The 71,764-nt window shown below is 41.4% G+C and overlaps 2 protein-coding genes, 2 long non-coding RNA genes and 1 pseudogene across 8 annotated transcripts; 3 read left to right on the top strand and 2 right to left on the bottom strand.

Moving 5' to 3' along the window:
- Positions 1-13,807: 13,807 nt before the first annotated feature.
- Positions 13,808-27,257, top strand: KCNV2 (potassium voltage-gated channel modifier subfamily V member 2). 2 transcript variants are annotated; one of them, XM_032096348.1, is made up of 2 exons: positions 13,808-17,171; positions 20,388-27,257. In XM_032096348.1, the coding sequence occupies exons 1-2, from the start codon at positions 15,996-15,998 to the stop codon at positions 20,664-20,666; spliced, it is 1,455 nt and encodes a 484-aa protein (XP_031952239.1). In that variant the 5' UTR covers positions 13,808-15,995; the 3' UTR covers positions 20,667-27,257. The 2 variants fall into 2 exon arrangements, with proteins under 2 accessions (XP_031952239.1, XP_031952238.1); XM_032096347.1 differs by having other exon boundaries at positions 13,811-17,414.
- Positions 27,258-32,933: 5,676 nt separating this feature from the next.
- Positions 32,934-57,540, bottom strand: PUM3 (pumilio RNA binding family member 3). Of its 3 annotated transcripts, none has more exons than XM_032096344.1 (18): positions 57,476-57,540; positions 57,137-57,243; positions 55,106-55,288; positions 53,283-53,418; positions 52,473-52,548; positions 51,674-51,767; positions 51,413-51,479; positions 50,692-50,866; positions 48,969-49,072; positions 48,385-48,463; positions 46,647-46,745; positions 45,585-45,638; positions 43,929-44,009; positions 41,873-42,015; positions 40,876-41,098; positions 39,744-39,831; positions 37,777-37,867; positions 32,934-33,186 (listed from the first exon to the last, which is right to left on the bottom strand). In XM_032096344.1, exons 2-18 carry the CDS (start codon positions 57,231-57,233, stop codon positions 33,057-33,059), a joined length of 1,920 nt encoding a protein of 639 aa, XP_031952235.1. In that variant the 5' UTR covers positions 57,234-57,243; positions 57,476-57,540; the 3' UTR covers positions 32,934-33,056. The 3 variants fall into 3 exon arrangements, with proteins under 3 accessions (XP_031952235.1, XP_031952236.1, XP_031952237.1); XM_032096345.1 differs by lacking the exon at positions 57,476-57,540 and adding an exon at positions 57,368-57,469; XM_032096346.1 differs by lacking the exon at positions 57,476-57,540 and adding an exon at positions 57,382-57,462.
- A 54-nt stretch (positions 57,541-57,594) lies between these two features.
- On the top strand, positions 57,595-61,456 carry LOC116437951. 2 transcript variants are annotated; one of them, XR_004237544.1, is made up of 3 exons: positions 57,595-57,718; positions 58,901-58,978; positions 60,006-61,456. It is a non-coding gene; the product is annotated as an uncharacterized LOC116437951 (long non-coding RNA). The 2 variants fall into 2 exon arrangements; XR_004237543.1 differs by having other exon boundaries at positions 57,595-57,894.
- An 879-nt stretch (positions 61,457-62,335) lies between these two features.
- LOC116437952 lies at positions 62,336-71,112 on the bottom strand. Its single transcript, XR_004237545.1, has 2 exons — positions 70,887-71,112; positions 62,336-63,045 (listed from the first exon to the last, which is right to left on the bottom strand). It is a non-coding gene; the product is annotated as an uncharacterized LOC116437952 (long non-coding RNA).
- LOC116437949 lies at positions 68,777-71,385 on the top strand (annotated as a pseudogene).
- The last annotated feature ends 379 nt before the right edge of the window (positions 71,386-71,764 follow it).

The raw sequence follows: 71,764 nt of genomic DNA, 5'->3' as shown, positions 1-71,764 counted from the left end.
CTGGCCATCCCGAGGGATACGTGGGGATACAGGCACCCAGGCTAGGCCCCCCCAGAGAAACCTGAGAGCAGCGTTCCAGCAGGTGTGGGTTGGTGATCCCATGGTGCTGCTCCCTGGGAAGCAGAAGGTTGCAGTCCCATGTTGCTGGGGGCAGATAATGGTGACAGTGTGAGGCAGGTTCTCCTCTGTTCATGCCACAGTCCCTAGTGCCCCAAACTCCCCCTTTAGTGCCTTGTAACTTGGACACTTAAATCAAGCACACTGATTTATGCTATCTGTGGTTAAATCTATTATGTGTGTAGGTTTCTTTAATTTATAAATAAGGCTGCAGTCAAGTAAATGGTATTCCTTGTGTGCTGCTTCACTTATCAAATCTGCTATAATGTCTTTTCTGTGCTCATTACAGTTTAGTCCCTTCAGACTTATGCCAGCCTAGGATGGGTATGCAATTGCTCACATTTGAGAAGAAAAAGAAAGCCAGAAAAAAAAAGAGTAAAAAGAGAAAGTGCAAGGAATCAATGAGCCAAAGATATATCGCTGGGTTAATTTAAGATCAAGATTTAGCTTAAAGCATAGTTCATGGCAAAACAAAACTAACTGCAGTTCATTATTCTGAGCACAAGGAAAACAGCAACCTAGGACATTGTAATGTATGCCAGGTTCCCTCCTATTTTCAGAGTAGCCATGGGGTAACATACATTCCCCCAAAATATAGGCAAGGCACTGTTTGCAATGGAGCATCACAGGCTTCAGGACAGGCTGCAGCCACCAGCAGCAGACAGGAGCAAGAGGTTGGAGAGAGGCAAAGTAGTGGGAACATCTGAACTGCCAGCACCTCAAACAACAGTGCTGAATGGTGATCTAAGAAAAAAACTTTACATGAAGTCCCATGCATATGTGGCAAGTTCAGAGCTGCCCTGTGATAATTCATGACTACCATGCACTGTCTTTCCTCCAGCAGACTCTGTGTGAACATGTTGGTTCATGTCAATGGGGAGACATGGAGAAAGAGCCAGAACAATAAAAATAGCTCTGGCAGCCACCTCTGTGAAGGTTCAGAAAAGCAAATACTAGGAAAAAAGTTCAGAGAGCAACTTTCTCTTTAAACATCTCTCATCTTTTAAAAACAAGGCTTTCTCCTCAAGGTCTACAAAACCTACCACGGTCCTAGAAAAGGTGAGGTAACTGATGAGCTGTGACTACTACTGGTTATCAAAGGATCACAACCATTTCACTCCCACTGTAAGCTTTCTCCCACATGTGCATTAGTTACTTCACCTCTTGCTGTAAACTCCAGTCTTAATTAATTTTGGGTGAACCACATTGCTTTTTGTATTTCCTGGGGTTCTTCAGTGAGGATGGGTTTTGGTGCTTCTTCATCATCTTCCTTGTTCTTCAGTGTTCAGTACCTCAGTATCGTTTGGCCATAAACTATCATTCCTGTGCTGATGCCCTCCACTACTGTGCCTCTGGTGTACAGAGCTGATGCAGCTTCTTGGGCTTACACCAGGTATAGGCTTTCTTACTCTTTCCAGCCAGGAAAGACAGCAATCCAATGTTTCTTCCTAGTCTTGTTCTCTACTTCCAAGTAGAGAACTGGGGGTGATGCATTTGTGTTAGTGGTGGTATGCTTGCTTACACTGTCCCCAGCAGTAACTAAAATCCTGAGTGCAACTTTAAGTTGCCTTTACACTGTAGAGTAGTAAACTATCACTAAATGGATCATTTCTTTTTTCATTGAAAAATGGAAAGTGCAAGATAAAGAATGCTGTGCTTAAACACCCTCTTCATCTCTGGAGTCTTGGAGAAATTTGGTATGATCTTTCCGTGTTGTCTTCCCTGCCTGACTTCCTATTAAATGTTTAAAGACTAATACACCTGCATGTGTTGTTTTACATCAAGTCTCTTTCTTTTCTTTTCTTTTCTTCCTCTGGTCCTTCTGATCTGCCAGTGCACCGTACCATTTCTCACTTATCTCCTTCTACAATGGCATCCCACACTTTTTGTAGCTAAATTATGTCTGGCAGATTATTGAACCCCTTGACCCCACGGAGCCAAGATTTGCTGTGAAGATACATGTAAAAACTGCAGCGATGAGCCAGTGGAGAATTAAGCTGGTAACAAAGTAAAACACTGGATGGAAGACACTTAATGAAGTAAGACATAACCTAATACAGTTAGTGAAGCAGAATGGTGACAAAGAATTGTCCTTCAGGATCCAATTGTCCTAGTGGAGGATTTTAGCAAGTTACTGAGAAAGAAATCTGGTTTGAACATATTAAGGATATCACTGAGTGACAAGACAGGAAAATGACAATTAGACCATATGGTCTCTGAGCCAGGAAAATATCACAGAAGCATGTGTGCCTGACCCGTCACAAATGACTGACTAATCATAAGCCAAGGATCATGCTGGAAGGAACCTCTTGGCCGTTAACTCCCTCCCCGTGGTCCCCTAAGAGGCACCAAACCCATACAAAAAAATTAAACATGCAGCATAATTACACTTTTACTGTGCTTTCCAGCTCCTCAAATGGATTTCAAACAGGGGTGCTGACAATTTAGGCAAATCACTGTTTGCTACACTGTCAAGAACCTACATTAGCCATTATCAGTTAGTTATGTATGGATTGTTTCTCCCAAAATGTTTTCTTTCCTTCCTTCCTTCCTTCCTTCCTTCCTTCCTTCCTTCCTTCCTTCCTTCCGAATTCCTTCCTTCCGAATTCCTTCCTTCCGAATTCCTTCCTTCCGAATTCCTTCCTTCCTTCCTTCCGAATTCCTTCCGAATTCCTTCCTTCCTTCCTTCCGAATTCCTTCCGAATTCCTTCCGAATTCCTTCCGAATTCCTTCCTTCCTTCCGAATTCCTTCCTTCCTTCCTTCCTTCCTTCCTTCCTTCCTTCCTTCCTTCCTTCCTTCCAAATTCCTTCCTTCCAAATTCCTTCCTTCCTTCCTTCTGAATTCCGAATTCTGAATTCCTCCCTTCCTCCCTCCCTCCCTCCCTCCCTCTCTCTCTCCCTCCTTCCTCTCTCTCTCTCTCTCATTCCCTCTCTTCCTCCCTTCTCTCTCTCCTTTCCTACTTCCCTCCCTTCTTTCCTCATGATACCTTAGTGCTAAGCCATCCTCACACCAGGATGATCTTATATTTTGAATATTAGCTTCAGGAAGCCCAGTTTGAACTGCAGTGAAGTCTGTATAATTCGGGCAACCATGTCTCATCACTTAAGCCACTCACTTGCAGTTGCATCAGGGAAAAGCTCACCTATGCCTGACTTTTTCTTCTGATTCCTAGAAGTCACTCATTGTTGCAGTGGGATCTCCTGCAACATGCATTAGACAGCAAGGCCCATGGAAAGAAATAGGGACCGATTCTTGATAGATGTTTCAGAGATCTTTATTCTCCAGCCACACGGCCAGGGGGACTGCTGAAGAACTCAGCAATCACAGGACAACCAGGGTCCTCCCTGGGCAGGAGAACACAAAATAACCAATGGGGAACAAGACTGACCAGGGAGTAGGAAAACCCCATAGGCCGTGCCTCTACTCCAGGGTCCCCTCCCACCGGACCCCACGGCAGGGGGGAGGAACCCCAACACTTCACCCTTTTGTTTTAACTAAAAGAGATTTAAAACTTAACATTGGAAACACCTGGATAAACATAAGATAACAAGAACAGTTTCAAAAGAAAACAAGCCACCCTCTTGAGTCTCTCAACGTCTTAGGACTGGCAGAAGAGAGACAGGACTCTCTGAGCATGCTTTGTGGGGAAACTGAGACAGGAGAGGGTTTCTTCCATTTGTACCTGTTGGAAATCTAAACAACAACAGTTAATTCTTTCCCCACCCTTGTCATCCCCCACTCAGTATTGGAAAGGGATTTTTGGGAAGACAATTGGTAAAGGCATGGTTTTGTGAGGAAAACCATGGGTGGAAAAACGAATTAGGAATACACTGGGGATAACAGGATATAGGATAAAAGGGAAAGGTAGGATTAGGAAAGGGAGACTGTATGGGTTGCTTATAATGGGGATATTGTATGAGATGACTACGATTTGCAGCATGTATACTGCCTTTCACAGAAACACCACCAGCCCCAGTAACATTTGCTTCTTGCAGGCCTTTACTTCCTTGAATAATCTTAAACCCTACCATTTCTCCATCTCCTAAGCTTGGGATATATTTTTGGGGGTTATTCTTCATAATGGCGGTATGATGAACAAGTATGTCTTCCTGGTTGTCACATCTCAGTATAAAACCCTAATTTTGTTTGACATTATATCATTTTACTATTCCTAAAACCTTAGCTACGATAATATTTTCTTTTTTCCGTGTTGGTGCTGGTTTTTGTCTTGCTGTGTTCTTGATTTCACTTTTGCTTTTGCTCGCTCCCGCGTTGGGGCTGCTGGAGGTGCCAGGGCTGCCAGAGCTGCCCGTGTCTGTGTGCTCTCACCACAGACTCTCAACTTCTAGGGGTTGCATTCGGAGCCATGCAGGCCGGGCCGGGCCGCGCCACTCAGCTCCTTGCGCACCGCTGCTGCCACCGCCTCTGATCACAGCTGAGCTGCTGCTGCCTGGCGTCGCACTCACATCTCAGCCAGGCCCCAGCATGGCAGCCCCACCGTGCCCTGCAAATAACTCCATTCTGGCGCGCATTTCAGCTGGACACGGCTCCGCTCCACCACCATTGCCGCCGGCCGTCACCCACGCGCCGCCCCTCTCGGTCAGGTGTTCATAGGGCTCGCTCCACCACACACTGCACGGGGCCAGGCAGGCACCGCCGAGTCGCGCTGCTCCCGCTGCGCCTCGCTCTGCTGCCGACACCACAGCTCGCGCTGGCCTGCCTGCATGCAGGAACAGCCTCACCGCCACCCACAGTGCACTCGACGCATGTGGCCGAGGTCGCATGGTCCCTGAGGCACGTTTCCCTTCACAAGGACACAGCTGATACTGTTCAACAGTCTCAATAATTAAATAATATTCATGGAAATATTCTTCCATCGGCATATATTTTGACTCAGAAATTAACTATGTCCAAACATTCTTCCAAAAGTCTCTGGTAAGAATCAAGTCCCAAGAAACGTAGAAAAAGTTTTTAAACAACCATGCCAGGAAGCGCTTCAGTTCTTTTTGAGCCTGAATTAAGCTAAAATTTACATGTCGCTGTTAAATAATCTTTTCAAGTTCAAGATAAATGTCCCTTTGTGGCTCGGACAGCCAGGAGTCTTTCCACAGCTCCTCCATAGTTCATGGAACAGCAAAACAAAAGCAAGAAGAGAGATCCAGAAAGTTTCTTTACTCACAGATTTTTGGGGATCTTCAAAATCCTGATTGTCTCATAGTCGCTGTCTCCAGTTATGTTGCCCACATTCTCTACCATCTGTTGCAGTGGGGTCTCCTGCAACATCCGCAGACAGCGAAGCCCATGGAAAGAAATAGGGACCGATTCTTGATAGATGTTTCAGAGATCTTTATTCTCCAGCCACGTGGCCAGGGGACTGCCAAAGAACTCAGCAATCACGGGACAACCAGGGTCCTTCCTGGGCAGGAGAACACAAAATAACCAATGGGGAACAAGATTGACCAGGGAGTAGGAAAACCCTGTAGGCCGTGCCTCTACTCCAGGGTCCCCTCCCACCGGACCCCACAGCAGGGGGGAGGAACCCCAACAACTCATGATCAAATTAATGTTACTCTGAATCACCTTTCATTAATATTGTTTACTCTTCTAAGGCTACTTAGAGATAAACTGCAAATCTGCTGATACTGGTTTTTAAGCTATCTAGATCCTTTATTTCTGCAATGGTTATTCACATAGCAATGACATCATGTTTCTGCAGAATATTTTCTAAATCCTGTCTTCCAAACAAATCTCAAGAAACCATCTTGTGTACAGAGGTCTTAGATGACACTGCAACTCCAGTTTGACATAAAGCATCTCACAACTAACCTGTCATAAAGCATCTCACAACTAACCTGTCATTATAGCAAAATTAACATTCATAATTACGAAATATGGATTTATGACCATTTTTTAGAACAGGAGAGCACAGTGTATTTTCTAAAAGAACCAATTTTCAGGATCATTTTTTAAGTAGTATTTGACAAAGGTAGTGATTAGCTTAAACAGGCACTTGTTACTCCATCACATATAAAAATCTTCACCAGTTTTGCAGCTGTACATATTTCCTTCTCTTGCCAGCCTTTGAGGGTAGAGTAAGGAATGAATTTGGTTTTTACCAGAAGTCCAAATCAAAGGAATATTTTCAAAGGTATATTCATTATTTCTTCAGGGGCAATATCAGCAAAAGATCTTTTCTCTGTCTTGTTCACTGTTCAAAAAATGACAATTTCTGAGAACAACAAAGAAAGAAAGTTTTGGGTATTGCATTGCATTTAACAGAGAAGTACAGAGTTGAGAATTGAATTCTTCTTCTTCTCTAGTAAAGTTTAGCCTATAAATCAAGCCAGTACAGTGCAGTGTATGGCCAGAACAGGAAAATTTTTAAAAGACAACCTGTCCAAATCACTAAGATATATATCCATGATATGCCCAAAATGCTCACTGCATTAAAGTGGTTTGCAAATGGCACACGGTTAGGATAAGGATAGCAATCTTGCTGACAGATTTTCACACATATGTGTAAAATATGTGTGTATGCAAACATCCATACACAAAAACTGGCTAAAATCCAGGCTTGCAAAAGCTTTTTTTGCCCCTGAACTGATTTGTTCTTTGGTATGCAGCTTTATAGATAGAGAGCTTTATTATAAATCTGTGTTAGTGTTTGGAAAATATCCCCCAGAATTTAAAATCACAATTAGCTCTGAATTAAGCATCTCAGTAATGACTAAAATCTTTTCTTCCACTTCACAAAGTTATCTAAATTCCTCTGAAAATTCAAGGAGCAGCTTGTTTATTTTTAGCCAACCTTTCTTGTGTATAACGAAACGCTAATAATTTTGCAGCATTTCAATTGGTGTGCTAAATTGGTATGGTAATACACTTTGTATTCTTTGAACTTCATCATGATAGAGCATATTAAGCTCTCATAAGGAAGCTGAGAGATGAGCCCTCAAGCATGCTGTGGATAGAGAAGTCTTCATGAGGAACATAAACATCTGACTCAGAGGAATGCTTGTGTCACTGATTTTATAGGAAGAGATGCTGCTGTAGAGAAGGCAGACATATGGGACCAAGGCAATACAGCACAGATACAACAGGGGCAGAGAAGGAAGCAAGAAATAAATGTCAGAAAAGCAGAGGCCATTCAGCTGCAGTCCCAAACTGACAGGGAGAGAGAGAGGGAGAGGTGTGACGTGCATATGCATGAAGCAAACAAAATTTCACAACAGCACAGCCTTAAAAAACCCACTACGAATTATGGACTTAAAATTATGGGGTCAGAAAATTCATTTCAGGAAGTGTGGCACCCCTTTTCCCCTTTTCAAAGGCAATGCTGGTGTGAAGCTGGGTATGGCTCTGAGTATACTGAGATGGAGAATCTAGCAGATGCCATGCTGTTTGTTCAGATTTGGGATGTAGCATAGACCTGCACACAAGGGTAATTCAGCTGCAAAGCAGCAGCTAAACGTTCAGGAGAAAAGTAAGCTGTGCTAATCTACTATCACCAGTAGTGCTGGTATAAGAAAGACTCAGGAGGGGCAGTTACATCCAAGGAAACAATAAGGAACTATGGAAAAATTATTACAATGGATACGTTTGTTAAGGGACAGAACTTGGAAAAGACTGTTCCTGCATATATGCCTTGCATTGAGTCCTTTCTAAGTCTGTGTGATCCTGTCGCAAGCAAAGGGCATGAATAAATTGGTTTTTTTCCCTGTTGCTAGCTGGTTTCAGTAAAGTCAAACTAAAGAACCAGCAGTTTTCAGCACAGTGTGTGACAGAATGCATAAATCAAAACAAAATTCTATCCAGAGGCCATGACGCATGTATCTATCATATTGCTCTGTAACTGAGTCCAACCCAACTCACCATTATGCCACCAAAAGGAATCCAAGGTTAAATGTACCTCTTTATTTTGCATCTCTTTTTTTCTTTTCTTTTTTTTTTTCCAGGCAAGGTGGGGTGGGGCAGAGGGGAGTTGGTTGGTTTGTGGGTTGGTTGGTTGGAGTTTTTTGTTTGTTTGTTGTTTTTCAAGATCCTGATTTTTGGATCACCATAAACTACGTTGCATTGAGATTTACATTCCTGGTGACTGGTTTCTGCTAGGAGTGGGACGTAAACAGGGTAAAAAGGAGGAAGTGGTGACTGGAACAGTGTCAGAATGATACCGTTTACAAACTCAGTAGGCTCTTTGCAATTCGTGGGACAGATTGATGTCCACCCCACTAGTGATCCTGAAATCTGAAAAGGGAATGCATGCCATGCTGCTTAGCGTGCCAGGAAGGGCTGTGTGGGTTAGAGGGACTGCTGTTCCTCAGGTCACACCTTCATCTGTGGCTTCTATTCTGTGACTTTATTGCTGTTGATTTTTAGATTTTTTTATAGGTATAGTGGCACTATTGTTTTGCAAGGTCCTCTCATATTGAAAATAAAGCACTGTATTACTACATGCTGCCAGGAAAAAGTGCCTCTCTCATACACAAAGGAACAGCAAAACAAAAAAAACCACCCCAGAAATGTAAATTCCTGGGAGAGAGAGGAAGTGGAAACACTGCATAAATGTATCAATACTTCCTCTCTTTCAGTGGTATGAAAAAGATTCTCAAAGCAAAACTGGCAACTCTGCCAGCAAGAGAAGTGTTTATTCCAATAAATCTGACATGCTCAGAAAACATAAAGCCTGTTGATTGCACAAGTCACTCCTCCCATACCTGTAGCAATGTGTTGCTGTCATGACTTGGTCTCTGCTTCTAGCCTATTTCCCATTTCTCTACATATAGTTGATATTCATTCCCACTCATTCAGTAAAATTACTCTTGCTGCTGCTGTTGTGTGCTTTGTCTGTTTGCTTGTGTTCACTGTACGGCTGGCACCTGTTGCCTCCGTCTGAAGAGCTGCTGATGTTTATGAATGAGCCAACACATACAGTAAGCAAGGCCCAGTGGAAAGCCCAGCAATATAAAATACAGAAAATACTGGTTTATTCTTCTCCTGCTTGTTTCGAGGTTAAATCACTTTGTTCTTCAACATCCCATCTGTAAAAAAAGGCTTATGAACTCACTAAGCTAGAAGAATATGGTACTGTTGTTTTTGTGTGTACCACATTTTCATGTGTGTTCGCTGCTGTAACACATTGACTTGCTGAAGCACCTAAGCACTGTGGGTTTATCTGTTTAACAAAATTGTAATTTACAACAGTAAGCAGAAGTTCACTGGGAGAGGAAAGTTGTAGCATAGAGCGGCAGAGGTGGAAATAGATACCGACAAGGGCACACTGATACATGACAGCAGTGGGAGTGCATGTCATCCATCCTGGGTCTCTGGGCTCTGGGTCTCTGGTACGCTGCTGCAGTCAGCTGGTACAGCCCTTGGACATACATCAGTGCTGCTGCCCTAGAAGACACAGCCTAAATACTCAGGTGGCAAGACAATGACCTCAGTCTGTCCCTCTGCCTCATGTCTGTGTCTGTAGCTGGCACTCTATGGTCTTTTGCCTTCCAGATGAAGGCAACATTGATGCGTGAAGAAAGGGGATTGCACAGGCACATGAGCTCTTCCCTGGAAGCAGGTAAACTAGGTGATGCTGATTATCTCACCCCTCAATTACCCTCTCTTCCCCCTTAATCACCTTTTCTAAGCATTGTCTCTGTGACTGTGGCAGCAGGGTTGGCAAGTGAGGGAAAAAGAAAACCAAACAAGCAGAAATAGAGTAAGCAATGAGCAGGCAAGCATTTGTTTAGCAACAACATGGCATTCTGATTGCTGAGAAATTCTGCCAGGGTGGTAGGGTGCAAAGACACTTGAAGTGACAGAGCAGAAAGGATCCTCTTACTCACCTGCTTGCATTTGAATCTAACTAATTGAACTGAGTGGAGAGTGAATGTTGCTTCAGCTCTGCGCAGATCTGCTATTTTGGAAAAGCTCTAGCTCAAGATTTAAAAAAATTTTATTCAATTTTCTTTTTTTTTGATAATCACTCTTTACAAAATATGGGTATGTGGAGAGGCAGACAGAACAGAATCTTAATTCTCTTACTTGCTGAGTCACTCCTTACAGTTTTAGCAGACGCTGCAATCAGTCTGTCTACTTTCAGCCCTATTATGTTTCTTGAGTGCTCTAAAATGATAAACAGGACATAATTAATTATTACATTCTTAATAATCACCATTAGCAGTATTTTCCACATGGTCAACTGTTGGGGTTTTAGTTTAGTCCTAGTTTTTTTCTGTTAAAGGAATTTTTCCTCCCCTATACATGTTGCTAAGGGAACAAATCGCTGATCATTGGATACTTAAGAAAACAAAGAGCTACCCACTGCGGGTGGGGTGTGCTTGGCTACTCCTTTGTTTCACCTGGGTGTGGGGTCAGTTCGCTCTCGGCGTTCTAGGAGGGAGAAGCTGCTGGTGCTTTTCGGCCGTTTTTCTTTCTGCGGAGAAAGATCCCAGGATCCATGGCCCGCCTTCCCTGCCCCGCTGGAGGCCGGGCTGTGGCCGCCCTGCCCCGCCGCTGCTTCCAGCCTTCGCTGCGTTGTGGCTGTGCCCACCCTGCCTGCCCGACCTCCGGGGGGGTTCCCTGTTTGGATTCATCTCATCTGTCCTCCGGGATTTGTGTTCAGCCTGCTGCTCCAGCCTGCCGTTCCAGTCTGCTGTTCCTGAGGGTCTGGCCGGACACCGGGATCGGCTGCCCAGGGGTTTGTGAAGCCATCTGCCACTTCAAGGGAGGCTTCTGCCTTCCTTAGCAGACACCTGTCTTTCAAAACCAAGACATTAACTTAGCTTCAGAAGTCACTGGATGTTAAGGAAAGAGCCTGGCTGGACCCTTTGAAACATGCAGAAGGGCAAAATTACTGAGTGAAGTTCTGAGGCTATTGTTCAAGTAAGTCAGAAAAAATGATCTTACAGGCCTTTCCTGACCTTAAAAAACTACTAATCTATTAAATGTTCCTTATGAGGTAGGAACTAATCCACTGAGGCCCTACAGGATCATATAAATTCTTTAAAGTAATTTTAATTTTAAAACTGTCTTATCTTTAAACCAAGACAAAGCACATATGCTCAATTTTGAAGCTGATTTGCTCAGTGAAAGAGCATTACAACTATGCAGTCCCCTATCCTGGAAAAGTCAGCACTCCTAGAAATGAAGGCTTAGAAAGACTCATCTGCTCGTGACTGTCTTCCATTTTAATTATTGTTTTCTCTTGTGAAAATCCTGTTCTCAGGAAGCTGGTACCCAGAGCATTGTCTGGTTGATTGGACAGCATTCTCCAATGTTACTGACTGCTAAGTTTTCACATTTCTTCTTCTATCTGTAGAATCCTAGAATCATACAATATCTCAAGTTGGAAGGGATTCGTGAGAATCACTAAATCCAAATCCCTGCTCCTCACAGGACTACCTGAAACTGAACCATATGACTAAGAATGTTGTCCAGACAGTCCTTGAATTCTGGCAGTCTTGATGCTGTGACCTCTTCCCTGGGGAGCATGATTCAATCACTGACCACTATCTCCATGAAGAACCTTTTCCTGTTGTCCAGTCCAGTCTGAACTTTCCCTGATGCAGCTTTATTCCATTTCCCCATGTCCTATCACTGGCCACCAGAGAGAGGAGATCAGCACCTCTCACTCCACTGCCCACCTTGAGGAAGCTGTAGGTTGCCCTGAGGTCACCTCAGCCTTCTCTTCCCCAAGCTGAGGAGACCAAGTGGCCTCAGTCTTGCTATTGAGGATTTTCACCATCTTGTTCACACTCCTCTGGACACTCTAACAGTTCAATGTCCTTATACTGTGCCACCCAAAACTGCCCCAGCACTGGAGGTGAGGCCACCCCAGAGCAGAGCAGAGCGGGACAATCCCCTCCCTTGCCTGGCTGGCGATGCTGTGCCTGATGCCCCCAAGGACAGGGTTGGCCCTCCTGGCTGCCAGGGCACTGCTGACTCATGTTCAGCTTGCCACCAACCCAAACCCCCAGATCTCTTCCCCCAAGCCTGCTGTCCTCCAGTCTGCATGTACCTCCAGGATCCCCCCATCCCAGGTGGAGAATCCTGCAACTGAATTTGTTTAATTTCTAGTGGTTGGTAGTTGCCCAATCTCTAATCTACTCACATTTCTCTACAGGGCCTCTCTACCCTCAAGGGAGTCCACAACTTTTCCTAGTGTAGTATCATTACCACACTTCATGTGCATTTAATCCCTGCATCCAGATCATTTATAAAAACATTATAGAGCACTGGCCCTAAAATGGAGCCCTGGGGAACCTCTGGTCCCTGGATACCAGCCTGATATAACACCATTTACCAAAACCCTTTGAGCCCGACTCATTGGCCAGTTGCTCACACAATGTATTATGGACTCAACTAGATGTGTGCCAGGCAGTTTATCCAGCAGGGTACTGTGGCAGACAGTACCAAAAGCCCTGCTGAAATAAAAAACAATCCACATCTACTCTTGGTCACCTAGATGGTTTACTTGAAGATAAAAGAAAATTAAATTGGTCAAATGGGACTTTTCCCTTTTGAACCCCTGTCTGTCGGTGACCAGTGACGGCATTGTCTCTTAAATGTTTTTCAGTAACTCCCAGAAAAACCTCCTCTATAAATTTACCAGGTGCTGCAATAAAAATGACAGGCCTACAATTTCCAGAGTTTTCTTCTTATCTTTCTTGAAAATTTGGACAAATTTTGCCAGGTTCCAGTTGACTAGGACATCTCCAGACTCACAAGACAAATGAAATATAATGGAGAGAGGACCTGCCAAGTACATCAGCCAGTTCTTTCATGGAAAGAATCCTATCTGGCCCCATACACCTGTGTGCACCCAACTGAAACAGCAAGACTCAAACAATTTCAGGATTGCCTGGGAATCTATCATTCCCCAAGTGACAATCTTCCAGCACTGGGATCCAAGGATCCCAGCCCACCATTGATGTTGAAGACAGAGGTGAAGGTGGCATCATTCTCTGCTGTGTCTGCAGTCCTATTTGAACCTCATCAAGCAATGGACCGATGTTATCTCTGATCCTTTTTTTGCAATTAATATATAAAACCCAAAAAAGCTCTTCTTGCTTTCCTTCACAGCTTATCCCGGACAGCTTGAATTCTATCTGAGTTTTGGTCACACAAATTTTCTCTCCACAGAGATGAGCAGCATCTCTGTCATCCTCCCATGTCACCTTGCTTCCAGTGTACATACACTTTCCTTCTCCATCTAAGTTCACTGCTCAACCAAGCCAACCTTCTGCCCCATTGACTTGGATTTCAACACTTTGTGTTTGGCTGCTCCTGCACTCTTAAAAGACAGCTCTTGAAAAGGGACAAGCATATCTGGACTCAAATAACTGCAAAAAAAAAAAATATTCCCAAGAGACTTTACTAACTAGCTCTCTAAGCAGCCCATATATGAGATGTTGTGCAATTCTTACTAATGACATTTATGAAGAAAAGCAGCACAGTGAATAAGATAGATAAGGAAAAAAAGTGGGTCCTTTCTGGTCACTTCATTTTCTTATTTATCTAGACTGAGGATCTAGCAGCTCAGAACCAACTCCCACCCCAAAATAAAGAACATACATGAAGCAATTTTATTTTAGCTACTTTGTCAGTTAGAGACAAGTATGAGCAGAGTGCAGCAGGTGTCCCAGAGCTCTGTTCCCATGAATATTTAGGTCAAAGAGATTAGTCTGAGCAGACAGAAGCCAGTGATCTTCCTTGCGTTGCTTAGTAATGATGTCCAAGATCTGAGTCCATGTGCATGAGGAGCTGGTGCCTGACAGTCATGAAATTCACCCTGCAGAAGCTCCTGCTACTGCAGTATGGTGTAAGAAATTATCTCGAATAGTGGGCAATAAACCTTACTGGATACTTCTCAGAAATGAGACCAGGGAGCCTGACAAAAAGCAAAATTAAATGCAACAGCAAAGGCTGGCATGAGGAATATGGTTATAGTCTACCCTGGATCTTGATTAAGAAATATTCAAGAATTTTTGGTACTAAAATGATGGCATTGCAAACTACCCTTTTTCTTATGTCTGAATTAGTTTGCTTAGGAGAAAGAAAGAGCCTTCAAACTGGACATGAATTTGCATTAAGGTTGCTATACAAAGGACTCACCATTGTATGGTTTAATGCTCAAAGCAAACTGAAAAGCAGGTTGATATCTCCAAAGAGGTACTGACACACCCTATTAATAGGGACCTTGTCTCTTTTGCATCAAGAAAGAGAACAGGCAGTGGAGACAAATTCGCTTTCAAGCAGAGTTAAATATGAATTACAAATAATTCAGGCCTTAAACAGTGTGACTCAAAGAAACCTTGAACAGTTTGGTGTGATCCACTCACAAGAATAAAGCCTGAGAACAAAAGTATTGCAAAATGCTCAGCTGTGGCATCTTCCAAGAACTAGTCAATATAAATACAAAAAACTACAGCTGGAGGTAGAGGAACAGGAAAGAAGAAGGAGACATTCTCATAGCAACAGAAATTGCTTCACATGGGACACTACCGAAATGACAGTATTGGACTCTGCAGGTGCAAGAACATGAGAGCAGTGCAGAAGAACAGGAGTTTGAGGACAACAAAGTGAAAACGCTGCTGCAGGAGCTCTGGGATACACTGTCCCAGCAGCTTACATGAAAGGGTAGAGAGCTGCAAATGGAAAGCAGGCTACAGGATTGCAAATGGGAGGCCTTCCAGACCAGCAAGGGTGTTGCCAAAGCTAGTAGTTTTCCAGCGCCTTGTCCCTTCCTGCACCAGCCTGGATACAGGTGGGATAATGAGCTGCTGCTTTGAAGTTTTAAGTCAGATGCTAAGAGCATGCACAAGGAACCAATATTTTGTTGTGTGTATCCCCTGCTTTACAGGACCTCCAGCTTAGCTGAAGTGCTCCCAGTGACAAGGGGAAGTAACCTGTTTTTGGGATGCTTGTTGTTACAGGAGTTGCTGGTGCCAGCCCAACCAGAGCTGAAGATTCATTCAAACACAGGGAAAGCATCTCTCCTGTCCTGCTAGTTACCCACTGCAGCGTTATACTACTCTAACATGATCTGCGAGAGAAACAAGAGTGGCTTTATTCTGTTTCTCAGTAGCTCATGAAGAGTTTAAAGCTGGAAACCCCTTCACACCCCTGCTCTTCACTTCTACTGAGCCCAGCAGAGCATCAGACCTGCACTCCCAGAGCACATCCAAAGCTTCAGGCACAGACTGCAACATTCCTCAGCTCTTAACCAAATGGAGATATTCTAACTCTGAATAAAATGAAATTACTTCTATTTGCTCATCTCTTGAAAACATTTTAATAGCTATTCCAGTGAGTTCCTACCCTTTATCTGCATATCTATTATTCATTATTTTCATTAAAGAAAACCAAGCCATGCTATGCTCATGAGGATGAAAGAAATCTGTAACGTTCTCTCTCTCTGCACTCCTCATACATTTTTATTTGAGATTATTTTTAATCCATATGTACTTGAAATAGGAAAATGTGTGCATTTTATTAGCAATAAAACTTCAGGAATTTTTCCCCCCTACTGATTTTTCATAGATTTATGGATCCATAATCATTCACGTCACAGCCTAAGGGAAACGAGGTTTGAACAGGATAATAGCCCTTAAATCCCTTCCTCTAAGCACTCAGATCTTTGCTGTCAGCAAGATTAAAACGGTCAACAGCAGTCTTCATGTGTCTATATCCCACACAGAGCTTTCACAACAACTGGAGTGGTAGCTGGCAGGGAGAAATATGCAGAACCACTGCTGTGCATGATATTACTGAGATAAAGAGAGAAGAAAACCAGGTTGTCAGCTTTTGCAGTGTTGAAAAGGACTGGTATTAACTGTTTAATCGGGTGAATGCAGAGGGGAGAAGAGCAAGGAATAATACTATGTTGCAGTTTAACAGGCAGCAAGAGTTTCCTTTCCTAAAACATAAAGGCAGAGAGATGGAAGCACCAAACATCCTCCCTAAGGAAGTCATTCATGTAGACAACCAGAGTGGTTCCTCTGCCACCACTCCCTTGAGCGCCCAGCCCCTACTGCAACTTGGACCTGAGGGGCATTACAACTATTATGTGGATGATGAAGATGAGGAAGATGAAGAGAAAGAACAAGGAAAATGGCCACATGAAGATGCATTTAAGGGAGAAAGCAAGGCCTCATCATTTATTCCTTGTTCCCCTGCTCTTTCCTCTAGAGCCCCAGCCACGGCATCTGCTCCATCCATGCTGAATATCAACGTTGGTGGCCAAAGTTACCGCCTCACTTACCAGGCAGTGGCCATCTATCCCAAGACTCGCCTGGGCCGCCTGGCTACCTCCACCGACCGTCGTTGCCAGCTGGGCCTGTGCGATGACTACACTGCCCAGGTCGATGAGTATTTCTTTGACCGGGACCCAGCTGTCTTCCAGTTGGTGTACAATTTCTATGCCTCGGGGGTGCTACGGGTGCGGGACGAGCTGTGCCCCCGTAGCTTCCTGGAGGAGCTGAGCTACTGGGGCGTGCGTCTCAAATACACACCCCGCTGCTGCCGCATTTGCTTTGAGGAGCGCCGGGACGAGCTGAGTGAGCAGCTGAAGGTCCAGCGGGAGCTGCGCTCCCAGGCAGAGGCTGAGGAGAATGAGCATCTCTTCCACCACATGCGCTACTACGGCCCTCAGCGCTGGCGCCTCTGGAACCTCATGGAGAAGCCCTTCTCCTCTGTCACTGCCAAAGTGATGGCCGTGGCCTCCAGCTTCTTTGTGCTCATCTCCGTGGTGGCCCTGGCACTCAACACAGTAGAGGAGATGCAGCAGGTAGACTGGAAGAGTGGGGATAGTCGGCCTGTCTTGGAGCATGTTGAGACCTTGTGCATTGCATTCTTCACTCTGGAGTACCTGCTGCGCTTGGTCTCTACTCCAGATCTGCGCCGTTTTGCCAGCAGTGCCCTCAACGCAGTAGACCTCATTGCCATCCTGCCCCTCTATCTGCAGCTGCTGCTTGAATGCTTTACTGATGATGACCAGCCTCGGGGCCGGGGCTCCCAACACGAGCACGACATCGAGAAGGTGGGACGGGTGAGCAAGGTAGGACAAGTGCTTCGCATCATGCGCCTCATGCGCATCTTCCGCATCCTCAAGCTGGCCCGCCACTCCACAGGGCTGCGTGCCTTTGGCTTTACCTTGCGCCAGTGCTACCAGCAGGTGGGCTGCCTTTTGCTCTTCATTGCTATGGGCATCTTTGCCTTCTCTGCCATGGTCTACACAGTGGAGCACGATGTGTCCAGTACCAACTTCACCAGCATTCCTCATGCTTGGTGGTGGGCTGCTGTAAGTAAACACATCTTACCTTGCTGGGTAGCCAGAGACCCTCCCTTCCTTCCCCTCCCCTTCCTTGCTGGAGTTGCTGACAATCTTGAAAACAGCAGGCTCAGATCAGTGAACATCTGGTCTGAATTCCGAGCTTACAGGACATAAGCTCACACACACACCCCCATACACGCACTCATTCACCTCTCTGTAAGCTTAAATCAAGGCTTAATCAGGCAGACAGTGTTGAAATTCCCATATCTCCAAATGCAGAAAGTATTTTCACTTTTAAAGAAGAAGTGGGTGAAGAGACAGGAAAGAAAAGCATTTCCCCATTTAATGCCATTGTCAGTGTTGCCAAAACAATAGCGGGAAAAAATGCATGCATTAGGCTATCTAGTTACAGATGGACACAGGGTTTTCATTCTTATTCTATTTGTAGATCTTCTGTGACCTATCATACAACTGCAAGATCGTAAGACAGAGTTTATTAATTATAGTCAGATCACTTAAACTTTAAGAGTGAAAGCCGTCCCAGAACTCTGGCTGTTAAAAATCCATTAGGACCAACAACTGTTTTACACAAGAGATTGTGTTCTGTTGTGCTGCAGAAGATGTGTGTATTTATAACATCCTAGATGTAGCTAGACATTGTACATGCCGAGGACCCATATCTTGGCTGTCTATAACCCTAAGGCATGTCCTAGGCTATTGTCACACACACTTTGTTTTGCAACAGCTGATGCTGGCCTCCACAGACCATTATTATGGAGGGCCCCAGGAGCACTTCTGACCCCTGGGCCTGGCTATGGGTCTGGCTCTATCCCAGTCACTTCCCTGGAGAAAAAAGTCCATGCAAATAGACTGAATATGAGTTAGAACATCTCATGTTGGTTGATCAGCACAGACACTGGATGCACAGAGCTGCATATGGGGCCCACCAGACAGTAATCCCAACCCATCCAAGGTCACTTCTCCTGGCCAGCCACCCCAGAGCCCATGGTCTGCACCTCTGGTTCAGCCATGGCCAATGAAGTGTGGTGGTTTACCACACATTTGCAGCACATGGCAGAAAAAAAGCCTTACAGACAAGCATAAATACATACATTTATATGTGCACATGCATTTATGTAACTGTGCTGAAAATCCTTTAAGCTGGGCCATGGAAGGATGGAAAAATCAGTGAAAAAAGGAAAGGATCCTTTAATGTGACCTTCACAGTCATCTTGTAGTGATATAGGCAGCCTATGAAAACATTGGTGATTCATACATTGCTAAAATATTTTGTTTTCTGAGCATGCAGGTTATATGCCAAATCTTTAGGGCTCATTTTTGCAAACTGGTGACACCATAATCATTTAGATATTCCTAAGAAAGTTATATGACTAGGGGAAAAAGGCCTATTTAGCTGAGCAAATGTCTTCAAAGACATTTGAAGGAGCTGTTTCACTCACATTGCAATTCCAAAGCACAAAATACTTTTTAAAGCCTTTTAGTTCTTTAAGACTGTAAATTAAAATATCTAGATCATTCAAATTTTATAAAAATCCAACAGCATTCACCATCTCACATATGCAGGAGAAGTATCCCTCCTAAACTGTTACAGGCAATGTATAAGACTATGCCAGTGGTACAGTACATTATCACAGAATAACATTTTTGTCCTGGCTGGTGGAGATAAACATCTTGCCTTCATTTCAGTATTTATTTTTGGAGATATTTATCCTGTATTATCATTCAAATCCAGTGACTTAATTTCCATTAAACCAAATCACTAATCCTTTTTATTCCACAGGAAGCACCAAGTGCATCCTAAAAATGTGCTCACCCAGTGCTCTCTCATGTACCCTAATGCTTTCTTCATTTGAAATATCATTCCATTTAGCATGTTAGAGGATAGCAAACTGTACACAGTGATTTCTGAAGACTTATTTCAGTGTTAAAGCCACAAGGGCATTACGGTGAAAGTCCTACTGTCTGTGGCTTATTTCTGTCAGAGTTTTAGGTTACTGTTAACAGATACACAGAGTGTGTTGAGACACTGTGAAAAAAAACTAAATAAAATCCACTGGCTGAAAAAGATCCCTTGCACAGACTAGAAAGTGATAGGTGACAGAAACCTGCAAGTTCTACCTGCCAGAGAAAAGTAAGTTATATTTACTAAGTGCAAAAATTATAAAATATCAAGATGTGTGCAGTGGAACTATATAAATTAGGAGTTATCTTATGTTGACTCTTTGGGAGTACACCCTTCATATGTAGCAGCTCCATAATCAAACATCCATTAATTTTGATCTGAATTTTACAAAGAAGATATTTCAGTACTTGGTGTAGCACTGGATCCGTAACATAGTTCCCTCAGGTATCTATAGGCTAGAAAGAGAAAATTATATTGGCTGAGAAGAAAAATGTGAAGCCATGTATACAATGAGATGGTGATTCATATAAAACAAATATACTAAACACCATCCTAAAATATATATGACAAACAAAGGTAAGACTCAAAATATAACCCACAGAACGAGGCCCAAATACAGGGTTTTATCAACACACTGGATTTAGAAACAGGACATCTGTTCCAAGTGACACGATGAGGGAGCAGGGTTGCAGCTATCAGTGGATTTGCATGGTCAGTGAGCCAGATGTCTCCTCTCCCTACAGCCAAGCAAACTCACCTTCTGGACAGGCTGGTGTGGAAATTGTCTGGGAATTTCCTCTGCAGGGCAAAAATCTAAAAATCTTCCTGAATGGTGTCAAACCATTGTCTTTCTTTACTTCGTGAGAGGGATTTAATTTTTTTTTTTTAATTAGGGATGTTTTGCATGAGATAGATGGTACACCAAAAAAAAGAAAAAGAAAAAAGCAGCACAGAATATTTCAGATTTACAATGCAAAGTACAAAAGAGCTAACTTTAACATTGTCCCTGATCAGTGAGCATATCTGTCTGTGTATTTCTTCTCAGCTAATGAGGTTTAATGTTGGTTTGCCTGTAGGTCAGCATCTCTACAGTGGGATATGGAGATATGTGTCCAGAAACTCACCTTGGTCGCCTGTTTGCTTTCCTCTGCATTGCTTTTGGAATAATCCTGAATGGCATGCCCATCTCCATCCTCTACAATAAATTCTCAGACTATTACAGCAAGCTGAAGGCATACGAGTACACAGCTCTCAAGAAAGAAAGAGGGAAGGTCGACTTCACAAGGAGAGCCATAAGGAAAATATATGAGTGCTGTGGTGAGGGTGCATCCCACCCTTTGTCACAGCAACAATAGTTTGTGATTTGGCTATTGGGAGGTAACCAAGAAGTTGGAGGAGAAAGAAGAAAAACAGATCAGCCAAAAGATAAACAAAAAAGGCCAAAAGTAACAAAAAGTAGATGTTGAAATCTGTTTTAAAAGGGGGTGTTTTCAAAACTAAAAAGGCTCAGATTACAACAACAGATTTTTTTAACTCTGAAGACTGTGAGCAGCACTTTCAGCACTCTCTGAAATTACCTCCTTCAGATTAAACACTCTGAATTAGTCCCAGGCAAAGATCTAACCCCTTGCTACTGATTAGATTGCCAATAAAGACCTACGATAATTGTACAAAGGGAAAACAAGTTGCTGTCATTAAGGGTCAGCCACCTTACTGCTGTTAAGGCAGTCTCAAAAATTAAACAAACAGAATACCCAATACACTGACTGCATCACTTAAATTGGTTTTGCATCAGCTTTCCAATAGAGGAAAATGGCCTAGGGTACTTATCTAAACATTAGCAGCAGCTAGACTCCTTAAGATGTAAGACTCTGTTTCCATTGCCAGATAGCTATGCTTCACTGTTTCAATTTTATTTTTCAAATGCAGCCCTGCAAATGATTCCTATTTTCATGCCTAGTCAAGCATTGCACTGCTTTTAGCATTTCCCCCCACCCCATCTCAATAATCATCTTTCAGTATGACAAGAACTAGTGAAGAATTCTGGAGTCTGAGTTGATAAATCTCATTGATCAATTTTTAAAAAAATTCCAAACCGAATCATTTTTAGGTATAGGATTAAGTGATAATTCATTTTGCAGTATTTAATATATCTACTGATTGAATTGTTAGAATAATAGACCTGTCATAGGACATAAGTATTAAGGCAGTATTTAAAAAATAATCAAAGGAAATATGTAATGGGTAGTAACTCATAAAGAATGTTCATACAAAGGATCTTATCAGCACTTAACTGTAACCAATTTTAAATATAATTTAAAATCAAGATAATTTGTCTGGTACATACAGCCATTAGGGACACAATCCTGACACTTAGCTCACCCCCAGGAGTACTTTATGTCCTGAGATTACTGTGTCTTCTTGCACAGCTGGATGGGATTTCTCATGTGTCTAAATTCACCCCAAAACTTAAATAACAAATAAAACTAACAAAAATTTAATGGAATTGCAGTTTTATGTATTACTTCAGAGACTATCAGGAATATTCTTTTTACATAAGAGCAGTCATACCAATTCAGAAACAGTAATCAGAATAACAGATCTGAAAGAAAAATTTTTTTTTTGATAATCAGATGCAAAGATCTTAAAGAAAAAAAGTCTAATGAAAAGGATCAATGGTAACAATGCACTGACACGACCCATGGCTGTTACTCAGCAGCACTCCTGTTGCAAAGCATCCTGATGACAGAGATGCATTTGAAAACTCTTGAACTCTCACGCTGTGTCTGTGCTGCTCTGATGAATGCAAATGGCTGCATTCTAATCTCAGGGCCACATGGGACACAATGGTGTGAAGCTCACTCTGGGACAGCTGAGGGTGAAAAAGTTCATTAATTTTGACACTTCCATGCGAATTGTGTCAAGCACAGGGACGTTTCTCCTTTCAGTGGTGGGAAGGTAATTAGTAACCAACTTGCTCTTCTCATTCTCTACCTCCAGACAAACGTATCATAAGCCCATCTGTCATTTTGTTCTTTAGGAATGACAGTCAGAACACTGTGTGCTGATCAGCTCTGTTAAAAGCTAAACCATGTCTTTAAGGCACAGCTGAGCCCTGGGAGTTCAGTGTGATAGATGTTTGCTGTTCTGGACTGCACACAATGCAGCAGGCACAATCCTGGCACTCACTGAGAAGAATAGCTGCTTTGCTTTGGCTCTAGGGAATTTGCATAGCACTTCTGCACAGCAACAACAGGACAAGAAGCTTCCAGGAACCACAGGAAACCTCTTACTGCAGTTCAGTGAGGTGACAAGTACAAGCATGCAAAAACACAACTATGCTTTATTTTCAACATGCAAATTGAGTTAGAGCCATTAAAAGCACTTAAAATCTGATTACTGGATTTTCAAAAAAAGGGGACACTGTAAATCAATTTCTTTGCTGAAGGAATTCATACTTGCATGACCATGCAGATGGGACGCAGATGCTCAGCCTTGCATGGCAGGCTCAGCAGCTTCTTGCCACCTACAGAAATCCAGAGCCTGAGCACTAACTCTGCTGAGACTGGACTTTGTCACAGCCTCAGACCTGACAAAGATCACTAGTTTTGTTTTCCACCCACTTGCCTCACCTGCAGGATCTATTCAAGCAGGTATTTTTGAAGGCATGCAACGAAATAGGTTTTCCACACCAAAAATGAGCAGACAAAAAAGGAGTCTTGTATCTTAATCAGGAGTCAGAATTGAATGTCCTTGGCAAATGCTTTATCTGTTCAGTAAGACTTCAATGCACAAATCCCACAGTATTGCTCTAACTGTTCAAATGCAGCTCTAACTGTTCAAATGGAGAGGGTCTCCTGCACCCCTCTAGTTGAATATGTTCCACTTTGCACCAGGTAAATAATGGCCCACAAGGTGACAGTAAAAGAAAGACCATATAGCTCGGTATTTCCAGCACTTAGCTGGGTGGAAAGGAGTGTGTCACAGGCCTTGCTTCAAAAAAGAGCTATGGAAGTATCCTGACCAAGCAGCAAAGTCCAAACACTTCCTAAACACTCAGTCTCCTCTGGCCCAAGCAATCTTTAGTTGATGGCTTTAGTTTGGAAGGAATCCAGAGTCTCCACACACTACAGCCACACGTAGGTAAAACTCTTACTTAGAGTACCCTACAGGCTAATGGCTATGGGCCAAAATACTGCCAGACACAGAGGAGAATGATTTCTGTCCCTTCAGAAGCACAAGGCTTTGTGACCGGTACCACCAGATCCCATTTGGGTGCACTGAGCACCAAGGCCATCACACTTTGGGCAGCTCAGTTTACCTAGCAACTGCTCAACTCTCTTTTTTCTCAATGCACTTTGCCCCCTCACCCTTCATCCAGCCCCACCATCTCACAGACGGCTTTGGTACCGTCTTGACTACTCTGTGCACCTACTCAGCACACAGATGTGACTCTTCGCAGGAGTGGGAATAGATTCTCACTTGACTCATGACCAAGCTCGGTGCTGAGAGCTCTGACTAGCACTAGAGCTGGCACAAGGTACATGGTAGAAGTACGCAGTCCAGAGGACACACCTCTGGCAGTGACACCCTAAGTATCAGACTACACAAAGTTGCTGGGTTTTGTTTTGCAATACCTGTCAGCCCTGCCCGGCTGCATTGGGGAAGTGAATGGGTGCTTAGTGGAGTAAAGCACACTCCAGAAAATTAGAAGATAGTACTTGGTAAGGTTTTTTTCCCAAAGGTTTGTAATTTTCTTCTCTGGATTATTTTATGTAGCTTTCTGCCTTTGGCTTAACTATTCTTATTTTAGGGGTGACAAGCATAAGTCTGTGCATTTCAATAGGAAGGATTATGCCTAAATTTGAGGTACCATTATAGGAGCCAGACAGTGCCTGGATTGCTCAAGGCTCTGTCAGTGCCAGCACTTTCTACACTCCGTGTAGATGGGAACAAGCAAGGTCCTCCCACAAAGTCTCTCCTGCTCCTACCACTCAAAGTGGACCTCCAGCCAGCTCAGAGGAAGGGACGAGTTCATATTCCCACAGAATAGACTTTTGAGAACCTGCCGAAGGTTGTGCAAACCTGTATCAGCTGGTTCTGAAAGAGCATGAAACATTTTTGCCTTTTCTTTGTGGTTGACACAATGTTCCCCGCAGAGGACTCTGTTAATTTATTGTGCAACATCCATGAAGACTTTCAGTGGCATCACTGTCCCTAAATTAGTCAAAGGAAACAGGCAAGTGGTAGACATGATGACATCCAAGAACAATTGAGGAGAGTCGTGATTGTCTTGGTTACTTGAATTCCATAGGGCTTTGGCAATCAAAAGGTTTTGAAATAACACATCAAGGGAAAACATGCTTAAACACAACAAAGATGGGCAACACTATTAAAGTAGACAGTCTTCTTTTATGAGATGCTAATTCGGCATAACTAAGGTTTCGGGGAAACAGGATGGAGGAATCTCAAACCACTGAGAAATAAGAAATCTCTCTAAATATGGCCATGGTAAAGTCTTCTATTGTAACTAATTGCAGATATTAATGAGACCCAGAGGGAGAAGGAATATGTATTCTATCATTATGTTTCACTACAGACTTAGCAAACATGCTCTCGCTGTAAGACTAAGAAACAGTCAGTTTATCTGGATGGCTTCATTTTAGGAGAACGAAGCATTGTTTCTTCTACTTAATTTAGGACTGGGAATTATGGGGGGGAAAGGGGGATGAAAAAGAAAAGAAAAGAAAAGGAAAAAGGAAAAAAATAAAAGAAGAAATAAAGGGGAAGAGAAAAAATTTTTAAAAATATGGGGGGGGGTAGTAGAAATGTAGAGTCTGTCCCTACATGAGAGAGTGGAAAGAACTCCAGTTAGAATATGCTCCTGCACAAATCCTGTTTTAGAAGAACATCACTTTCTCAGCGCAGTTCAGGAGCTGTTTGCTTTTCTCATTCAGAAAGATAGCACTTGAAGGGGTAGCTACAGTACACCACCGATTAATAGGCATCTGGTACTATTCCCAGGTTTCTAAGGCAAATAGCAATATTCAGTCTTTAAATATTTTAAGTAAAGTAAGTGAAATTTTTTAAATATCAGCTAGGAATATTAAAGGTTTTTGATGAAACATGATTACTATCAGTTAGACTAAGAAATAAAAATTGTCACCTTGCTTAAAAAATAGCTTCAACTGTTTAGACCATTCTGGTTTTATGTCATGCAAAAATATGCTTATCTACTATTACAAAACTTTTATTGACTTCTTTATTTGGTAGTATAAAAATTACATGCCTTTTGACTGTAATCCAGCCCTTTATCTAGGACTAAAATAGGGAAAGGTCAGAGGTAGACGTTTTTTATGTACTTAGGTATTTTAATGGAAATATGCTGAGAAAAATTAAAGCTATCTACAAGTAAGTCCTGAGATAGACATTATCAAGGTTTTTAAATAAAACTTGTCAGAGTCTAGTTCTACTCTATGAAATTTTCTGTACTGTCATTCAGACTCCTGAAGTGGATTGGCTCGATTTGTAAGCAAAAGAATTTGCCATCATTAGAAAGCAGATAAGCAAGTACCATTCTTTAAAGCCAGTCTTTTGCCACCACTTAATAACTGTTCTTCAGGCCATCAATTCTGACAGGGGCGGGGGGGGAGATGGGGAAACGATGGCAACACACCACAGTGGACAACACAACAAACAAGCAAAAAACCCCAAAACCAGTACATTCCAGAAGTTCAGGAAAATTTAGGAAGTCACAGGCAGGTTGTGACAGCACCTTCCGCTGTGATGAAGAGCCTCTTTAGAGCAGGGCAAAGTAGCTGGGTGGGTCCCCCCGTGGGAAGAACAGCTCCTGGCATGGAACATTGTTCACTGCTGCCACTCAGAGGTTACAGGCTGCCAGATTCCCCTTTTCCTTAACAATATCTGGTGCCTGCTACCAGCCATGCTAGCCAGCTGTGCTGCATCCTCCTCAGGTAGTCTACCAAAAGCCTGAAGTTTTGTCACCGAGGGTGGAGTGTTTACAATAATATACAAGTTCAACCATTTTTAATTCTTTTGAAGAGAAATAATTCAGACATATCTCAAACGTCTTTAATTGGTACTGCCTATTTTTTTCACTGTCCACTATCAAAAGATACGGAATTAGGAAGAGGCCCTAAATATTTTTTCCTGTTCATATAAACAGAGGAAAAAACCCATAAAAATTGAAAATGCCTACATAGAAAAATGGGTGGCATCAATTTGTAAAACAGCCTCTGAGAGCCTTTCAACCATAAGAACAACTGCCTTGAAAACTGTGCTATCACCACACTGTGAAGATGACTTCATAGCAAGTGTTGTGGCAGCTGATGTTCTTCATCTCCCCACAGCTTGGGAGCAGAAATTTTATCAACTGCAACATACTGAACCAACTCTCATATTATCTTATTACTCTTTTCCGCAAAAAATATTTTCTCAGAAATACTTATAATTTAGTCTATCATTAAAATTACAACCCCTGGTTTGGTTTTCTCTTTTTGTTGGCTTTTTTTGGTGATGGTAGTGATGGTTGGTTGGTTTGCTTTGGTTTTCTTTTTTCCCCCAGAAGTGTTTCATTTTTATCTGTTTTGCAAACAGATATAAACTTTTTGATGACTTCTTAATTCAATGCTTATAGCACCTGCTTGTCTATGCCTGTATACCCAGAGGTCCTGTAGCTCCCTCCTGTATGCATTTTATTTTTGGTTTTAAATTCTAGTAAAAGATGTAATCCATGTAGACACACTCTCATTAGAGCACAAGACCGACAAGATACCTGAACGACAGACAGAACCAGCGCTGGGGAGGACAGTGCAAACTAGAGAATCTGTAGGATTTTTGCACTGTGTAAAGCACAAGTGTATCTGTAAGACACGTTCTGATTGAAAGATATATAAACCCAGCAATTAAAATCGTCTTCCATGACAGCAGACGACAAGATGGTTAAATCCACTTCAACCAGTACGGCCCTTGACAAAACTTCAATATGACTACTGCAAGAGGAAAATCACAAAGATACATAATGTAAAGTCGGGCATATGCAAGGAATTACTGCTGATACCTGAGTTTAACTCACATACTTTGCAGTTTTCCAGCCATCAATGACTTTCCCTTCCCTCAGTCCCTCCCCATAGAACAGCTTGTAAGTAATAACCCTACTGGCTTCTTTGATGCTACAGCAAAATGAGTTAGACCCTCTGTATACATTTACAAGTAAAAAATCATGTCAAGGAAAACTTGAACTGCTGAAATGCAGAGTTGCAGGGATGAGACAAAAGGTGGAGGACCCATTATGATAGATTAGTGTGGGATATGCCCAGCCACTGCCCTGGAGGGATGTCTGCTGAGATAAAAGATTTCACACTCGCCCAGCAGGACTCCCTGGAAAGGTGACTACTTTGGAGTCATGGTGAGGGAAAGTAGACCCACAATCCTTTGGGAGACCCTATGCAGATCGTTCTGTAACCCATTGGTCTATCCCAGACCCTCTGTAACCCATTGGTCCCCTTGCTGATCCCCTGTATCCCTATAAAAGAAGACCAATTCGCCTCTGTAGGGAGAGGTCGTCCCTGGCCTTCCCTTCGCCAGAGGGAACCCACAATAAAGCTACTTTCGTGCGGAACCAGCCATACGGGTCTTCTTGTCTCTCTCTCTGGTCTGGTTTGGCCTAGAGGCAGCCCTGCAGAGCTGAGCTGGAATCACGAGCTGATATCACAAAAGAGCTGACAGCTTCTGCAAGGGCTCCTCTGCCAGCAGCTGAGAGGAAGACACCGGACCTCGGGAAGGCGATGCCTTTCGGGACCATCTCCCCGGACCGGTCATCTCTTCGTGGGTCACAGCCACGGACCCCACCACCAGCTGTAATAGATTAGTATTTCTTAAATAGCAGTGCTTTCCAGGAATGTCTGTTCCTCTTTATTAGGTGGTTAACACAGGGTATTTACTATTTATAGATCTTTACAAAAGGTTTCATACCCTAAAAGTCCATCTTAAAACAAGACACACAAAACCACAGAATGGTCTTTAAACACCAAAAAACTTACTAACAGAGGAAAAAAATTACATAATGGAGAATGTAAGGGAGCAACTCAATGCAAGAGTTTTAAACCCCAAGCAGAAAACAAGGAAACTGATGGAAGAGTAATATGGCTAAGGGTAAATGAACTTCGGTGTTTTCACAAAGCAGCTGAGCAATATGGTACACATGGAGGCAAAATGGATGGGTTTTGGCAATGATCTTGAACTTGACAATGCAAAATGTCTAATGGGCAGTACAGATTTCTTCCAAGAAATCAGAAGGAAATGTATCTTGATTAATGCAATGAACTCTTGCATGAATCTGTTTTAAAGATGTAAGAAATTTTTAAAAACCCTACTTTTAATATTTGATTATTACAGTTTAGTTTTTTAGACATAACACAGGAATAAAGAGAACACATGGTTGAACTCTCTAAGTACCAAGTGCTGTGCATATGTGGATACGGCCTTGTGTCCATTCTGACAGTCTACAACCCAACTAGACAAAAGATGGACAGGATTAGAAAGAAAATCTCATAGCTCATTGGTCACAGTCTGCCTGCAATATGTATACTGTCCCCAGGCATTCCCCCTTTATTTCCAGCTAAGTTAATCACTGCATTCTCTGCTGATCCCACTTTTTCCTCTGTTCTGCAGTCAGAAACAAACTCAAAGTCATTGTGTACTTCTTTTTCTTTTGAAGAAAAGGTAAGTTGGTGGAGTCAGTGGGAAAGCAAAACACTGCTTGCTCTCGGTAGATCCTGTTGTCAGCAGCAAAGGGGAAGTCTGGTTCTTCTGTACCTTAAACCTAGAGCCACTAAGGTACAACAGTACCTATCTGCATGCCCTTATTACCAAGGTAATGGAAAATACACTGTCACACTAATATACATCCAAGAAAATGGGTCTTCTCTCTTCTAAGAACAAAAAATAGAACAACCATTACCACCTTTTCTATCCTCGCAAGTTCACCCTCCAAAGTCTGCTGAGTAAGGTGAGAGGTGTTGGCTCTGACTGGCCACAAGAGACAGGCATTTCTCCTCGGGAAAATGGCTTTAAAGCAAATACCTCATAATTGCAGCCTTCTTCTGAGAGAGTAGCAGATAAAAAAATTTACTTGCTGCCTGTGCACTTCTGTTGTCTTCTTGGCAATAAAAAAACTACTACTAGCTATATTAAGATGCTGGCAATAATTTGATCACTTTGGATAATCTAAAGTGGGCAAAAAAGTTCATATAAAAAAAATTAAAAGGACACGCTTAAAAAAAAAAAAAAACAAATCCAAAAAAAACCCCACTATTGTTTCAGAATCTTTCAAAAAATTTACTTCTCAGCCTTCACACAGCCACAGAGACCCATGGAGACTGGGATAGATTCAACCAGCTTCTTCACTGTGAAAAACCAGGTCAGCCCTTGACATACCTTAAGCCATTGAAACAATCTTTTGCACTCCACATAACCTGCTTTTCCTCTCCTTCCATTTAGGCTATTTCAGAATTTGTTTTCAACTGACATTAAAGACACACCTTAACAGTAAAAGTTATGTTCTATCTCTGGTAGGAAAATAGTGGTAACTATAGCATAACCTTAACTGATGTCTACTTGATGAAGAGTGGCATTTCTCAACTTGTGGTAAGGAAAACTAACAGTCTCTCCAAATTACTACACATAACTTAAAATAAATGATATGTGCAGACTCAAAAATGAAAATAAACTGCCTGGTACAACTCCAGTTAAAGCAACCGTAATTAAAGCACACAATCAAAGCATCAGATCAGATTCATGTTAGCACACATTCTTACATGGCTTTTTGCTGTTCAGTTTATTAGCACCTTCTCTAGCTATGACTTATTTTCTTTTCTCCCTGTATTCCTTTTAATTGGAAGTATGTCTGTGCCAGCTTCTAAGTATTAGTTCCCCTTAATAACCCAAAAAAATGAGAAGGGCTGTACCAGATTTTTTTTCCACTCGCTGTTTTATTTTACTATTAATTATTCAGTCACAAATCTGTCGCATATTTCATTCAGGTTGGGTTTTTGGCAGAAACTGAGACTTCTTTAGAAACAGTTCACTACAGTTTAAATTCATTATCTGCCGCTAATTAAAATGATCTGGTTTATTGTCACAAAAGAAAATCCTGTTACAGAAACTAATGAGCTCCAACCTTCAGTGAGAGGATGTGTTTACGAGCAGGAACACTTAATGCCATTGCCAATCAGATGAAGTAATTAAGTACATTTTCTAGATGTGTATGTTTAAGTATAAACGGTTTAAAGCAGTGAAATGCACTGTTTCATCATTATAAGTAATCTCTTGCTTCTCACTGGTCCTGTCTGGGGGCAATATTTGTTAGTTCACAAAAAATTGTAAGACACTCAAATAGGCAAATTCATAAAAACAAATAAACCACAAACCCAATTGTAATTTGTAGCTTACTTAGGCTACTTTGGGCAGCACATAAATGTTATAGTTAGGAAAATCGTTTCTAACATTGTTTGTTTGTTTTCATCTGTTGATTTATGGATACTTTGCTGCTGAATGTGCTCCCCTCTAATTCTACCTAAGCTTATGTGTGGGTGTAAATACTTAAAGGCTAATCCAAATTAGAACTGCTTGGACCTGGCACTAAGTGCTCCTGCTTGTAAACCCATCCCCTCAGTTAGTGAAGATTGCAGCTCACTAGTGTCTGCAGCACGATTTTCTTTCGTGACAATAAACCAATTGTTTTAATTAGCAACAGATAGTGAATTTAAATGGTAGTGAACTGTTATTAAGAAGTCTACGTTACTGCCAAAAAAGCCAACGTGAACAAAATATGCAACAGATTTATGCTGAATAATTACAGAAGTACAGAAGCACAGAATGAATCAGTTTGGAAGGGACTACAGTGGGTCATTTGGCTCAACCTTCCTGCTCAAGCAAGGTCCTCCTACAGCACGTGGCACAGGATTGTGTCCAGAGAGTTCTGGAATATCCCCAGTGAGACTCCACCTCTCTGAGTAACCTGTTCCACTGCACAAAGAATCTTTTCATCATGTTCAGGTGGAACTTCTGTGCAGCAGTTTCTGCCCATTGCCTCTTGTCCTATTGCTCAGCATCACCAAGAAGAGCTGCATCCATCTTCCTGACACCCTCCCTTCAGACACTTGCAGGCATTCATGAGGTCCTGATTCAAATCATCTCAAGGCTGAGCAGGCCCAGTTCCCCCAGCCTATCCCCACTGGAGAGATGTTCCAACTCCTTGATGAACTTTGTAGCTCCAATTAGTGCTAGAGCAAAACAGGGAGGGCAAAAATATCCCCTTCTCAATTTTCACGTTATTGAGGGCTAAAATCTAATGTTTAGAATCCGGCACAGATACAGGAGCAATGAAATTAAGTCATAGCTAGAGAAGGTGCTGATAAACTAAATAGCAAACAGCCCAGTAAGAATGCGTGCTTACACGAATCTGATGCTTTGATTCTGTGTTTTAACATCAGGGCCATACAGGTGCTCTCTAGAGAACCTGAGTATTTTACCTCATGCTAAGCATTCAAGTCTGAGTCTCATACTGGGTGATCTGGTTGTGATGTGTGCTGAGCACTGCAGTTCCCAATGGACTGCAGGAGTAGTGGTGGATCATCAAGACCTCTGTCAGTAAACACACTAATTTAGGAGACTGATTTCAAGTATGTAAAACATGGGAACTTAAACCAGTTTACTTAACAACTGACAGCCAATCACTGGTAGCAGTATAGTACTTCATGTTGACGAAACTGCTATGTTAGAAGTAATTCCTCATCTGCCATTACAAATGGAGCCACATCTTGTCAAACCAAGTAACAGAGAAGAGTAACTCCTAAAATTGGAGGTTTAATCAATCTGGTTCTCTGCTTGGATCAGTCCATCAGCATGACATTAAGCACCAGCAGGGTGGGTGTTCTATGAATGCCTTACGAAGGAAGTTCTGGGCTTTCTTCTTAATGGAGAAAATAAAATATTGGCATCATTTTTGTAGATCAAAACAGGGTACAGGAAACATCAATAGGATACTGATTTGATATCAACCACAAGTTAATTCATCCCTCCCCCATTACCACAAAAAAACCAAAAAAAATTCTCCAAATCCCTTGGGTTTATTAGGGCTTAAAAGTGTGTAATTAGAAGACTTGAGCAAAACAAAACCAAACCCTGGTTCATTGAAATAGTCAGCTGTTCCTTCAGAACCTTCTCTGAAAGAAGTCAGAGACACTATTTTCATTCTATTCTTGTTAGGTCCTAGGGATGATAGCCTCCATCACAGGGTAAGAATGGGACTTGAGTAGTCTTCCTGGTTGTCTTCTGTTTTTAGGAAACCAGGAGGAAAGGGGATTAAGATAAAGATATTTGCCCATACACCGTATGTCCAGAACAGATGCTTGTGTTTCTATGGTAACTGTAACACAGGCAAATTTTAACAAGATTTAAAACATTTTTGTGCAAGTTATCAGGAAAGACTCAACTTCTTGATTATGTGTTCAGAAGTTTCCATTAGCTCTTAAATCTTGAGATTTCAATCTCTGAGAACAATCTTCTACTGTGCACAACAGAATGAGTACAAACACAAATTGTTATAGAAATTATTTAATATACAAATGCATACACTGCTTCTTAAAACAATCATGGTGCAAAATCTTATCAAATCTCAGTTGACTGCATTGATGTAAATAATCATTTTAGGTTCATTTACACTAGGAAGTTAATTTCTCCAGTAATGCTTCTATTCCTTTTACATTTTTATTTTGCTTCAGCTTTGGGATGAGCTTTTTCAGTCCTTTTTTGACTGTGCTTGCCACATTTTCATCACTGCTCCGGAGAAGGCTGCAAGACACAGGAAAAAAATGAAGGATATCAAAGGTCAGCATGGAGGTCACAGAAAAATAAGCTGTCCATGTAGGAGAATATAACGCAAGCCAGATGCTATCACCTCCTATTACAGAAAAGACATAAAACATTCCAGAAAATATGAAACACCAAGTCAGAACACAGCCAACACAGGATAAATCAGTCTGCAAGGAACAGCTGATCCCAACTCAAAGCATGTTCAAATACTGGGTCAGACCAGGTTGTTCAGGGGTTCACCCAATCTGGGCTTCAAACCTGCCAGGCTATAGACAGCCCAAACTGCCTGCACCCCAGTCCCACTGCTGCACCATCCTCATGGGGTAAAGGTTTCTCCTTATCTCCCACCTGAGCCTCTTGTGTTCCAGGTTGTGCCACTGCCTCTTGCTCTCTACTCATGCATGCACTGCTGCGAAAGGACCAGCTCTCCTTCACCTGTCCTATTGGTGCCAGGGATGCTGTTGGGAGCCCATAAGCTGCCCCTTCTCTCAGCTGGAACGGCCTTGGTGGCACAGCTTCTCCTTCCAGGCCAAGGGACCCAAGCCATGGCTATGCCAGTCACCCTTCATTGAACTCACTCTGGTTGTTGATACCTTTCTTGTAATGGGTGTCCTAAAACTGGATGCAGTGAAGTACATCTAACATACATCAAGTACCTTCACTACTGCACTTTCATGCTACATTTAGTGTAGGACTATGGAGCCTTACAAGTTCTGTTCTCTTTTAGATACTACTTTTGGAAAACAAATCAGATTTCCCAGATAAATTCTCTTCCTCAGACACATAAGCAGTCTTCCTGGTTGGGTTTTTTTTTCATAAGCTGTAAAATACTATCAGCTTAGTAGTGACTATCCTTCTTCCTTTCTTCAGCTAACAGTGAAATGTTCTTGGGATTGAAACACAAGATCTGCAGAGTTAATGGCACACCTAATTGGCTACTTCAAAATGATGAATGAACACTGCCTAGAAAAGTGTCTTCTACAGCCAGTGTGTGCAAACAGACGAGAATTACAAGTTTGACATACAAATAAACTAAGACTGGAAACAAATTATAACACCCATGTGCTGGTATGAAGTTGGCTGCATGATACTACAAGTTCCTACAATCCCTAGGATTCTTCCAAGTGGCTCCCAAATTTGCATCCACCTAAAAGCTTGTTTCTTATCTACTTTTTAAACAAGGATTAGACAAGGCAAACTGAACTGAGTAAGACATAAAGGAATTAACGCAGTTGAAAATGAGACTTAAATTTTGTCTCCTTTAGGATGCCAAATCCTGTGCTGGATGGTGACACTATAGTCAGAAAAGCACTGGATGTCCACCTGACACCACCACTACTTTCAGCTACTTAACTCCCAGATTTCTATGACTACGACTATCAATTTTTAGTAGCAAATTGTGTTACACTTTTAGCCGTAATGGTATTATTTAATCAAGAGGCCTTCTTTAAAACTGAATTCAATACAGCTGAGGGTGGCATTTTCTCATCTCTTCCATGAGTCATATACCCCTGATAAAAGCAAGAAAGTCAAGAATCCGGACAAAGTATGTGCTGAATACATTGTTAATTAACATGGAGAGGTATATATGTTTCACTCACCACAAGAGACATGGAGCACACAAAGTAGCAAGCCACTCAGGACAGCATTTTACTTATCTCTAAAAAGGCATGTCAACTTCTGACAGCTATACATGTAAAGCTGCTTTCAAACTCATAGTAAATACAGGTATGTTGAGACACTGTTCTTAATACAGAACATCTGCATGCTTGATAACACATCCAAAAGACCAACACAGTGACATAGTAGGGTATTTTAAATTACTATTCTGCAAGTTCTTACAAGGTCTAGAAAGCCAGCACCTATGTATTTTGTGGATAAAAAACATAACTCCCACAGATTACAGAAACAAAGGAAGTCAGTAACACATTCGGTGAAGTATGTTCTTATCCATTTTCTACCCTGATGCTACACATTATTTGCAAATTAAAAAATATACAGGAAAAGTCATATATAGGAATTTAAACAGACAAGCATCTATGACATCCAAGTACTTACAACACTTAATATGCTAGTCTGGGCTGTGAGCTTGCAGAGGGTCCTCTCAGGACCTCTGGGCTCCTCAAGATAGTACTAAGTGAGAACCAGGTGCCAGATATTTTTATAAAAATCAAAAGCAAGTAGGGCAAGGAAAGGAGAAGGTCCAGAGGATACCAGGTTACTGTGAAGCCAAGCATATGCAGCGACTGCTTATAACTGACAAATAAGCTTAAAGGACTAGATAGCCAAAAATCTTTGAATGGACTCACTAAGTAATTCTGAGTTTCAGATCTGCACATATGTGACAGATGGCTTTCGAAAGCCAACAACAAAACAAAAATCAATCATGGCTTTAGGAGGAACTAGCATTGTCTGAAAATTACCTCTGTCTGAGGATTTGTGATTCTTTATGACAAAAGAAGTATCTGGGTTTTTTAAATGAAAAGGTTTTTAAAAACTCAACAACTATTTTATGTAAAAAAACCCCTACTGTTACCTTATACCAGACTAAATAAATCATTGCTGTATGATTTAGGCAATCTCTTGACTTCAGTGCATGCAGTTAAACTACAATGTGATTAATTACTATGTGACGGTGAGGTAAGCAGGTGTCACCTGAACTGGAGCAAAAGGGATGGTTATGTTTGTGTGTTCTCAGCTGCCTAAACAAAAGGACATCATGCCTAAAAAGTCATCAAGAGAAGTTCAGTTTACAAAGGATTTAGATTTAAGTGAAATAAACCAAAAACCTACCAACAAAATTCCATTAAACAAACGCTCCTACAATATACTTTTTTCTCTCTTTCCTGTTAGGTAAGTTTCAGTATGGGTGAAAATACTGCCAGTCTGGGAGATAAGATCCCCCACTTGGTAACAAAGGACACTTGTCAAGGCCCCACCTGTAGTGGCATGAGTAACAGCAGAGAAGGAGAAAGACTGCCATTCCTCACAGACTTTTCCACAAAATTCACCACTACTGTGCTAGTTTCTTTAACGAGCAATTACTAGTTTCCTGTTTTATCTCTAAGTCTTCAACATCTATTAAAAGACTATTGTCACAGTGATTGCTGAACAGTTATTAGTGTTAAATATGGTAAAAAAATCTAATAATTTACTTTACAGCTTTATTTGGACAATCTCAACAGCTTAGTACAAACACTAGCAACATCCCATGTTAAATTAATCTATTCAGCCTTGACTTAAAGGAAGAACGTCCAAGCATTAATACAGAGTCACTGAATAAGCCTTTCTAACAAAACTTCACTGAATACCTGTGCACAGGATCAGATAACTTAAAGGCATTAGGTGCATTTGCTGAATTCTGAAGGCCTGTTATAAGAGGCAAAGAAAGAGCATTACCATTTTGGCAGCTGAACAATCTTAACAGTCAGATACATATGACTAGTAAGAGGTTGTATGAACTGGTTTCGTATCTGGATTGCAACTACTCTTCTACTACCAGTTCTTCACACTAGTGATCTGACTGATAATGACTAAATAAAAATTAGAATTAAACTCAGATTAACTAACAGAAGTGAAAATGGCTTTTGATTCACCTTGCAAAAGAGCATGAACATCAAAGTAGCCCTACTCTAAACTGATAAAGATCAGTGATGGGAAGCAAACAGCAAGGAATCTAAAGTAACTTTAGGAGAGGGAAAAGTGGAGCAGAAAAGAGATCAAGGGATTTCATTTTCAAAATCATGTTATGTCTGTTTGAATTGTTTCCTGATTTTGATACAGTGAAAGTCTTTACGAGGTGCCAGAAGGGCAAGGCTGACACACAAGTTCCACAACACAGACCACGCACTTCAGGTTATAGGACAAAACCTTGGGTTTCTATGACCTGATACTGACAGGTAGCTACAAAGAGGAAGCAGAGGTGATTAGCACTGCAGTTCACATTTGATAAAACAAAATGTTAACGTTAATCTGATCCCAGTGGGGTGTTTTTGATCTCACTAGGTGCATGGTTCACTGCTTCAAATTTGTGAGCCAGTTAGCTCATCATAGGCCTTTGCATAATCTATTATGTATGGTCTCTTCCAAACACTTCCCTACTTCAGTATGAGAACGTTTTAGCCTTTGCAATTAAGGCATCAACACAAAGCAATAATTCACCAAAACAAACAAAACAATTTCTGGATTTTTGTACGCTGCCACCAGTACCAGGTATTTTAAAGTTAATTATTTTAATGTAGTTATTTGTGGACTGCTCTTCTGAGAGTTTTGTGCTTGTAAAACAAGACATGGTAGGCACAATTTAAAAAATAATTTTGTTCAAAACCTTCAGATTTTCTGATACTGAGCTGTTTCTTAGTACTACAAAAGACAGAGCTCAAGGAATAACCCATGGAAACTCTGGTTTGAATTTTTCTAATCCCTGTTTCATTCAAGACTTGCCAGCTGCATTCAAGATAGCACACGCTGAATGTCATTTTGTTGGTAGAAATTTCAATTGATGTTCTCTCAGCTGTTCAAGAAATTAACAATGTAATCTAACCAGAATTAGCCATGTGCCTTACTTACCAACAAAGAATAATGGCCCCTCGATTTACTTCTGCCCAGGTCTTCAGATTCTCAATACCAACACGTTCCACCAGTGTTCTTCCAAAGCAAACTGTAAAGTATGGGAAAGAAACAGGGGAAGAAAAAAATGAGACAATATCTTTCTACAAAGAAGCCTGTTCAAAGTTTTCTGCAGTCACATTTAATCAAATTGTATTTAGTCCCCCAAGTATTCACAAAGTTCTGCTCCCTCAAAGTAATTGACTGTTCAATGCAATGCAGACCTTTATAGATATAAGACTACTTCCAAGTACTGCATGGGATTTGTTAGACAACAGCAGCACTATGTGACAGTTTACTATTATAAAGTATTCAAACTTGTTTGTTTTTTAAAAAGGGTGTAAAAGGCTATTAATATCTTAGAGAAGGCATACAGTCCAAAGACAGAACTTGGCAGGAATCACAGAATCATTCTGAATGAAAAGATCATTGTATACTAAATACACACACACACCTCTGTTGAAAAATGCTACATTTTTAAACATCTGACTCTACAACTAAAGGAAAAGAATTTGAACATAGGTTACTTAAAATTTCAGAGCTAATCCTTCATTGATGCAAAAACTCTGTCTTTTTCAGCTGCACTGATGCTCCAGGGATCTATTTCTTCAGTGGCTTTGAAAGCCTAAGTTGACTTCAGATTCATTACACTGATTGACATGCAAAACAAGGAACCTAGGCTGACTTCAAGGCCCCAGATGAATTTAAAGAACTGAACTTCACGGAAACAGTTCTTATAAATTGGCATGCTAAGCAAATTTACCAGTAAACAATGAAAAAAACCCCACCCAACCCCAACAAACTCCAGCCTCCAAACACTGAAGCTATTTTTCACTGTCATTTTAGATTCTAATTCCACCTGAAGACAGGTCAGATTTTATAATACTTGTTACCCATGTGATAACAATTTGCTTGGGGTTTAATGCCAATTTAATAAACTCAGAGCACCAATTCTGAATGGTACTTTTTGGAGGAAACCAAAGGGAACAGCATGCGATTAAACTGGAAATTGTACAATTTTAACAGAAATAAATCCAGATTACTATCACCATTTCATATAAGCAAGTATCTGAAAGACACTCACAAAACTTTTCTTTTGCACATTTTTAATCATCTACTTGAGAAGCAGGAAAACAGACTACTTTCAGAAATATTTAATAAAGCACAACTAACATTTTTAAAGGAAACACTGGATATCTGAATGTTGCAAGAGGAAAAGAAATAAAATGTTTAACAAGATCTGATAATTCTACATAGAAAAAAAACACAGAAGAAGTTCCCTCAGATTACACTTTGCCAACCACACACATTCATTTTTTGAGCTCTTTGTATGAGAAAAATAATCACTATTAGGATAGAGTGATATACACAAAAGATTTTACAGTTATGTAATAACATAAGTTTAAAAGCTAAAATAAGATGAGAACATCTGTGCCCAATATCTGCCTTATGGAACATAAACTAGCAAAGATGTCCTATTTTAGTGCACAAATTATTTTAGTAACAGTTACAAAGCATTAACCCAACAGCACTAATGAACAAAGTAAAGATTACAGCCTGGCTTACGAGCACTAATGAAACAGGGGTTCCTGTAAGAAAGACTTCACTGTTTCTATTATTATCCTTAAACAACTGTGTAATTTAGCAAAGCTATCAAGACATTTTAAGCACAGAAATGAAGTCCGTCCCAAATACACATTAAAGCCCTGAAAAAAACCCAACCACTGCTTGCATTGCAAAAAAAGCAAACATATCCTTGGCATTCTGTTTGTATAGCAGCTTACAACAGCAAAAAGATAGAAACAATTATGTTAAATTTTCCATATACTAGTATACCCAAAGAAATAAATGCAACAATCTTATTTGAGGTCAGATAGCCAATTACTCTGAAGTCAATCTGATCAAATAAAGCTGTATTTCCAACATACCTTCTTTTCCACTCTCCCTCATTTTTTCATCTTGCTCTATTAACCATTTCAAAACTAGATGGCCTGCTGGATGTTCTGCAATGTGAAGCTTTAAGGGGAATAGACAAATCAAAACAAAATTATTTAGTGGTGTTGTTTCAAAATGCAGTTACACATCTGGCCATTAATATTTCTGCTTGATTTATTCACTCTGCCATCACACTGATTCACAACCAAAGCAAATATGAACAAGTTTGATGCACATTTCTTGCTACTCATTCAAATTGACCAGTTTAACTTTTACTATATTCCCTGTAACATTTAACTTTCAGTAATATAAACAATATCAACCAACACTTCGTCCACCCTTCCAAGGATTTTATTCATAATAAGCAGAATCTCCTGGTCTAACTTCCTCTGCCAGAACTTCCAGACCTTCCACATTTCCACACTTGAAAATTCACTACAGTATGGTTCACAAAAAGCCACAGAAAACACACGTAGTTCACATAAAATTTCATAAAACGTGTATCAAAGAAGAGGAAAGACAGAGCTAAAACACCACAACTATGGAAATCTGGAGGATATCTATTTTAAATATAGCGTACATTGTATTTTTTTGTTTTCTAATCTACGGACGCATATCTGATGAGCTTAACAAAGTAGGGGAGGGGTGCTCTTTGGAGAGAAGGTCATATTGTGAAGACAAACAGCTCTTATCTAAGATCTTTCCTTGCATGGAGATATGCACACCTGAAAGGTAAGAGATCCCGTCCCTCTTCGTGTAAACAGTCAAATGACCTATAAAACTTTGCTAAGTGCTTGACTGCACAGTGATAACATCAAAAGAGAGACTGTGTAACAGGCTTGTCAGCTACCTTCCCACTAAGTGTTCAAAGCAGTTCTGAAGATTGAAGATCATGAAGCATCTTGCCCTACAACTCATACAAAATGCTGGCTCAAGCCACCATCACTCCAGATGCACTAATAATAAACTATGAAATCAACAAATCAAAAAATGGGATCACATCTAATGTGTAAGTGCTATCAGGGCAGTATACTGATGTCTTACACAAAGGAAAACAAGACCAAACTTCATTTTAGTAATACAGAAGATCTGCAAGATCTCAGCACCTTGTCTTCTGTACATTACCTGTCCATCACGGCCCCCTGGAACCAGCTCTTCTGCTGCTAAATTAGCAATTGCATCTAGTGCAGGCTGGATGTCACCAAGAGCTGTTCTTAAAATATCAGCAACCAAGACAAAGGTAGCTTTGTCTATCACTACTTCTTGGGTATGTTCTTGCAAATATTCTAGCAAAGGTGAGGAAATGGCTTCCAGGAGTTCATGGCGACGGAGTTCAGTATTCTTCTTACTGATGAAAGAGACAGCACATTACTCAGATTTGCACCATATGCACATCAAGTAACAAGAAATTTCAGAACATCTGTGCTATTTGAGACATAGAAATTACTGCTAGATTAAAATACAGGCATTATTGTTCTCTCTGTTCCATGTACAATTAAACGCATGTTGGACACAGAATTTACAAACACATGGAGTGAGAAAGTGTTTAAAGCTGACTGCCTCAAAAGCTCATAGAGTTTTTTCTTGTTAGTGACATTTATCATTTCTTTTCACTTTGCTATCTCAGCTATGGAGATGTACTTTTTACACAGCTTACTAGTCATCTATAATTACTCCTTCTTCAAAAGCTGATAAGCATCAATGTCAATACCAGAGCCTGAAATCAAATTAACAATTTCCATTTTTATTGCTAGATTTTAAGACATACTTGTATGCTACCCAACGCATCAGTAATGCACGTTTCAAATTTTCTTCTACACTAGATTTGATACATGAGCTTACACAGTATATATCACAACATTTGCCCTTTACCAAACAGGCAAAATGCTGATCTCCAGTACACTGCTGGTTACCAATCCTTGTATATGAAATTTAACAAAAAAACCCAAGAAAAAAATAAGGACAGATTAACATATCTAATAATGCTTATGTATTATTTATATATATTTATTACATTACTTAGATTTATTATGAAGAAAAGTTGAAATTAAATCATGACAGAAAGTTGCATTAATTCTTCTGGACTCTAAGAAAAACAATTTAACTTTTATATTTGAGTTACCTATAGGCATTTCCATCTCCCTGCTGCAGAAGTGTGATGATTTCTGGAACGAAATGTGCAGGATCTCTAGGATTTAGCAAGTACAACACCACCTTCTTTCCGTATTTGTTGTTTATTATATCAGGCAAAGAAGCCTTTATTTCCTGTGAGAGTAAACGGACCGCAACAAAACATTAATGAAATAACAGCTCTTGGTCACTGTCAGTATCAGAAGTGTGAAAAAGTACCAGGAGAAACTCCAAATGACAGAGACATGCTATCTCATGTTGGTAATGTCTCCATTTTTTTGAAGTCCTCATAAAAGAGGGATTTTGTACTAAAATCTGCCTGAATCCTTACACATGCCAAGTGCTCAACGTACAGTTCCAATCACATACTAAAGTTCAAAGACCCACACACATACTTTGGTCCAGGATTAAGATTCCATGGACCTGAGAGATGATGAGAAGAAAAGGCCTTCCTCAAGAGGATTTAAAGAGCTTAAAACCTTCCTTTACCTTCAAATTCCCAGTCATACTGCCAACACACATAAACGATGAATTTTGCAATACTACCAAAAAAAAAAAAACAACAACCCCAAACCAACAAAAGCAGCCCCCAAAAAAATAAAAATACAAAAACCCCCTTGCTTTTTCTCTCCCTCCAGTCTTACTAGTTTTTTTACCTTCCTAAAGCTAATGGTTTAGGAAGGTAAAAAACCATTTAGGAATGGTTTATGGACAGAATGAAAATCTCTATAAGGTATTTTAGAAGTCTAACTGCTCTTCGAGATAATTTTAAAGATTGGTTTCCTCTACAGAATGTGCTTCACTGCTTGGTTTTAAGATGCCCCCACCTCTCATCTGCTACTAGTGATCATTCACTACCTGAAGAGCTGGTTTTGACCCTAAGATTTTCTTTTTCCTTTTCCTGCCATCCTTTCCTCATTCTCAACCTCACATAAACCCTGATGGGCCAACAGTGTATGTATGAAGGCCACTTCTTGTCATCCTTTTTCTGTCCAGATTGATGTGGTAGGATGACTTAACAGTAAACAGCCCATTATCTTTGATGATGGATTAATTCTTGACCTCAGATGATTCTGTAATTAAGTGGCATCTTGGAAGCTCAGCTAGACATAGTATCTGAACTAATGAACCTCCAGAAAGTAGAGTGCTTGTTACACAGTACAGGAACAACTCAAATATCTCATACTAAGCCCAGATACATCAGAACTTATTTCCTTAGACCTTTCCCAGAAATTGTCACATTCCAGACCAGGCTCTGGGAATCAAACCCAGCTGCAATCACAGCTGAAATACTTGAGGAACAAAAGCCACCTCCACATGAAGATGCTTTCATCTCTCCAGACCCATTAGAGAGGCCCAGTCTACAGGCCAAATCTTCATGCTAGGCTACAAAATCCCAACTGCCCCCCATACAAAGCTGTTCAAGGAAGATTTGTTTCTATTTTTCAAAACAAGAAAGAAACTCATCAGAGCCACTTTCTCCTCATACTCTTTCTCCACATGGAGAACACTTGCCTCACTTTACCTCTCTGCCACTTCCATTAAACCAGTCAGTGCTTACAGCTATAGCATGAGTACTATTGCAAGCAGATTACAATATGTACATCAATGTTTTTTCTGCTTACAGGATGCAAATATTTTTGCCAGTAAAATCAATAAGGTAACATCACCATTCTGAAGTTTTCCACCAACTTAATCTCTTGAAATACTAGTAAAGCTCAAGTTTCTATGATAAAAGACATCGACTTTAAAGAGACTCTGGTCACCCATTTTCCAGAATGAACATGTACTAAAAGGAAAAATTTCAGCAAGCAATGAACCTAGTTTAAAAACTAATTCAAATAAATAGTTAAAACATATGAAAGTGCTACGGTCTGCTATGAAAAGAAAAAACTAACCATGATACATAAATATAAGGAAACAGAAAAGATGAGAAGTATTCAAGTAGTCTAAAAAAGCAGATGGATTCCTACTTTCATCCTCCTATAGACTGACAAACACACTGACACTATTTAATATACTATTTTAGGAAAAATTCAATTACTTACTGATATAATTAACTGCTTCACAAGTTTAGTGTCATCAATGCAATCAAATGCTGCCAGCAAGACCAGATGAGAAAATTCACCCTGCAAAGATGAGACATCAGAAACTGCATGCAATCAAGTTTTATGAATATAGTAATTTACTTAGAATCAGTATTTCTGAGAGTTTATCTCAAACGTAACGCAACATGAAGCACAAGCAAATTCTGACTACTGTCATAAAATGAGTGAAGTCCAACATGTAGGTTTTCTCTAAAACCAAGGCTTGTTAAGAGAAATATGTTGTTAAAACAAAAACAAAAGTAGATCTTCTATTTCAAGTGAATATACTGCTTTATCATATTCAAGCTATTAACCTAATCATACTGTACTATCAACATTTGAAATCACAGTATTTTCCCTACAGGAACATTACATACAGACTTTATTTCTGTCATAGATTTGCTTAAAACTGAACTAAGTCACAAACAATGTTTTCGGAGATCATATCTCTGCAATGAGCCATACGGTCTCTACTGCCTTGCTGGAAATGAAGTCTCCAGCACACTCAAAAGGGCACAACCGAATTCACTTGTATGTCAGTGAGGCTCTATGTCAAAGTGAAGCCAGATCTTCTGTGCTCCAGTGTTGTGCCAGCTGTTATTTACCCACTGTCTCATACTTCCATATAATATATAAAATGGAACAACTCATTTATTCCAGTACTAGAAAGTTATGGAAACATTACCTAGACTAGTGGCCCTCAAAGCAGGCTGCACAAGACAATCCACTGAGGTGCAGAAAGCAAATATTCTTGGCACCATTAATAAACAAATAAAAATAGCCTCTGGTTACTTTTATCTCATCATTTCAAATTTTCTATTCCTGTGTATGTTTTATAACATATACTATTACAGTAGTAAAGGTATGTAATTTATACATAGCTATATATATTGGGGATGCATGCCCAGGATGTGATTAAAAACGCTTGAAGGCCACTGACTGAGACCACAATAACTATTAGCAAATAAAAAACCACAGCAAGCAGGAAGGGAAGTTTAAAAAGCTGTTCTTTACAGCTGCAGGTTTGCCCAAATCCATGAAATCTGGCTGCAACTGTTATACTGCTGGTGCTGCAGTCTTCAAATACATATGTTATTCATTAAAAAATAAAACAGACTTCATCCACTGTATGCTACTCCAGCATTAATTTATTTTGAAGCCTCCTGACTTGAAAAAAAAATTGGGAATCTTCTAAGAAATATACATGTTCAAAGAGCCTTTCCAGTGACATCTCCAACACATCTTGATTCTTCTTCGTCTTCTTTATATATGCTGTTTTACTCCCAACCAAGGAGAAATAACCAATGAGCCATATGAAGATGAAATATAAAGTTGGGACCAACAACAGAAAAAGTAGGAAGAAAACCTAGGAATAATAATGAACTCAGCCACTTCAATGAAGCATAGTACTACCTGTAGTGCCCACAACAAAGCTTCTTGGCGTGTCCCTAAATATTCTGTACAGCTCGATTATTTTACATTATCTAATACATCGCCACTATTTTAAGACTAGTTTTATTAAGATCTCAACGTTGTTCCCAGTACTAAAGAATATTCAAACTAGCCTCTATCAAATCACCTGTTTGACTATGAAATAAATGGTTAATGAACACTCACCGTTGCTATTTTTTCAATATACGTCTTCATAGTTTTCACAATGACTTTTCTGTCCTATCCAAAAGGAAAGAGGAAACTCAAATGAGCCCAGAATACCAGTGATTCTGAGTAACTAAACTGCTATTTACACCTTTTAAAAACATAACCTTCAATTTGCTTTCTAAAGCAAAGGCTATCTACCAAAGACTAACACTTATTCTATTAGTCTACACCTAGAACCAGTGTGAAAAGTTAAACCCAAATTGTGACTTGATTCCAGAGAGATTTGCAAGTCCAGAGATTATTTGCAAGTCCAGACCACCAACTGGCGATGTCAAAAAAACTTGGAAAGTAACCCAACAAACCCAAAACCACCACGTATGTTCACTCATATTTTGTTCATTAATTAAAGGAGAACGCATTTCATCTCTTCATTTGGAAAGAAACACATTAAACAGGACTCTAGCTTGTCTTAAACCCCTATTACTAACAAGAATATTTTGTCAGAAAGTTCTCTTCCTGTACTTCTGGCTCTTGGAATCACTGCTCAGTGTTCTTTAGATCCATTATTATGCCTAGATCCTAGGAACTTAATTTTTTTTCTGCATTCTTTAACAAGTAGACTATTTTAATAACTCATCTTTTTTATTTTTTAATACAGAAAAACATAGGAGGCATTACAATATTTCCAAGAGGTGATGACATACATTACACCTAAAGTATTTCTGGATACTGTATCAGCAGATGAAACTAAAGTTCTTTACTGTCCTCTCCCTACTGTCAATTTCACTTGTATTATGAAATCTGTGGGACAAATGAAATGCCAATAACCTTACAATGGAAAAGTGACTCTATGCATTACTGCCAAAACCTCTGCTAAAAATAAAAGGACATCCTTCCACTATAAAAGTTCTAATGAAAGCATTTGATTCACAAAAAAACACTGCTCAAGTTTGCTAGTAGATAAAAAGGGATCAGTTTTAAACCTTACTCTGAAATTGTTAATTGCATGAAAATGTGCACAAGCAGAAGGACCCACGTGGGCAGTCAGAGAGGACTAATTAGAGGGAAACCAAACAGTACCTTGGGAGTGCCATGCCATAAACCGTGCATTGCTACTCGGGCTCCATCATGAGTGTGTGCCAGGTAGATGACAGCCTCTCTAATAGCTTCTATCATTTCCTGGGGAAAAAAAAAAGGTGATAAAGCAAAAAGATTAAAGGCTTGAGGATGTCAAGGCAGGTGGGCAAGGGCCTGAAATTATTTTTTTTTGTCCGCCCACACTATATTGCATCACTGGCTCTACAGAACAACTCTCCTTTCCTTGACCTATGAAAAACTGCCTCAAGAGGAGTCCAACAGACTGTAAATGACACAAGCTTTCTGTCTTTAAAACTACACTGTTCATCATAAACATGCCATGAAATCACAACTGTATTGAAGCTTGTCAGCTGTCCTATTACAAAAAATTCAAGAAAAGGTGGTCAGAACTGAGACAGAACTTAGAGACAAGGAAGAAATCTTTGCAGGTGATGCATATTCATACACACAGAGTACTAGTCAGAAAGAAGAACTAAAAAGTCATTTAAGCACCACATTATGTTATAAATCAGGTATTACAAGAATTAGCCAAAAGTTGTGTCTTCATATCAAAGGAAAGAGATTTTCGGAAGCTGTCTGACAAATAATACCATCAGCCAAAGGAAAAAAAGCAAACCAAATCAAACAACCCCCTCTCAGGTTACTAGATACTACTTCTGCCACTATCCATTAGACTTGCTTGAAGTACAGCTCCACCTATCCCTGTTTCTATCCCTAGCTCTTCTTGCTCTCTAGCCAAAGGCTCCAAGCCTTTTACCAATTACTTGCAAACTGCTCCGTCAAAACACAATTGGTGTCACTAGGTGTAAGCACAGGGCAGGAATAGATCTGCCAAAGGGGTTTCCAAATCTCAAAGAGCATGTCCATATACTACCACATTTGCACAGAAAGCCAAGCAAGGAGATACGCCATTATTCCCCTGATTCACACAAGTCCGGAAATCCAAAAGCATTCTCAGACATAGCATTACATGAAACCATGCACAGGAATGTTCTGGACTCCGAAGAGTTGGACTCAGAATAGCCCACTTCCCTACTCTTAGCTCAGGGTTTATTAACTAATAAAGAAGTATTCAGGAGTCTGGTCTAGCAGAAAGAGGGAAGAGTCAGCAAGTTTAGAAGGCTCTGCCTGATTTGAAGTGAGATGGTTCTGAGCTGCAGAACCAGGGTGAGGCTGATGGACACACCTTGAAGACAGGTGAAGTCAAACAGGATACCAGCTTAAACCATGTCACATCACACAGATGGATTTATGCCTAAATCAAGATGTAACCTTAAACCTGCAATTTAATACATACATAGCAGACAAAGTTTTGGTTGCTGATAGAAGGGTGAATCTCACTGTATTTTTGGATCATCACTGCAAGTCATTAAGAAACTACACACCGGAAAGCTAAACTACTGCAAGCAATGGTCCTCACTGTAATTACTCCCCAGCTACTAAGAAGGATAATTTACAGGAAGAGAGGAAACATCTAAGTCATCTCATTTTTTTAAAAAAAATTCAAGTATCGCATACATTATTGTGAAAGTTCACTATGACTATAAATCTCCATACAACACTACTCTCCAGTCATCTATCTAGAATCACCAGATGTATAGAACTCTATCAAAGAAAGATGTGTATTTTTGTCTAGTCAACTTACAACATTTTCATAAGAAGATAAAAACCATTCCACTGAAAGGCAAAAGAAGACAAAAAGCAAAATGAAGATACTTACAGATCTTTGTTTTGGAAGAGCGTAAGTGAAGAAGTCCAAAAATACTTTATGTACCAGTGAGTGCTTTATCACCGCCTCCCTGTATTTGGATAGACGAAAATAAGCAACAAGTTCCCCACAAACAATCATTTTAACATATGCTAGCAATAACTCACTTGTATTTTAAAAAGTTAGGCAGCATGGTGAGAGAGAACACATGGTCATTTTGGATTAGATGTTTGACATTTACAACATATGGAAGACTCAAAACTTACGAATTATAGAACCTATTATCTCATAAAGACCACTGGAGAAGGATATCTAACCATGCATTATGGAAATACATCACAGTGCAGCATTTCTACCAATTCTCTGTCTGGGACAGAGGGCACTTTAATTCACAGAACAGGAGTTCAAAATTAAGATATTCATTATGACACCTGGGACAAAACCATAGACTATTCAGCACAGCAACGTTACAGCTTAAAAGAGTATCAGTATCACTGTCGTCTGAACTTGTAAGAATACCAGTGCCATTGTTTGTGTGTCAGAAGCAAACCGGTTTGTGCTAGATTGTCACACCTTCAACCAACTTTTGTCCTTACTTTTGTGCCATTGGTGTAAGAATCTGCTTCATTTCCTCCAAGATGGCCTCTCTCTTTTCAGGCTGAGCTTCTAGCACTTTATCCAGTGTTGGGACAGCCGGTGACTGAAATGAATGCACAATCAGAGGTTTAATTGTACCAGTAAGTATCAGAGTTCAAAGAAAATTATAATGCTTAGACCTTTTTCCATCAAATTTCATGAATATCAAAACCAAAATTAATTTTCTGCAAAACTAACAATTTTCACAATTAAAAAAAAAAAAGATGCATTTTTGAGTATGTCAGAAGCTGCAAATTTAAGTTTCTACAAATTAAGTATCTCTCATTAGCAAACAAAAATCACTTCTGTGGACTGAGGTGCTTTTTGCCAGTTATATCAGCTCTTCATGCCACTGTCAGATACAAGGCAAAATACACAAAATTGGCATTGTGTTAAGGGGCTCCTGAGCTAAGCAGAAATCCTCCTTTACACATACATCAGAGGGCAACACAACAAGTCAATGAACTGAGAAGTTAACAAAGACCCAGGAAATTCCAGTTCAGGAACAGCAGAGAGGAGGGATATATACCATATACTTTACATACAGAAGTACTTCCTGGTATCTTAATGAAAGAATTACACCGGTAAGTCTTTTAAAATAATCTGTTGTTAGAAGGAAATCTGACTAGATTGACAATTAGAAGAAGCATTTTTTAAATGATCCCTGCTACTTTTCAAAGACTACATTGCAACTTTGTATACACCTGCATTGTGTTGAGTCTGTTTTGCACTACAATCTATGGCTACTTCAAGCACTTATGCCAAAAATACCAGAATGATGGAAGCTAACTTCACTTGGTTTCATGGTCTGTTTGACTCTCAGTACAAATTACAGCCCATAATCACAACAAACATGCCTCTCTACTACTCACTGCTGCAAAATGCCTAACTAAAACTTATAACATGTTAACAAAACACAGGTTCAGAAATAAGCTGTTAATTTCTTAAGACAATTTACCAGAAATCTTGGGTATAAGTATGCTGTGTTGTACAACAGGTGAAAGAGTCATTCTAGTGGAATTAGTAATTGTGTAAAACAGTTCTATACTTTGTAGGAAAATTCCTAACTCCAATGGATAGAACTTTCCAAGTCAGCAAAAATTAAAAACAGAATTCCAAAGAATGAAGGTTGTACTTTTTAAGAAGGTTCCAACTGCCTGGTGAGGATCTGCATCTAAATGGTTTCAGTGGAGCTTGGACTGAAGTCCCAAAGTCTCCACGGGAAAAGGAAACAAAGAGAAAAATTAAGCCAAAATAGAACACTGTATACAGGCCCAGTCTGCCCACACTCAGTGCTCAGGAGATACAAGGTCGTTCTGACACAAGAGTTATCTAAAGTATTAATGAAGAATTATGCCTAAGTCTTACCTCAGAAAGGCTGATTTCAGCCTAGACACTATGAGAACTGAAACTACGTAACAAACTATCTTTGATGTGCAGAGCAAGCTCATACATGAACACAGTGTATTTTACATAGTTCAAACTAAAAAAAACCCACAACAATTACATCTAAACTAGAAATGTGCAAGTAATCATTACATTTAAACATGCTAAACTAGACTACCTTTGGACAGCTGACAGAAGGAAATGTAATCAAAGGAAATAGGTAAGATAGGTAAGGCATTACTAACACAATACCTTAGGGGCTAAACTACCTTAAACTACAAAATACTGAAATACCACCTTGTAAACCTGGAAAGTGTTCCCATACAGTTCTTCTGTCAGCATATTCCTCTGCTCCAGAATGGCTTTGTCATTATATGCATATTCCACTACAGCAGATGCTTCAGCATGACGGAGCATTTTTTTCACATGGCCTTTAAAACTTTTTATTATTTCTGCAACTTGTGCTTTTGTTCTGTTTTACAGGGAAATACAAATAGCAAGAATTAAAACCTCTAGAGATAAGCTTATCGAGTGATAGTTTTGCTTTTAGAAATACAGTCATAAGTTTTATCATAGAAACCATGAAATTTATGAATCTGGGTCAGCCTTATGGCACTTAGAAAAACATGTAAAGAAAGCCAGGAATCTAGAGAAATTATAAGGCATTTCGAGGGAAAGAAAACAGTGGATAAACTCTAGAGAATAAAGAATGACACCCCGAAACACTTAGGAAAGAAAATGTTTAAAAGCCAGTCTTTTATATATAGCAAAGATCAACTCTGAGCATACATGTGACCTTTTTTAAATCATGTTTTCCTTGACATGTACAGCACTAGGTTTACTTCTTGCAAAAAGAAAAATACTGTTAGCATTCCCCTGCCTTAATTCTGTAATATTATAAAGATGTTTCCAGAGACATACTTTTTATTCATGATTGATCCACTCTAGATTAAGAAGCAGCATTCACACTGGAAATGAAACAATGCAAGACTGATGAGCAAACTCACTTAATACTCACCCATACATAAGAAACTTCTTCACAATATTTCTGGAATATTTTGACTTGCTCAACTCTACTAGGCTATCTAGAAGAAGGGAGAAGCATTCAGCTGGTTTATTTTTCTCTACAAAACAACGTCATTATTTAAATAAGTTTGAAGAATTCACTAGAAATGATGCATCAGTTGAGAAAAAAATGTAAAAATATTCAAGAGAAAACATGTGTTGTTTAAATGCATCCTAACCACAATACAGAAGCATAAAAGTAAAATGAAAGTACCTTTCAATTCTTCAAATGTCTCTTGCCTTTGTTTCTCATTACCATACTGAATAAAGCACTGGATCACTCGAGTTGAATCATGTGCAAACGCCAGCTAAAGCAGAGAGGTATTTTGTTACTCTAGGCCATTCAAAAGGCAGTAAGCACCATAATTATTTCAATGTGCTCTCTGGTATAGTTTCATGCCACATGTAATGCCAGTTATAAATTAGAAAAGCAGTTACCTGTTTATAACAAACCAAGACTCAGGGGGTTTACCCCTTTAAAAGTATGCTATGAAAAAACATACAGACAACATTTGCAGCTGCTGACAATTAAGGACATGCACTAAGATTTTTCATACTGAAATAAAAACATTAAATGGTATCTCATTTTTTTTCCTCTTCTTTGTTATTTCAGAGTAAGTGTGATGATACAGGTCCACTTCAGCATGGACTACCAAAAATTCAACATGTTCTTCACTGCAAATTTATACACTTCAAGAATAAAGCAGAACGACTGTTTAGTACAGTTAAGCATCAGGACACTAACTTCCCAAGAAAACTGCAAAGCAACAGTTGTTACTAATCAAACCTCTGAGTTCCTGAACCCCAGCTAACACCAAATTTCACTGGACTAAAGCTGCTTGGCACCCTTTTACAATAGCCAGCTGACAAACAAAGCATCTCAGGACTACGGTCCGAAAAACAGGTGCCAAATGTACTCTTTCAGCCCCGTTTTTCTTCTGTTTACTCACAGTTTCACCGTTCTTTAAAGAAGATTTTGTAAATTTGTGCACTATGCCATTAGTTTTTCTTACGTTTTTAATTTTCCCATGAAGAAGCTTCTGTAGTTCATTCATGAGCTTTTCCCGTTTCTCTTTATCACATTTCTTCCTACAAGCAAAAAAAAACCTAGTAAAACAATTTTAGTTGAGGAAGCAGCTTATTTGTAGTATGATTCACTTAGATCTATAAATTAAGAAGCAAGACAGTACAAAATAAAAATAGATTGGCTTCTGCCAATTCAAATTTACACTGTCATTCATTAAACCTGTACAGAGACATAATTTAGCTATTTCAGTTCCTGGAAATCAAACCAGAATTCCACACTTCATTCTTTTTTTGAGTAACAATATTTTTTTAAACATAAACTCAAAGTTGCAGTCAAGAGTTGCTTACAGATCCAAAGTTCTGTAAGCATGCAAAGTACAAACAATTAGAACAAGCAAAATTAACTTTTCTTGCTGTCATGGGGCACCAGTTCTAGAATTACACCCTCAGAGAGAGACAATGAACCTTCACAAAAAACTCACACAGTAATCCCACTGCAGGATCAGGGTGAATCAGTACACACTCTGTATTTCAGGGTTCAAAAAAAAAAAAAGGCAACCTCTTAAGCATTTACAAATTTTCAAATTTTAGCCTAAAATACAAGTTCAATCCAGACATTCCTAGGACTGTGGGTCACCATACTCTGTTTGAACTGCCTACAAAATCGCATGCAATGTTACTGCTCACCCAAAGAGATTCAGTTTGGAAACAGTTTTATAAAATTACAAGATGAGAAAGACAGTGTTCTGGTAATTTATGACTAAAAGTCAACAGAGTGAAAGAAAAAAACCCATTACCTTCTCACACTTTCCCATATTTGTTTTGATTTTATAATTATGTCATAATTGCTTTTATCATTACTTTGTCTGGTTTGCTTTAACTCTTTCCTTTGCTTTTTGAAGTCATTCCACTTTGGCTTCTTAGAATCTGACCCTTAGGACAAAAATAAATACATTTTCTACAGTCAACAAACAAGCAGCAATAGAATTCTTCATCAATGTAAAGTATGGCAGTTCTATGACTTGAATTGCTAATGATTCAGGACCTTTGCCTGCAGTTACCTATCTAGCGAACATGAAACAATAAATACTGAAAAAATACGCTAAGCTAGCAATCACCACTTCTAGACTACTGGAAGAACAAGGCAAACAGTTAATTTTCCTTAAAGCTGTCAGATGATGCATCACAAACCTCTTAATAGCTTGAAAATTGACTGAAGATAAACTTAGCAGCCTATGCCTGCCCCAGTAATTCTCCCGTTTTAGTTCACCCTTAACTCATGCATATGTTTTCCCTCTCTTGAAAGGAGAACCCTAACTCAAAGATAGATATTCTGAAAACTCAAAAACAGAAAAAAAATTAAAACCTTTTTACATGCCTAATCTTTCTACTCAGTCAGATTCCTTAAGCATGGGATTTTACTATACAACCACTGTACACTGCCACACAATGAACTTGGGCAAAATAACATTATAAAAGGGCCATAAATTATGCATTAAAGACACAGTCTCAAAGTTTTAGAGTTTAAAGCACCACTCACTGGTATTGAGTAGCATGTACTTAACTGTTTTACCCATTCAAGAACCCACGCCTTCCTTTCTACAAAGCATATTATTGATTTTTATATCACTCTCCTAAAGCAACAGTGACAAGAAAAATGCTTTGAGAGCAGTGCCATACACAGAGGCTTTCATTTACTCTTATGAACAATATTTCAAGGTTTGTTGTGCATTTCCTTTTTTTTAAAACAGCCTAACAGGAACATCCTATTGTTATTAGATTTTTCAGGTATCTAGTGCATATTCCACGTGAAGCCATTCTGCAAACATGAAGGAACAGCAACAATAAAATACTCAACATAATCTACTGTCCTTCAAACAAATGACATACTTCTGCTGAACTTCAGAACCCCTCACTTAAGATTCCATTTCTTGTTTTACTATACTGATTAACTGACCCAGTAGAGTTTTGCTTTACAGGAGAGGAAGGGACAAGACGAAGATCTCATGCAGAAAAAATTAATTTGAAAAATAAATCTATTTAAACATGATAAAACCAGACAACTATTTAGGCTTTCTGTATAAACAACAGAAGAAAAAAAAGCTGTAAAACATAAAAGCAGCGTTAACATCCACAATGCTTTTTTTTTTCTTAAAGGATGTGACCAGATAATCTGGACCACAGAAATGAAATAATGTCAAGTATAATCAACTTTGTTTCATGAATTTCTACTCCAAAGTTTATAGCAAGTACTTTTAGTCCAAAACACACTATAAAAAGCTCTGTGTTTTCAAATCATGTGTTAAAAGTGCCAGTTTCTAGCTAACCACTTAACACTGCCATTAAACTAAACTGAGCTTTAGGATGGTATGACAATTTTTAAATTTGCTACTGTGTCTTTACTTTTGACTTCAGAAAATTCCAAACTGTTGATTTTCATGACTTCAGCCTCCAGCTTAGTCAAGTGAAGTAATTTTTCTCACAGCAAAGATTAAACGGGAAGTAAACCTGGAGTTATTCAGCCAATTTGGAAAGGCAGAGGGAAAGAAGAAGATGTAGATAACAATGTGTTTCCCAAAACCTGGTTTCCATTGATACCCAGGCTTAAAAATCTGCTCACCTCCCTCTTCACCATCCTGGAGTTTTCTCTTCTTTGCAAACTTTCCTGGTTGCTGTTTATTCTTGAATTGTTTGACAGTAGATTTCCCAGGTCTTAACTGTCCTTTAACAAATTTCTTGGAAATTGATTTAGGCTTTCCCTCCTCATCTCCTTTGTTAAAGACCTTCTTTGGTGGACCTGAATCTAATAACCAACACAGAAGAAATGAAAATGCTATCCTACAGTTATTGTTGCTTCAAAATTAAAAAAAAACCAAAAATTACTGTAACAAGAATTTAACTACTTTGTAATAACTATTCTATATTTAACAAAAATTCTTACAGGCTTCTCAAAGCCGATGTTTTCACTGCAGCCCCTGGGTGTGTAAACTTTCTCTAAGGAAGTCTGGCCCATGCATTATTTTCTGGGGAGCAGTGTTAACAGCTCAGGCATAAAAAGGATTACTCTGTATCACAATTTTCACCATCCCTGACACCAAGTCATTTTTTCATAGTTTATGATCAGAACTGTTTCAACATCATCTTGCTAAGACAGTAAGCAGTGAAAGGCATCTTCTCAGTCCTAACCTACAGCAGGTTCCCACCTACCATCACCTCTTAAATAATTTTTTCTTAATGTGGGAATGGCAAGTCTAGAATCAAAAGGTTATCAACTTCAAATTTTAAACTGAGAATATTTTAGGTGAATCAAATAGAGTTGAAGGGCTTGCAATGCAACCTGTTTAAAGCATTTCAGCAAGTTAGTGGCTCAAACAGTCAGTACAGTTTTGAATCCAAGACAAAGTCATAGAATGGCTGTGGTCAGAAGGCACCACTCGAAGTCGTCTGGTCCAACCCTCCTGCTCACACAGGAGGGCTACGCAAAGCTGGTTGCCCAGGACCATGTCTGCGTGGTTTTTGACTAGTCCAATGTGATAAACTCCACCATCTCCCTGGGCAAACTGTGCCCATGCACAGTCACTCTGAGAGTAAAGAAGTTTTTCCTGGTGTTGAGAAGGAATCTCCCGTATTTTAGTTTGTGCCCACTGTTCTCTGGTCCTGTCACTGGGCACTACTGGAAAGAGTCTGGCTCTGTCTTTGAACCCTCCCTTCAGATACCTGTACGCACTGAGATCCCCCTCAGTCTTGTCTTCCTCAAGCTGAACTGCCCCAGATGTCTCAGCCTTTCCTACTATAAGAGATGCTCTGGTCCCTTCATTATCTTTGCAGCCCTTCACTGGGCTCCCTCCAGTACGTCTGTATCTCTACTACACTGAAAAGCCACAGCTAGGACACAGCACTTGAGGAGAAGCCTCACCAGGGCTGAGGAGAGGGCAAGGGTCACAGCCCTCAATCTGCTGGCAGCACTCCTCCTAATGCAGCCCAGGATCCAATTAGCCACCAGAGAACATTGCTGGTTCATGCTCAATTCTGATCACCAGGAGCCTCTGGGCTTTCCCCACTGTTTTCCAGTGCATGGAGCTGCTCCCCTCAAGCTGCAGGACTTAGCCCTTCGCTCCTTGATGAACTTCACCAGGCTTCTGCCAGCCAAGTTGTCCACCTGCTGACCTCCCCCGGGAGGGCAGCATGACCCTCCAGTGCATCTAACACTCCCTGCAGTTCTGTGTCACCTGTAAATCTGAAGAAGCCACACTTTCAGATGCTGCCCCATCATCCAGGTCCTCCATGAAGCTGCTGAACAGAACTTGACCCTGTATTGACTCCCGGGGTCCACTGCTGATCAGTGGCCTTCAAAGAGTATGCCAGTCTCTGGGCCCAGCCGTTCAGCCACTTTTCAATCTACCTCACCAGCTGCTCTTGCAGCCCTTAGTTCATCAGCACTTCTGTGAGAATCTCATAGCAGAGGAGACACTGTCAAAGTCTTACTGAAATCCAGGTAGGCAACACCCGCTTCTCGTTGCTTATCTGCCAAATTAGTCGTTTCAAGACATGAATTTACCAAAAGAGAAAAAAAAAAAGAACTCCAAGCATGCCAGTACACAACCATAACCATTCAGTCAGGACTCCTATTGGCGACTCTTCGCGTTCCTACCATTATCTTTTTTAAATTTCCTTTTCCCGTGCTGCACTTTTCCACGAGGTCCTTTTCCATTCTTCCCCACGAACTTCTTTTTGCCCTTGTTCTCCATCGCGGCAACACTGCAAACGGAGCAAGAGACAGCATTACTGGACCACCGCAGCTCCCCTCTGAGGAAAAGACAGCCTGTGCCTCCTGGTTAACAGCCACGGCGAAGTTAAACCCTCCCAGTGGACGGTGGGGTACCAGACGCCGCGCACAGGCAGGGCAGCTCAGCCAGGCGAGCCGGCGGTCCCCGCTCCCCAGGACACCCAGCCCCGGCCCGCCGCGGCCCGCGGGCTCCGCCGCCCTCACCGCACACGTGCGCCCCGGCCGCGCCTGCCGGCTCCCAGCGCCGGGCGCCGCTCCCCATTGGCCGCCGCGCCGCTGCCGCGCGACAGTGCCGCGCTGCCGTGCCGTACAGCGCGCCGGAGCGCCCCCGCGGCGCTGCGGGCAGCGGTGCTGCCTGGCGCCTTCGGGCTGTGGAGGCTGGGACAGGCCGGAACTCCCGCCGGGCAGCGCCTCTGCGGAGAGGCACGTGGCGGGCAACAAGCCTCCGTGAGCCAGCAGTGTGCCTTTGGGGCCAGTGATATATCGGGGGGCATTAGGAAGAGTATTCCCAGCAGGTCGAAGGAGGTGATCCTGTGCATCTGCTCAGCCCTGTTAAGGCCTCACGTGGAGTGCTGGGTCCAGTTCTGGGCTCCTCAGGACAAGAGGGACATGGAGGTCCTGGAGTAGGTCCAGGGGAGGGCAAGAGAGGTGGCTAAGGGACTGGAGCATCTCTTAGGACGAAAGGCTGAGGGAGCCGTGCCTATTCACAGAATCACAGAATATGCTGGGTTGGAAGGGACCCAAAAGGATCATCAAGTCCAACTCCTGGCCCTGTACGGGATACCCCCCAAAATCACACCATATATCTCAGAGCATTGTCCAACTGCCTCTTGAAATGCCTCTGTCAAGCTTGGTGCTGTGACCACTTCCCTGGGGAGCCCATTCCAGTGCCCAGCCACGATCTGGGTGAAGAACCTTTTTCTAATACCCAGCCTGAACCTCCCCTGACACAACTTCAGGCCATTCCCTTGGGTCCTGTCACTGTCACCCGAGAGAAGAGATCAGTGCTTGCCCCTGCTCTTCCCTCACAAGGAAGTTTTAGACTGCAGTGAGATCTGTCCTCAGGCTGCTCCAGGCTGAACAGACCAAGTGCCCTCAGCTGCTCCTCCTACGGCTTCCCCTCCAGACCCTTCACCATCCTCGTGGCCCTCCTTTGGACACTCTCCAATAGCTTTATATCTCTCTTATCCTGTGGCAGCCAAAACTGCCCCAGCACTGGAGGTGAGGCTGCCCCAGAGCAGAGCAGAGCGGGACAATCCCCTCCCTTGTCCGGCTGGTGATGCTGTGCCTGATGCCCCCAGGACACAGGTGGCCCTCCTGGCTGCCAGGCACTGCTGACTCGGGTTCAAATTGCCACCCACCATCCCCCTTCCCCTGCTTTTGCTGCCTGGCACCCTGGGCCCCTCTTCTCTGGCACAGATTGCCCAGGGCACAGCGGAAATGAGAACGTGCCATAGCCTTGATTAAGGGCCCTTGATGCCAGGGAGCATCAGGTGGCACCAGTGCTGTGCAGGTGTGTGGTGGTGTGAAAGGCCATTGGCAAGTGCTGGTTCACTCAAGGGGAGTTAGGTAAGGGCTCTTGAACAGGGAAGGTGCTCTTAAATGTGCTAATATTACACTTGATTACAGAGATAATTCTGTTCTCTTGGGACTCATTTCACTGAGGTCCAAGTCACCTCATCACTAAAGTTTGCAGAAGCAGTCAAGGTAAGCAGTTCCAGGAACATGGAGTCTTTGCAGTGCAGAGCAGATGTGTGAACCCAGCAGAGGCTGAGGCTCTTACTGCAACTTGGGCTTCCTTGAACACTCTCTGATGGTTCCAGGCATCGTAACTGGGAATCTCTGAGAACCAAGCATCCCTGAGAACAGGGACGAGGGAAACTCATGGTTAGATGTGGCTCGGCCCAGCCAAATTCCAACACGTTTTATGATGCCAGGGGTACCTTAGATGGGCCCTACAAAATCACCATAAAACTTGTCACTTACCATTCCTGGTGATCCTTGTATTTCCAAGCCTCCCACTCTGTGCTGATGCTGCCTTCTTCTGTGCTGCAGGTGAGAAACCTGGGGGGCTGCTGTGTCATGTGACCAGCATGTGCTGTGTGATGGAGCACAGGACAGAGCACAGGACACAGAGGTGCAAGTTAACAGGGTGTAGCACAGCTCCTGCTCTGTCTTTTAGGCCAGTTTCAACAACTCTCAAACTGCTTACACTGAGGAACAACCTTTTATGTGCAAGGTCTGCCTTTCTGCAGTCTCTTGACTGCCACAATGATGTTGCTTTCCAATTCTGAGGTCAGTCCTGGATGCCCTTTCCTAAGGAGTAATATGCTTCAGCACCTCCTGTAAATATATCCTGAGTCTTCTGTGTTGAGTGTGGGCTGCACCTGTGAATTGCAGTGTTTTCTAAAGATAGATTTGAAAGGAGTCAGGCCCTCTCTGTCTCAAGAGTTGGTCCAGACTGCCCAGTTCTGATGGAAGTTGTGTCAGGAGCTCCTGGTTGTGTCTGAAGTAAATAGAAATGGAGCTGGATTTGCAGTTAATACAGCTGCATACTCAAAGCTTCCCATGAGGTCTTAAATTGGTCATTGCTCTATATAGGGCATTTTAGTCAATGAAAATGCACTGAAGGCTCTATTCAGTAACAATAATACAGTGTTGATACTTTGTTCTGAATAACTATATCCAATCACTCATCATGGAAAATAAATCCTTTCTTTTTCTTTGCCACCAGCTGATGTGTAGGCGTAACTGAATTTTGCTGCCCAAAAGGGTCCCAAAAGATGGAGATCTAAAGATAGCCTGGAACAGTTGCTCCTGCTGCCACGCTGAAGTTGGGAAGAATGGAGACAGCATGTAGAGTTTTTATGAGTTACCATCCATTCCGTGGACTTTGGCACAGCAACAGAGGCAGACCACAAGTGTTTCGCTGCCCCCCCCCTGCTGCCTACTCCATATTTTGCTTTCCCGTATGGCTCCCTGCAAGCTTCTTTTAGCTTGATTTTTAATTTTCTGATTGACTTAGAATTCAGTGCAACGTTCCCTAGAGGTCAGCTGAGCTGGAAAAGATGATGAGATACAATTGTAAAGAAATGGTGAATTTTTAGTAGCAGTCACAGTCTGTTACTCTGGGATACCTGGTTACATCGAGAGCCACAAACTAATTCTCTTTTTTGTTTTGTTTTCATACTTAGACTGTGTGAGAGAGGACTCAACTTCTGGTCTTTTTCCAAAATATAAAGACCTGGTAGAAGTGACAGTGAAAGTGATTTAGCTACCTATTGAAAAGAATAGAGTGCAGGCTTCCTGTGCATCTTGATACTGCTAGCTTTCTTTTGTTTATAGTTATATGGACCTGCTAAGAGCTTCATTCACATGACAATTAAAGTGAATTATTTTGACCCTTTTCTAAATTTGGCTCAAAACACTCAGCTGTAGAGTCATTTGTCCTTATTTCTCAGCTCACTATTTTGAGAGCAGATGGAGTGTGACGTGTATGTGTCCTAGAATCAGTGTCCCTGGGAGAATTTCTGAGATCCTCTGAAATCCAGCATTATAATTGAATGTTGTCAGTGATGACTAGCCTTTTTCTCTTGTATTGGTTTCCATATAAGGACCATGAATGCTCTTTCATCTACTGGCTTACCAGACCAAGCCATGTATTCCTAATAGATCTTGGGAAGAAAGCACTATTCTCTTTGAATTCTTGGGAAATTCCAACTGTATTCTAGCAAAATTGAACCTATGTTCTTCCTCTCAGGATGTACTTATATATTAGCATAGGAAAACTTTTTCTGCTGGGATTTTGTGTGAAAGTGATTTATTTTAGAGGAAGTACCTTATTTAGTTCTGTGCTATATCCTGAACTTGGGCATGTTTCAAACTTTGTGTTACCATCCTCTTTTATTAATGCTTTTATGAGTGTTTGATTAATGTACATTTGAGGATCTCTGTAGGGTTAGCTGTATCACCTCAGCATAGAAAACTACCCTGTTGGGGTTTTAGGAGTTCTCCTAGGTTTTTTTTCTGTTAAAGGAATTTTCCCCATATGTGTTTCTAGGGGGACAAATTGCTGGATACTGAAGAAAAACAACGACCTAACCATTGGGGGAGGGGTGCATCTGGCTACTCTTTTGTTTCACCTGGGTGTGCGGTCAATCGGTCTCCGGCATTTGGACAGAGAGGGAGGCTGCTTTCTTCGGCTGCTTTTCCTTCTGCTGGAGAAAGCCCTGGGATCCCAAAGCCGCCTTCCCTGCCCCGCTCGGAGCCGGGCCGTGGCCACCCTGCCCCGCCGCTGCTTCGAGCCTTCGCTGCGTTGTAGCCCAGCTCGCCCTGCCTGCCCAGACCTGCGGTGGGTTCCCTGTTTGGATACATCTCGTCTGCCACCTGGGATTTATGCTCGTCCCTGCTGTTCCAGCCTGCTGTTCCCGAGGGCCCGGCCGGACACCGGGATCGGCTGCCCAGGGGTTTGTGAAGCCTTTGTTCCATCCCTTCCCGGGATCCCAGGCCGCCATTGCCGCGTGCTCCCCGAGCTCGCTCCGGAGCGCCCCCTGCAGCCGCGGGGGAACCATCGCACCTGCCCTGCTCACCGGGAGCCGCCAGCGCCCCTGCCGGCTGCGAGCGGAACTGCACCCGAGGGGAAAGGGCCCGACAGCCGAGAGGGCTGGGGCTGGGTGTGTGCTTCTGTCTGCTGTTACTGCCGCAGTTATTGCTGTTTGTTTGACTGGTTATACACATACAGATATATAATAGTAAAGAACTGTTATTCCTATTTCCCACATCTTTTCCTAAAAGCCCCCTTGATTTCAAAATTGTAATAACTCAGAGAGAAAGGGGTCGCATCTGCCATTCCAAGGGAGGCTTCTGCCTTCCTTAGCAGACACCTGTCTTTCAAACCAAGACATGCCGATAACTCTAAAAACAAGTTTCTGTTTCCCCTTCCACCACTGAAGAAATGCTAAAGATTGTTTGGGATTTCTCCACAGATACTCACAAATGTTCATTGTAGGAAAAAAAATCGAACGACAGACAGCATTTTGAAGTAAAAACTGAACACCGACTTTGTTCAGAGGCCATTAAACGTAAGATTTATTATCGTAAGTTCCAGTGCCATTGAGCAATGCTTTGTTCACAGTAGTTTGGAATCATGATCCATTGGATATCTGACTACAGACTCACCAGTTAGATGAGGGACATCTAAAAGCTCCTGTAAAAAAAGCCTGAAATCCCAGAAAAATCAGGCTGAAGTCTCAGGTTACTGTTGTGAGATTACATACCTGAGAAATCGCTAATCTGGAGAGGGACAGCCACTGAAAGGAAGATATTTTTAGACTTCCCACTCCCTTCTCTTTGGTTTTCTTGACTTACTTTTGTTTCTTTTTCTTCTGTAAATACTTGCATCTGAGTGTCACTGAAGTCCGTGTGGGTCGCACCAGGTCAGCTGAGCCTGAACAGTGAACAGGTATTCAATATCTTCTTGGATGCTTCCAGCAAGAAAGTAATCTTCTGCCTGAAGTGTCCTGTTGAACTCTTGTCCTCCATCCTGCTGACTCTCCAGCTACACCCTGACAGTGCATCTTTCCCCAGTTTTAGCTCTCAACTTGATCAATGCACCGTTGTAAATATGTCTGTTTTCCAGTCATGAAGAGCAGAAACCTGTATCTCACATGCCAGGGCTTCAGGAAGAATAAAATGCATGTAGTCTGGAGACTTATTCTTCCAACCTCTAAATGCCTTTTTTTTCCCCTCTCTCTTCTTTAGTTTTCTTCTGTCATCTTAAAAAAAATAAAAAAGCACAACGTGTAGAAACTTAGTTAAGCAAATTAATGTAGTTGTTTCACTGCAGGTAGATCCAGATGCATCAAAGTTGCTTTTGGATATCATAGTTGTCATAATTACTACAAAGAATTCTGTGGGTCTAGCATACACAACATACAGGAAATCACTGTTTCTCTTAGCAACCTCTATATTAATAGTAAACACATGGATTTCCTATACTATTCCTAAGGACAGAATATTCTAATATCAGTTCAGATGGGAGAACTCACATAGATAGACATTCAAAACAAATACTACTGAAACTGTAATTTATCATGAATTGCTGTGTGTATATATTGCTGCTTACAAAAATTTAAATGTATCTGTCTAGGGTGGACATAGAAAAACCAACCATATACAATTGTTGAAAGATAAGGTAAGTTGAAAGATAAACTAAAAGCATTTCTTGCTGCTGTAATTTCTTGAAGATGAACCTATTAAATGACCATGATCCAACAAAATGTGCAGATTTATAGCTCCCTAATATGAGCTCCTGTTGTGTTTTTTGAGTCTATAGAATGCAAGAAAATCTATCATTTTTTGACAGCATTAACTGTATTCGCTATTTTACTATAAATGAGGAAACACTATATTTCATAATGTGGTTCAAATAATGTTCAAGACTCTTACATTGTAAAAGTACACCATCACTGTTTGCTCCAGAACCCCCACAGTTCTGCTTTAGTTTCCTTATATGCTCTAGCATTCAGTAATGTTGCCTTTATAAAAAACTGGAAACCAAACATCAGCATTTGCATCAATAAAAATTTTTAATTGATAAGTTGTTTCAAAAATACTTCACAAATTTATTCTTACATTTATAATCAAAAAATTCTGTAAGGTAACAACATTTCATTGCAGTCCTTGGAGATGGGCTTCTGTATATGTATCAAAATCAACTATGCCTCAAAGCAAGAAAGAAAATGTTACATGATAAAGGAATTAAGGCAGTCATAGGATCTTATTTCACACTGCAAATGGTACAGTATATGATGTCGATCTTCTCTTCAGGTTTAGCATAAAATTGGAATAAAGTAATTCCTGAAGTAGAAGGAAATAAAAATACCAGTCCTGTATCATCCAAATCACTTCAAAGTAACAATCACTCAGAAATATTTTTTGTACTTAGTGGTTTTTTTGTATTTAGTGTGTAAGGAAACAACCTCTTCCGTACATATTAAAGGTACAGTTATTAGATACATAGACCTTTTGTTCTGGAATTAAACTGATGCCATGAAGATTTTTTGCCTTTTCTTTTATACCCCTGTTATACCTTTTTACAGCTTCTGTATTCTCAGTGCTTTTGCCTACATTCTTGGACTTGTTTGTCGAGCTAAGAGACTAAACATTTTAGAAGCTTCATAGCTAGGGATCAGTGTGCCCCAGACCCCAAGGTCCTCTCCAGAACACATTCTGTAAACTGAGACAGAACCATCCAGGGGAAGGCTCCTTGGGGAGGGGGGCTCACTTGAGCCTCTCATTGGGGAATCTTTGATAGATATGCTAATTAGTAAAGATCTATAATGTGATACCAGATCTTTTGGGGCATAGACTCGGCGGAGTGCATCTCGATGCATATGACCTGGATGTGTGCACCTAAGGATGCTTCAAATAAATACCAAGGTAAAATCCCTTTTCCCCTTCTAACCATGTAGGACTCTTGATTTTAAGACCAGGAAAAGGCATCAAAATAAAGATACACAACCTGACAGTTCTGTCTGCTGCTGTCAACTTCTTCCCTTCCATTTACTTTCTTCCTTAAAAAGATGTGAAGCTGTCACACAAAATTCACAGTGTAAGGTTTTTCACCACTGAAAAGAAGTGTACAGATACTTTTCAGAAGAGGTTTGGGACTGACATGTGAGATCAAGACAGACATGCAGGTCAATAGGAGATACAACAAATCTCTAAGCTGAATTCAGATTTCATATACTCTTTTCACTATTGGTGAGGAAAACTTGCCAAACTCTAGAGAACTGAACTACAACTGCCTGGTATTTGGATTCTGGCATTCCTGGATTTGTTTCCTTCTCATATAGCCTTAAGACCACCAATCCCTGTACGAAGTAAATTTAGGAAGGATAAATAACTAACTACCTGACATTGCATCAGAAATCTCATTCCACTGCTTGTGCTGGGTAGAATGATAATCTCTGTTATAATTCAGAGGCAACAACCCACATTAAATAGTATTTTTTTTTTAAAACTGTGTAACAAAACAGTCTTTTATTGTACCAACTTCATTTTATACTAGAAATCTCTCACCTGCTGTATTAAATGCTACCAGAAATAACAAGGCAGTCATTGTCTGACACTACCTTCAATGGTTTCATAGCCTCACCCAGGAAGCTCCAGCCATGTTAAATTTACAATTTTCACAGTTTTAGGGACTGGTTTCCCTAATGTCATTAACTATCTTTATTTAGCTGCAAATGGCTGTTGACTTGGAGAAAAATCTCTGGCACTACACCTGTTTCTTAATTATTTTGAGCAGCATGTAACGTCCTCAGAGGAGGGTCTGTTTTCCTGGGGCTTTTCATTCAAACCAGCCTTTCAACAGTGTATGGAAGGCAAAAGGCTGATTGTATTGTGCTAGAGGTAACACTACAGTTATGTTTTTGGTATTAAAATGATATCTGCATTTCTGATTTGACTCTAGGTCATTCATTTAGACTGAGGCATACATTGTGAACAACAGAAACATATTCTATAAAAGTCACTATGCTTATGGATGACATTACATGGAGAGAGATCTCATTAAAATCTGTTCTACAACTCTATTGATTTCTTCATTTTCTAGGTACACAAATGAAAAACAGACCTTTATATAGCTTGCACTATCACTACTTCTCACAGAGCTTCAGAAAAGGTGAAAGACACACATATCCTATCACTTTTAGTTTTGTACCATGTTATAGTGGGGAGAATTTACAAGTGTGTTCTGTTAGACTTCTACAGGCATAGAGAAATCTCAGAACATTTACAAAGTGTATGCAAGATGACTCTAGGTTCATGTCTCAAAACGAATCAAATTCCGGAGTCCATTGAGAGAAAATTGCAATATTTAACAGGCTTGTGGTGAGCCACAGGATTATCCTCACACAGGGAAGTACCTGGAAACAGGTGCTGAATGTTTAAAGCATGAACGCTGCATACTGCTCAAAGATCTTTTGATGTGTTACATTCATAACCATGATGTAGATTTTGTTCAATAACCTAGAATATTGGTAAAAATATTTTAAAAAGTAAGACCAGTGAACCTGTGTGAGCTTACTGTAAAACAGTAAAAACAAACACAGATAAATAGTTCTTTATATCAAATGAACTTTCAGGAATAGAACTGAGTCTTCTGCAATTCAAGTTTAAATATTAGTGCAGGCTAAATTTCAATTAAAGAAAAAAAAGAGCTGGAAGGACAATATTCCCTTCTCATGTGACTGACATAGTGATGCACAGTTACAAGCTAATTTTATACAACATCAGTAGTCTATTAGGAACCTCTGTTTTCAGATGCTGTATTATGATATATTCTATGCATACCTATAAATGGCTGAAAGAATAAAATATTTCCAATAAAAATATACAATTCTACAGCCTACAGCACTAGCTGAACTAGGTAAACTTAATAAATTCCAATATAGTCTTTATTTTACTCTGTAGTAAAAGCTATTGGCAGCTTTTTAGTATTTAATAAAGGGTTTTATGAAACTGAAAGTGTAAGCACAACACTCAGCCAATGTATGTCAGAAAAATATCATTGGAATAAAGCCAGGAAATCAGTCCTCTGTGGTATTACTGGATTTTTTAAAAAGCATGATTTCAGATTTGAATTGTAAGTCTTTTCATCTTGACTTGCAGCTATGCAAGCAAGTGTAAAATACTGTCAAATCCACTGTAGTTTACTTTGCAAATGCGGAGGCTTTCTTTTGCTCTTAAGTATAGCATCTCAGGCCATTGCCTTCACAGAAGTGAAAGGCTTCACTGTCTAGTGAAGCCCAATCTTTTCTTTTTATCTTAGCTATGAAGTTAGTAGGGAGTTATTTTAAATGAGAAAAAAATGTCCAGAACTGCCCCTTCCCTACTATTCATCCCTGTGGTATAGAGATAAATATTTGCATCTGGGAGACTTTGAAGCAGTGGCATAGAAGAGAGTCAGGATGTATGTGTTGGTAGAATGTCCCACCATGCACAGGAATTAGTGTGTCCTAGTTTAAAACCTGTTATTTTTTTAAGCCTTACAAATGCTCTGAAAGTTATCTCCTGTTTTTGAATAAGCTTTTTTTTTTCCTTTTCGGAAGTGTTCTTTGCCTTTGCTTTTTCTTTCAGAGTTCTGTTAATTGCTGTGGGAGGGCAGGGGCAGAATGGAGAAGAATCAATTATAAAAAACCCTGATGAAGCCTCACAAGGAGAGCCTATTAAATTTGGTTAGTGTGCTGTGGCAGGATTTCAAAACAGAGCACTCTAAGAGCTAATGTATATAAGAACAGTAGTCAACATTATTGAACTCAACGTGGTTAGTTGCCTAGCAACTATGAAAACATACAGTTATCTTTTACATTAAATTTTCAAACTAGAATACCACTTCATGTAACTTAGGGTACTTCTATATATATAACACACAACTTTAACATTTTACTCACAGCTTTCTTACAAATGAGTGATAGCACTCTGAAAGTGATTTCTACTTTTTTTGTACTTTCAAAACTTAGTAAAAGTTTCTTTTGCTTGTAAATGAGTAGACTTGTATAATCTTTAAAGTCACTCATTCAATGGGTGTTGAGAATAAACATGGAGATTTTAGAAGACCAGTAAACTTGCTTATAATTATCCTCACAAAAAGCTTTTAGACTTGAAACCAATATTAGCCAAACCAAAAACATAAGCAAGCTAGGTACTGTCAATGTCACAGGTCAAGTCTAAGGAAATTGATATTTTTTAGTGCTGCACTTTTGATATGCATGGACTGTGCTGCATCTGTGTTTCACTGTGCTTTGTGCAGGAAGGTTGACACTGCTTGGGAATGCTTGGTTTATTGGGCTTGCATTTTGTTGCTTACCCACCACAGCTGCAACTGGACTGGATCCTCAGCACCCAAACACATGCATACTGTTGAATGTTTTTTGGGAAGGATCTGGTGGCAAACTGATGCAGAGAGCATGGCATCAGTGAACTTCCCAAAGAGGCTGTAATGCCACATGTGGTGTGCTCCTGTGAGCTTTTAGCAGGCAGTGCTGGAACCCAGATGCTGCTACCTGCCACAAGGCCTGGACATCCTCATCCTGCCAGCAGAGCATTCAGTGGGGCCTATCAGGAATGTCCAGTCCCAGCTTCTGCCTTCCTTCCTGCTTGGAACTTTATGGGTGGTAAGGCACTGGCACAGGCTGTCTAAAGAAGCTGTCCTATCCCTGGAAGTGTTCAAGGCCAGGTGGGATGGGGTTTCAAGCATCCTGCTCTAGAGGACAGTATTCAGGCAGGGGGGTTGGAACTAGATAATCTTTAAAGTCCCTTCTAACCCAAACCAGTTTATGATTCTGTGACTCTATGTTGCCCCTCCATTGCCCACCCCCTAAGACCACTGTGCCTAAAACACTGAACCAGCTGCTCTGTGACATCAGCCCTGGGGCCAAAGGTACTGCAGGCATTAGCTGGCAGCTGTGCTGAATGAACTTTCACTCCTTGCAGCTGATACGTGCCACCGGCAGTGATGAATTTGCTGTGCCTCCTTGTCCTGCTGGCCATGTGCAGGCCCATGCTCAGCATGTGGGACACCTGTGGGTAAGTGGCCTCAGGCTCTTGTAGAGAGTTTGGACAACACTTGGGAGGTTTTCCCTGCCCCCTCTGGCCACACTACAGTTTTATGAGCCCCATGCAGGAGCTCCAGTTCCTTGACGGCACCCAGGCTGCAGCACAACTTGTCTATGGGGCTCAAGCAGAAACAGGGGTGGACAGCCCCATGGGATTTCCTGGCTCTGCTGTCCATGCAAACAATGCCATGTGGGGAGGGAAGTTTGCTGACCTTCAACCTGAGCAGCAGCAAGCCACCAAGCAGGACAGCAATGACTCTCTGTTTACAGAGGGATCTGTGGTCTCTGGCCCATGTCTGCTTCCTACGGCCCCATGGCTTATGACTACGACCCCATGGCTCCAGACTACGGCGAATTGCACATCGTGGGTGGCACAGCTGTCCAGCCAGGGGCCTGGGCTGGGATTGTCAGCATCCAGGATCCCTGGGAACCAGGCACAGGGCATATCTGTGGAGGGTCCCTCATCAGCAGAGAGTGGGTCCTCACAGCCGCCCACTGCTTCACCAATGCCAGGTAAGGAGGAGCAGGGAACAGATATATCTCCACAACACCAGCAGGTACCCTGTTTGTAGCACCATGTGCTACTCCCATTCTGCTTCCCTGCAGTGCACCCCATGCCTGGGCACTGCAGACCCCAGCTGAGAATTCAGGAGAGCACTCTACACTCTTGCCAGCCACTGCTTCCTAGTAGCCTCTAGGCTGACATTCTCAGAGCCTAAGGCATGCTATCACACACATTGCTTTCCTCTCTGACTTGCTAAGCAGAAGACAGGGAATTACTGGGCTTCTGCAGCACATGGCTCTGCTCCCTCTCACTTCTTTCTCCATGTGCCTCTCAGGAACATCAACATGTGGCGCGTGGTGACAGGGGCCACCCAGTTGACTCAGCTGGGCCCTGAGGTGCAAGTGCGCCAGATTAAGCAGCTACGGGTTCATGAACACTACACTCCTGGTGAGGAGAGGAACGACATTGCCCTGCTGAAATTGGACCAGCCAGTAGTGTGCAGCCGCTACGTACAGCTGGGCTGTGTACCCAAGGCCACACTGAATGTGTTGGAACTGAAAACCTGTTACATTGCTGGCTGGGGTTCCACCACTACAAGAGGTGAGTTCCCCAAAAGGACACATGCCCTGAGGGCAAACTTGGCACATCAGGGAGATGGGTCGGGCTTTCCAACAGCAGAGGCCAAAGCCACAGTCAGGCTGCAGGAGGTCTCCCTCTGGAGAGATAGTCCTGCACCACTCCCCAAAGCCAGACAGAAGGGGGAAAGCAGGGCAACAGGGTGTTCCCCTAGGGAACCCCCAGGGAAGCCCTAGGGAAGGGCTTCACTCCCCAACAGGGGAAGGGAATGGGCAAGGAACTGCTGTATGCTCATTCCTTTCTGTGCTCACAGCTCAAAGACCAAATGACATCCTGCAGGAGGCTAAGGTCCACCTCATTGATGTCCGGCTCTGTAACAGCAGCCTCTGGTACGCAGGGGCCATCCACACTCAAAACTTGTGTGCTGGTTACCCAGAGGGTGGCATCAACCCCTGCCAGGTAGGAGTGTGAGACGAGCCACGCAGTCCCCAGCAGTGCGGGCAGCCTGAGCAGCACCACCCCAACACAGCCTGGCACCTGCTTTGCCTGGCCAGTCACCCTCCCAGCCACAGCTTCCCACTGCTGTTAGGGCTTCCCTTGCCTTCCCCATTTGCAGGTCCCTGCCCATTGCCTCCATTGTTCCAGGGGCCTGACACTATGCCCAGAAAGCACATCCAGTGCTCTTGGCAGTCCAGAACTCCAGATGCAACCCCGAACACCCATCCTCTGCACATCCAGGATCACTGCAGAGATGAGAGACAGCCCTACCACACAAGCCCCTGACCTGCTCCCAGCCAAAGTTCTGGAGGCTCCAGTACCTGAGCAGAGACTTTCTCTGCCAGGAATACAGCTCTGTCAGGGGCTGTGAGAGAAGGAGACAGCTCTAGTGCTGACAGAAGCTGTCCAACATTACCTTATTCCTCTCTTGCTCCACTGCAGGGTGATAGCGGTGGTCCTCTGGTGTGCAAAGATAATGGTGCTGCCTACTTCTGGCTCGTTGGCGTGACCAGCTGGGGAAAAGGCTGTGCAAGAGCAAACCAGCCTGGAGTGTACACCTCCACTCAGCACTTCTATGACTGGATCCTGATCCAGATAGACCTGCAGCCAGATAGAAGGGCATCGAGACATTTTACAACCGCCCCAACCCCCACTCAGAAGCCAAGGCCAATACCAACACCATTGGACAGGTTTAGGTCCTGCCCATTTTCACTCCAGAAGCTGGTGGAATTTTTTACGCAGGTGCAGGAACTCCTTCAGGTCCTAAGAAGAAAACTGGCTAGAGAAGCAGGATGAACAGGATCCAGTGCAGGCTGCAGTGGACCATGACCATTTTCTTCTGGGGCAATGCCTGCTGATCCAAAGGCAGCCTCAGTGCCTAAGGCCTGCTCTATCCTGCTCATGCTTTTCCTCTACATGCACACAAATCCTGAAGCTGATTTAGTAGTGACAATAAAGTTGCCTGATTTCACTGTTAATGGTGTTTTCAGTCCCATTCAGTCAATGCAAAGCAAGGACTTCCACACCTGGTACTCGCAAAATTAGGCTGAGAGCAGACATCAGGCAAAATAAAAAAGAGTCAGTCCAAAGGACTGAAACTGGAGGGCAAGGATGCAGTAGAAGAAGGAAACACAGGTCACAAAGAAACGAGGGACTTACAGATCATGGAAACTGCAGCTGGAAGTGCAAAGTGTCTTAGGCTGCCTACTAGTGGGATCAGTCTGTGTGTGTGTGCGTGTGCAGTGCACTGGGGAAAAACTGGACTCTTTCATGACCCAGGAGATATGGTTTGTA

This window comes from Corvus moneduloides, chromosome Z (assembly GCF_009650955.1).
Source record: "Corvus moneduloides isolate bCorMon1 chromosome Z, bCorMon1.pri, whole genome shotgun sequence".
NCBI classification, from domain to species: domain Eukaryota; kingdom Metazoa; phylum Chordata; class Aves; order Passeriformes; family Corvidae; genus Corvus; species Corvus moneduloides.
This window is presented reverse-complemented; position numbering and strand designations above follow the sequence as displayed.

Bases quoted from the DNA above. Each gene is read 5' to 3' on its own strand.
- KCNV2 (XM_032096347.1), top strand. From the start codon at position 15,996: ATGTTGCAGTTTAACAGGCAGCAAGAGTTTCCTTTCCTAAAACATAAA. The intron at 17,415-20,387 runs GTAAGTAAACAC...GTTTGCCTGTAG, and splicing joins ATGCTTGGTGGTGGGCTGCT to GTCAGCATCTCTACAGTGGG.
- PUM3 (XM_032096344.1), bottom strand. From the start codon at position 57,233: ATGGAGAACAAGGGCAAAAAGAAGTTCGTGGGGAAGAATGGAAAAGGA. The intron at 42,016-43,928 runs GTAAGTAATTGA...TTACTCTCACAG, and splicing joins TGAAGCAGTTAATTATATCA to GAAATAAAGGCTTCTTTGCC. The intron at 37,868-39,743 runs GTATGTTGGAAA...CATACTTTACAG, and splicing joins GAGGGAGAGTGGAAAAGAAG to TTTGCTTTGGAAGAACACTG.